The sequence below is a fragment of the Simochromis diagramma genome, unplaced genomic scaffold (assembly GCF_900408965.1).
Source record: "Simochromis diagramma unplaced genomic scaffold, fSimDia1.1 OVJJ01000487.1, whole genome shotgun sequence".
Classification (NCBI taxonomy): Eukaryota; Metazoa; Chordata; class Actinopteri; order Cichliformes; family Cichlidae; genus Simochromis; species Simochromis diagramma.
The window spans coordinates 5,674,658-5,743,270 of record NW_024387305.1 but is presented as its reverse complement, the minus strand read 5'-3'; the positions used below and the strand labels follow the sequence as shown (position 1 = coordinate 5,743,270).

The 68,613-nt window shown below is 37.7% G+C and overlaps 2 protein-coding genes across 5 annotated transcripts; one reads left to right on the top strand and one right to left on the bottom strand.

The window, feature by feature from the left end:
* Positions 1-35,024: 35,024 nt before the first annotated feature.
* On the bottom strand, positions 35,025-40,783 carry cunh4orf33 (chromosome unknown C4orf33 homolog). Of its 3 annotated transcripts, XM_040004730.1 has the most exons (7): positions 40,478-40,650; positions 40,232-40,371; positions 39,958-40,151; positions 37,560-37,620; positions 37,409-37,460; positions 37,130-37,329; positions 35,025-35,715 (listed from the first exon to the last, which is right to left on the bottom strand). In XM_040004730.1, exons 2-7 carry the CDS (start codon positions 40,294-40,296, stop codon positions 35,619-35,621), a joined length of 669 nt encoding a protein of 222 aa, XP_039860664.1. In that variant the 5' UTR covers positions 40,297-40,371; positions 40,478-40,650; the 3' UTR covers positions 35,025-35,618. The 3 variants fall into 3 exon arrangements, with proteins under 3 accessions (XP_039860664.1, XP_039860665.1, XP_039860666.1); XM_040004731.1 differs by lacking the exons at positions 40,232-40,371; positions 40,478-40,650 and adding an exon at positions 40,673-40,783; XM_040004732.1 differs by lacking the exon at positions 40,232-40,371.
* Positions 40,775-55,871, top strand: sclt1 (sodium channel and clathrin linker 1). 2 transcript variants are annotated; one of them, XM_040004728.1, is made up of 22 exons: positions 40,775-40,888; positions 41,297-41,344; positions 41,577-41,644; positions 42,823-42,875; positions 43,026-43,098; positions 43,364-43,419; positions 43,830-43,965; positions 45,830-45,952; positions 46,140-46,205; positions 46,935-47,005; positions 47,471-47,561; positions 48,879-48,970; positions 49,177-49,354; positions 49,507-49,605; positions 51,777-51,848; positions 51,985-52,059; positions 52,201-52,343; positions 52,457-52,649; positions 53,079-53,275; positions 54,777-54,855; positions 55,436-55,531; positions 55,701-55,871. In XM_040004728.1, the coding sequence occupies exons 2-22, from the start codon at positions 41,311-41,313 to the stop codon at positions 55,758-55,760; spliced, it is 2,055 nt and encodes a 684-aa protein (XP_039860662.1). In that variant the 5' UTR covers positions 40,775-40,888; positions 41,297-41,310; the 3' UTR covers positions 55,761-55,871. The 2 variants fall into 2 exon arrangements, with proteins under 2 accessions (XP_039860662.1, XP_039860663.1); XM_040004729.1 differs by lacking the exon at positions 42,823-42,875 and having other exon boundaries at positions 40,787-40,888.
* Positions 55,872-68,613: the final 12,742 nt, after the last annotated feature.

Genomic DNA, 68,613 nt, shown 5'->3' with positions numbered 1-68,613 from the left:
CTTTTTCATAGCTTTCATTCCCTTATATGATTTCATTCTCGCTTTCAGGCGGCGATAGATCAAAACGAGCTAGGCCGAGTTATATTCAAAGTCATTCTCTATATATTCAAGTTTCATTCTATATTTTCAAATACATCCCTTCATATAGTTTTTCATATAAAGATCCTTTTATATATATTTCAAGTTTTCATTTCTATTATTCAAGTTTCATTCTATATATTCAAAAGATCATTTCAATATATATTTCAAAAGATCACTCTCTTATATTCAAGTGTCTTCTATATATATATTCAGTTTCATTCTTATATTCAAGTTACATTCTATAATCCAAAAGATCATTCTATATATTCCAAAGATCATTCTATATATTCAGACTTTGGTTGGAATAATATATATAATATTTTCCCTAAAGGGCATTCCATATTATATATATAAATCATATAGATATATATATATATATATATATATATATATATATATATATATATATTTAATATATTATATATATATTTATATATATATATATATATATCTATATATATAGATAGATAGAGATAGATAGATAGATATATAGTATTATATACTATATATATCTATATATATATATATATACCTATATGTGTGTGTGTGTGTGTGTGTTGTGTATATGTGTATATTATATATATGTTGTGTGTGTGTTGTGTTTGTGTGTTGTTGTGTGTGTGTGTGTGTGTTATGTATATATGTATATATATGTATATTTATATGTGTGTGTGTGTGTATATAATTATGTTGTGTATATATTATATGTGTTGTGTATAATATATATGTGTGTGTATATATATATAGTGTGTGTGTATAATTATATCTATGTGTTTGTGTTATATATATATATATGTGTGTGTGTATATATATTTATGTGTGTGTTATATATATATATATATGTATATATATATATGTCGTGTTATATATATATATATATATGTGTTGTATATGTGTATATCTATATGTATTATGTATTTTTTTATATATTATATATTATATGTATGATGTATATGTTTTCTATATATGTGTATGTATGTATATGTGTATATATATATGTATATGTATGTATATGTGTATATATATATGTATATGTATGTATATATATATGTATGTATGTATATGTGTATATATATATGTATGTATGTATATGTGTTTTGTATATATATATGTATATGTATGTATATATGTGTGTGTGTGTGTGTGTGTGTGTGTATCTATATATGTATGCATGGAGTTGTAGCATGCCATTGTGAATTACCAGACTTTTGTAAACTGGTATTCCTCATTCATCCACCTATTGAAGCAAGCACCCGGTGGGCACTAGTCCAGTGTCTTGCTTACATCAAATTAGAATTGGTACTTGTCCAGTCGCATCTTTACATGCAAAGTGCTTTCTAGTGGCACAGTGCCTTTTCTATTATGTGGCTGTATGCAAGGTTAAATGAAGATCAGTCAGCCTAGAAAGGTAAGGCCCACTTTGAAGTGAAGAAAGTTAACTTGTTTAGAACTGTGATCCAGGATAACACGTAAAAGTTGAACGTTTCAATATAAAAAAGTGTACAAACTCCAGAAAAGTGGCAACTGAGGGTGCAAAAGTGCAGGCAATTTTCACTTAAGTAGAAGTACAGCTGCTAGTGTCAAAAACACTCGAGTAAAAGCTTGATAAAGTATCGGGTCAGAAATGTGCTCAAATTGAGGAAGTCAAAGTAGTAACCTAACTGAACCTTGTGCTATAATAAAAAAAATAAAATAATATTAGTAGATAGGACTACAAACTTAGTCTGGTGTTAAAGGCACAAAGGCCTCAGGGGGACATTTGGCAGCCAGGGTTAGAGCTCAGACACCTGGAGCCTGGGGGTTGGGCTAACAACACTGACTGGTAAAAGAATCTAACATCCAAGTGTTACATGGTGTTGCAGGTGACAAAAAGCCATAAACCACTGTTTAGAGGTTGTTGTGGAAGTTTTCCATTTAATAAAGCCTGCAGACAAGCGATGAGCGGTAGCTAACATTCTTTAATCAAGACAAAGAACAGAAATCAAGCTTGGTGAGGGACTGCCATCGCTGGGGCAGAGGGTGAGCAGAGTCTCTCACTGAGCATGGCTCTCAGTTAAATACCTCCTACAGGAAAGAAGGCAGTACACAGCTGTTTTCACACCCTTTGTCTTTCCCGCAAAGAAAGTTTCACACTGCCTTGCTATCTTTTACAGTGGAGAAAAGACAAAAAGACTCTTCCTGTGGAGTTGTCTGCTTCCCCCCAACTTCCTTACCAGACCCCACTATCTGTCAAACTGTTTAAATGGGGTGTGAGGCAGACATGCTAAAACAGTGACCTAAAAGCATTACCAATAAACAATGTGATCAATACATAAATGAAAGAAATGCAGCTGATAAAAAAGCCATAAACTACTTCCATTTGTTTAGTGGTGATTGCCAGTTTAGTTGGGTTTTTTTGAGACACAGAGAGTGAGAGATCCTGTCCTACATTACTTTAAAAAAGAAGATATTTTCAGAGCTGTTGATATATGAAGCTCTGAGCATTGAGTGTTGCATTGTGAGAGTTTCAGTAAAAAGCCTGCAAATTATTGCATTTATACTGGAGAGCAAAGAAAAATTAAATTCTACTTGTACTATGGAAAATCAGTTTCATAAAAGCTACATAAACAGAGCTGAAGAAGACTGCGTTTGTAAAACTAGCGGTAACGTCTGAGAATTATAAGTTATAAGACTGTTTCTGCTATCGATACAATTTGTGTTGTTAATCCTGAATGATTCACGGTGACAACATCATAAGAAGAAGGTCATTTTACTCCACACACACACACACACATTTGGAAAATCACATAGTTTGACCATAAAAATTCCCAGAATAATTAGTATTTGAGATTGCTGAAGCAACATCACTAAAGAAAAATATCCTTGCATGTCACTTTCGTTTAAAAATATAAAAAATGTGAAGTTTTTTTTTATGTAAAACATAAAAACAACAAAACTTAAGACCTTAAGAATCTCCTGATGAATTTTGTGAATATCTAGATCATTGGTGTTTGGATTTGAGGGTGAACAGGGCGAACACTGAGGCTGGGTATTAGAAATACAACATGGCAACATGAGACATGTTAACTCTGAGAACACTAACATCTAGATTAAGGTGTGAGAGGTAAATGCATAACAGAAGCTAAAAAGGACTTGCTTGTCTCTAGATTAGTTCAAATAAATTGAAAATAAACTGATTTGAACAGGTTTGATGCATTATACAAAAAAAGGTTCATGATATAGTTCACATGATCTAAGCAAGAGTGACTCGGAATCTCAAATGTTAAAGTACACTTACTGATTGTACTTTTACTACATGAGCTAATGTAGATGCTCTAAAAGCACGCTGGCTGAAAAAGAAGCACACGTTTGGAGAAAATGTGCTGTAACTTCTCATACTGTGAAGTTTTCTGACAAAAGTGAATTGAAAACTTATGCTGTACAGCTTACTAAGGGGTCCTTTGCTGGGCCATGTGCAATTACACAAAAGAACAAGTTAAATTTCACCATAACACTGACTGGAGAAAAGCCAAATTGGGATTCTAATTGAGATTACAACTGAAACCAGTAAAATCAGTGCTGTGATAGTTAGTTTAAGATCACAACCTGATTTAAAACACAGTCTAACATCAACATTCTTGCCCCTGAAAATAGGTCAGCATGGCCGAAAAATGTACTTTAAAATGAGATTTTCTTTTTGTTTCATTGGAACAGTAAAGTACCATAACAAAGAAATGAGTACACCTTTGTAGATATCACTGATATGGAGTTTTTCATGTTTTACATAAAGAGGGCTGCTAGTTTCCTAGTGGCATTTTCTCATTTAAACCATGGTGACTTAAGTTTAGCAGCAAGACACTTGTTTCCTTTGTTCCATCAAACATTTCTTTCAGCCATCTGTGTTTATCAGAGCGATATGTGACTCATTTTTTATTGAATCACCAGAAAGTACACAAATACAAGATTAGATATTTTATTTATTTATCAAAGATACATAATTACACATTGATACAATGAACAAGGTGTCTATAAAAATTACACATGGTGTAAGAAAAACATTATAACATACAAATAAGTGTTTTAAGATAATCTGACATACTTTAAAAGCATAAGAATAAAAGTTAAAAAAAAATCATGTTCTTTGATGATCACATTACATGTATCACATTTTTTAAAGCATAACATAGGGAGCAAAGTGCTCACAAAAACAGTTTTAGAGGACTTAAACACGATCATTTTTTCCACAGTGCTTGTATGCCTCTTGCAAAACTATGTACTTATCACCATATGACATAATAACTCACGATTATCTAAGACCAGCCATGAAATGTCCGTCGCTTCATTACAATCATTTGTCCCCGCTGCTGCCCTCAGATCCAGATGCAGTCTTCTGTACTGTGGGGTAAAATTGCTTTTTTTGGTGGTTAATAAAAAATATCTCAAAAAGCGATGTTAGTGAGGGGACCAGAAACACTGGGTTGCAGAGCAGTTGGTAAGGACTTGTATATTTCTGGAGAGTCTGCAAAAGCTGTCTTGCTCGTGCTCCTGATTGGATATGTGGAGCCCGGCTCTGATATCTCACTGGTGGCAGCTAAAGGTAGGCATGCCTTGGAGGCGGAGTTGGTCTCGGGCGCAATCTTTCAAACGAGCCTCACGGCATTTCAGGCAACCTCAGGCCGGAAACAACATCCGGTCACTCGCGGTCAAAATCCACGCAGAGCTGGTGTTTCGCAGGGATCAGGTTAACACATCTGGGTCTAAAAAAAATATAAAGAAAAACAAAAAGAGTTTTAAAACACGCAAACTAGCAAAATATCAAAGGAGCATAACATAACAATAACAAGATGATATGAGATACCTGATGAGGCCATGATAGGTGATGTAGAGATGTAATGTATAAACTTTTATAGGAGTTAAAAGTGGAGCTTATATATATTTTAAAGTGTATTGTACGTGGGATAGGCTCCAGCGCACCGCGCGAGCCTGAAAAAAGGATAAGTGGAGGCGAATGGATGGACGGATGGTGTATTGTACGTGTTACAAACCATTGTGATATTTTTTTTTTAAATGAAAGGATTGACAGAATGGTAAAAAGGAAAATGCAAAAATGTAGTTAGAGAGGAAGATTAACACTTACCGAATGATATGCGGATACGGAAAGAGAGGCAAGTTGCTGTTGAAATCGGCCGCTCCATATGCGAACTCACAAGCAGTCTGAGCGGCGCGAGTTATTGATATGTCTGAAGTCAGAGGTCTTGTGGGAGCTCCACTGCAGTCTTAACCTCAGCGGGAGATCATAAAATCGAGCCTGGAGCGGATTGGCTAACCGGGGTGCGAAGGGAGCGGTGCAAGGGTTATGTGATTGGCAGCGGGGGCGCAGTGAGGCGGAGTTGGTCTAAGGGGGGAATTTTCAAACGAGGTAGGCAAGGCATTCGGGAGGAGAGCTGGGAGCGAACAAGCAGGAAAAAATTGTGCTCTGGAAGAAGTTGTGGATCGGAGATTAAGAGCGAGGTAGAACTTAGACTGTGCGTTGAATTTTAGAGCTTGCTAGTAAGAGGGAAGTTTTTGAAGAAAAAAGACTAAGGATTTTCCCTGTTATCGAATATAAGGTTTTGGGAATAGAGGGGTAGCTAACAAGTTATTCTAGGGTTTTTGGAGAAATCGCGGAGAAATTTTTTTTTAAAAGGAGTTTTGGCTTTGTTTGGCTGAGCATGAAGGGAGCCGCAGGGCGCTGAATTTGAGAAAAAAGACTAAGGATTTTTTCAGGATTTCCCTGTTATCGAATATAAGGTTTTGGGAATAGAGGGGGTACCCTAACAAGTTATTGTAGGGTTTTTGGAGAAAACGCGGAGGGTTTTTTAAGGAGTTTTCCCTGCTTATGTTTCTAAGGAGGGTTAGGGTTAGGGGATCGCGAGTTTTTTCTGAGTATGAGTTTTATTCTAAATCTAGAAATGCATATAAATCGAAATAAAGTTTTCCCCCAAGGCATGCAGCCTGTATTTGTGGCCATACTGAACGTTACAAAAGCACAAGTTTAACTAAACAATTTTAATATGGTTTAATACATTTTTAAACACATGAGCACGGAGCCCGAGAGAGCACGGTCCGGAGACACGGGCGCGCCCCCGCGCGCCCAGACACACAGCCTCGGGCGCGCGCGCGCGCGCGCGCACACACTCACACACACTGACCCGCCACCAGATGGCGTTTTCTGAGCATAAAAAAATAAAAAAAATTTAATGGCTTAAAGAAATAAAAGAATGATATTTGATATATAAGAAAGTATCTAAATAATCCATTAGTTGTTTTTAGGGGGAAAAAGCAATGAGCTATGAACTAGAATATTTTTATGAATATGATATTTTTATGAATATCATATTTTTATGAATATCATATTTTTATTACTTCCTACTTCCGGAGCTCCGGAAGTAATTACTTCCGGAGCTCATGAATAATTCATGACCTGTCAGTTTGACATGAGGGGTATAATATCACTCTCTTCTGTTAACACATAGTGAGTGAGAAAGGTGACTGGAAAGGAAAAACTCAATGCATCATGGGAATCCCCGGCAGCCTACGTCTATTGCAGCATAACTAAGGAAGAATTCAGGGTCACCTGGTCCAGCCCTAACTATATGCTTTAGCAAAAAGGAAAGTTTTAAGCCTAATCTTAAAAGTAGAGATAGTGTCTGTCTCCCGAATCCAAACTGGAAAGTAAAGTCCATTATTAAATTGTTAGACAAGGCTTGATGCAAAACTTAAATACGTTTTTGCTCACTCGTAGTTCTGGGTAGAGGCACCCAACAAATAGGCAGGAGAGATGAAATACCATCTGAAAATCCATTCAGCTACCTTGAAATACAACTTACACACACAGCTGTGCACAGTAAGGCAGGCACACTCCGAGGGCAGAGGAACTTGGTGTCGGTCTGTCACAGAGTGTTGACCACAGTGGGGTTCACATACACACACACACACGCGCACGCACACACACACACTTTATATACGCACAGCTTGACCACCCATGACTGCCCTCTGATTACCGCCAGCTTCCATAGCCACCCTCACTCCTTCTCTCCATACCTCCTGCACACCCCAGTGATTCTTCCTTCTTTCTCTACTTCCCCACATTCATTCACTCCCCCTTTCTTTCCATTCCTCCCACCATGCTCCTCCACCCTGCTTCCACCTTTTGTCACCGCTGCTTGCCCTCTCATTTCTTTCCTAACTTTTCTGTCTCACACATTAACATATAAAATGCCTCAACTGTTTTCTAGGCTAAAGTGTTTGGTGACTCAGTCAGTCAGATGCATAGTTGCTTACCTGCTCATTCACTCACTTGATTAGTCTGCTGCTCATTCACTCACTCATTTACCTGTTTACTTTCTCAGTCTAACTCATTTATTTACTCCTTTGCTCACTCACCTGAAAATCTGTAATGACAAAGTTTCTGCAATGAAGAAGTGCAATTACAAGTTTTATCTGATTCACATGCAACAGTCATGTTTACAAGGCTGATAATTTTTTTTTAAACACAAAGTTACAAAAATGTTAATAATAATCATAATAATGGCAATAAAAAGTAACTTATCATTTGTGTATTTCTGTGAAATTCTGTAAAAAGATTAAATTATTTTGTGGCATGAATGAACTACAGCCACACATTACTACAACATACCCATATTTTTTTAATTTACTGTCCAAAATGTGGCCTCACACTTTAGACCCTTCGTATTATTGATAAATAAACTAGTGCAAATGACGTGTTCTAGTGTAAATAAATGTATCACCTCTACTTGTCTTGTTTAGATATGCTCAAACAACTACAGCAATGCCAGTCTTTGTTTATGCCATACTTGCATGCTAGTTCATGTCTTTCAGCTAGTGTAAATCTATCAAATATCTAGAGATTTTTATTATGTTGCGTTTTTTTTAAGCATTTCAATCATTTTCACAGGCTGGCAGTTACTGGGTTATGTTGGCTTTAGTGGATGCATACTGGCAATGCAGCCACAAATCCTCCTAGCGTGAATTGGAATATAAACTCTGTTTGTTTTGCTTCAGTTTTTTTCACAAAGTATTCTTAAAGTCTACCTTGTCAAAGAGACATTGTAACAACCCTTCAGGTTCATGCTACCAGTTACTTATTCACAAGACCAGCTTACTAACAGAAAGATTGTATGTTTTCTGAGTTTTCGACATGGAAGACTGATCTAACCCCAGGTATACATTTGTTGTGGTTCCATGATGTTGTGTATTTTGTGCAGTTTTGTTTTGTTACTGCAAGGCTTAAGATGTCACTAGGAGAATTTTAGAAGTTGTGTTCAGTCTGCATCATGTTCTGACTTCTTTCCCTCATTATGTGTTCTGTTCACCTTAATATGGCTTCCTATAAGAATAAAAATATGTATTTTTAGCAATGAGAGTGGAGAGTCATTTCACTGTTGGGGGGACCCTGTGCAGCAGCTAGAACACAGCACAACTGCTCTATGACTATGACAACTATCATTATTGTTTTAAGCTTAACATTAAGTTATTAATTTTATCGAAAGAAACTAATTTTTTAACATAAATGTCTTAGCTGTCTTATAGCTGGAGCTAATATGCTCAATTTTAAACTAATCCTGGACTCTTATTCAAGAGTAGTGCTGCAAATCACAACTAAAAATCATTACTTACTGACACTTGGTGCAGGGCTTGGTTTTCTTCAAGCCAGTGTTCTTCTGACCGGCTTGCAAACGGAACATTTGAAGAGCAGGTAAGAGGAGCTTTGGTGCTCAAAGTCAGAGTTGTGATGTGAGACGATCGCATTAGCAATCTCACTGATGTCATACAGAGTCATGGTTCTTCTAAAGCTTGGTGAATCAATATTTCGTTTCCAAATTCACTTTGGAGGTGTATTTTATTCATTCCTAAATTATTTTGTATGCAAACTTGTACGTTTGACTTTATATGAAAGAACTGCTTTTGTTAACTCTTTCGACCTCTTCTTTAATAAAGATAATTAAACATGCTGCAACTATGAGTCACTTGTGACTTTCTAATTGAATTATATTTTTACTTACTAAGCCCTCCCACTCTTCCAGCTCTACACACAGTTCTCGCAGAAGTTTACTTTCGCAAAGACCCCGTGCCAGACAGTCACAGCTGACCATTTTCCTGCAGTTATCTAACTGGGCAGCTACAGTCAGAGTCATGGTTTTGTGAGTGTATGACATGTGTGTATTTGAATGTTACCATCATCAGACATGCATCATGTTGTGTGCGTGGCCTGGTGTGTTCATCGATACATAAACAGAAACACAGTCACACTGAGATGTGAAATGTTTTGTCTCCATGGTGTTCTCCTCAGGGTGCGTGTGTGTGTGTGTGCGTGTCTGTGCTTATGCACACATCTATGACTGACTGTGTGTGTATGTGTGTTATTTATGCTATTTTATTTGCACTCTTCTGCTCTGTACATAATTGCCTAGAAGGGGTTCTGGCACAAAATTAAAATTCACTTTTAAAACCTCCCACTAATGCAATGTCACTCAGTTTGTGCACATGTAATATCAAAATAAGATGCCAAAGTGCACCAAAAGAAACAAAAGAGAAAGAAAACAGAGGCATGAAAAGCATGTACACATACACTGGACTGTAAATCTTCACCTTTAAAGCATCCATTTAACCCAGAGTGTAATAAATCACAAAGTAGTTTTATTGCCACCATCTCCACTCTTCTTCTGCACATATCTGCCTGTCCATCACAGTTTAGCATAAACTCAGCAATATTCAGACTGTTGTTTAACAATTTGAGCCCTCACATTTGTGCTCCCTAAATTCCTTGGGGAAAGAGAAAATAAAAACAAGGAGCAAAAACAAGAGAAGCAACAGACTAAGGGAGACAGGGAGTGAAGGAGAGGCAAGTTTGAGTCTGAGTCACTGACTGACAACCAAGCACTGAATGAATGATCAATAAATGAATCAGTTTGGGGGCAAAGTGTAAGCATGTGACTGACAGAGAAACTGACTGAGAAATAAACAAGCTATTCATACTGAATTCAGAGGAACTTTGGCATACTCCATATGAATAAATAAAGAGATATGTTTTGTGCATCAAAAAGTCAAGGTAAAGTTAGGTGTGTCACACTTAACGAAAGAAAACATACTATAGGTGCAAGGAAAGACTATTCAACCATCTATTCCTATTCTTAGTACATAACGTTCTCCATTACCCTTTTCCCAGCATATATTTCACTAAATAAGATTTTCCATTTGTAAATCATATTAATTATAATGCGTCTAGCTCTTTTGCTTTTTGATGCCCACTAAAAATTTACTTCTTAGGAATTATTGGTTACATTTGACCAATAATTCCCAAATTTCTCCTACACAGGTATACGTTGATTTTGTGTTCTCGCCAAGGTAGATGACATTTGATAGAAAAACATACAAAAGCAGACTCGCCAGCAAAGCTAATTTTCTTATATTTGGACTGTGGAAGAAAACCCACTTGAGAGCAGATAACCAAGTAACCTTGACACCAGACTAACAAGCAGTGTTTCACTGCCCTCTTTGGTTTAAAGTTTCAGACCTCTTTCACCTCCCCTACAGTTTTCCAACTTATGTTGGAAACTGGTGGGCCTCACTTATAAAACTTTCTGACAATTTAATTCACACAGTTCACACAGCAATTTAGCTCAGTGGATTTGCTGGATTTTAACAAGTTTTATACAAGACAACAGTTTTTAACAAGCAACAAGACACAAACTGAACATATTACACATAGAATGTTCTGCAAAAACAAAAGAATCCCATTGCAGATGCTGACTGTACACATAACATTGTTTTGTTTTTGGTTTTTTTATCTTCATCTGTGTTATATAATTTTATTCCATTCAGTCTATTCCATATAGACCTGTGAGACAAACTCTTTATTGTACCCCTGACAAATTAAGCAGAGTTCTTCAAGCAAAATCAAAGTGCTGGTGCTCTTAAAATGAAAGTGTTAAAAGGTGTTGAAACTTTTACTTAGAACATTCAGGCTAAAAGCACTCTACATGCCAGTAGCAACACTTGGAGGTTCAGTATGTTTTTGTTAGTTGTGTTTTTCTTTTGCTGTACCTGTTAATGCAGAACAAAACATTCAGCTAAGAATGTCTAAGCTAGACACATTATGTAATTCCCTCAACAGACACACCCAACCACAAACTGAAAAATCAACTAAAAATTTTCTAGCGAACGGGCCTTCAAAGCAAACAGCATGTTTACTATAAATTTGATGTAATGTTTCATATCGACAGACCTTACAGAAATCTGTGCTGCTGAATGAGTGGAAATTTGGGGTAAAAAGGGAAAATATTAGTAACACAACTTGTTTCACTGCATTAAAAGAAATGTGAAAAAAAATCTGTGTATTTATTGATATGATATAAAGCAGATCTAACGTGGTAACACTGTTTTATCTGTTAAGCAGCACCAAGTACTTCTGTTGTTCTGTTGCACTGCTAAATTTTGTGGCATTGCCTATATACAGTATCTCCTGATCAGCCTTACTCTGCACTGTTATCAGTGGGGACAGCTTCTTGCTTATGTGCTCGGCTTAGAAGTTATATATTGTTCTATTGTTATATCATCAATGCAGTAGTAAATGATTGTTCATCAACTCCTTGGTTGAAGACAGTTGAAAACCGGGAAGTAAAAACTTTTTTTTTAGCTGACAACAGACCAGATCTCTTTCACAGAGCTGCGTGGGTGTGACATTTACACTACTAGGATGCTGGTGATGTCAACAAACAGCACACTAAAAGAATTTCGAATCCTGGTTCACACTCTGAAAGGTGAGAGAAAGCGACAGATAAAGGGAGTGCGGGTGGATGTGTATGAAAAGAATAAAAAACATGACAAGGTGTGAGGGACATTGCAAAAGAGTCTGGGACAGGCAGCAAAAATGTGGTGACAGCTGGAATGTCAAACTGACAGCCTGAGGTCTGCGTATGTCACTGTGCATGTTTTTGTGTGAGTGCAACCGAGCATACATGCATGTCAGGGGAGGAAACTAAATCATATTCATACACAGTTACAAGAAGTATGATTCTCTCATACTTTAAAATCATATTTTTTCCAACAGTTACGCTTTAAATGAACATCTGGTTTCAACCCTTTCTACAAGGAAAATAAGAAAAAAGACTATTTTACATAAATTCCTGCATTCACTAAATGTCATCACAAATAATTAATAGAAGACCAAGAACACCTTCAAATTATTGAATCATTTTTTTAGCTGTCTTAATTATTTATTTTTACTGCAGATATGTTCCTACAGCAGACTATTAAGACTAATCAGCCTTCACACAATTTCACTGTGCTGTAAGATATAATAGTACTGGTGAAGTTATAAACTATTACACTGGTCAGGGAGCAAATCTCTGTTTTTAGTAAGTATTCGAGATATTCAATATATGTGTGTGTGTGTGTGTGTGTGCGTGTGCGTGTGTGTGTGTGTGTATGCATGCAAAGGGATCAGTAAACTATAATTGTTTTACATGTTTCAGCAGAATTTCTTCTCTGAATAACTGAAGTGTGCCTCAACTCCCCTCATTATCTAGCTGCCACTTGTAGCTGTGTCTACTGATGTCAGCTGATTCCCTTTTAGGTATTAATGCCAATATTTCATAAATATTTTTTACTGATGAACCAGGATGAAACAGAAATTTTTGTTACTGTCAGGGTCTTAGAAAGAGAAACTGACCAGCATTTGAAATTCTCTCATTTATACTGAGCACGCAGACAAGATATCTAACTTGCCAGTAAAAGCCTGTTAAATCTAAGGGTTGAGGAGGGCTGAAATAGATGTAGTACTACACACCAACAGCTTTTCCAGTGCAATGGAAAAAAGTGCCAACAAACGATATGGTCAGTTGTTTCAGTGTAGTTACCAGGTCAACTAACACTAATGCGGTGCACTCACCAGGACTGGCATGCATCATGGGATTATTAGCGACCTTGTGATTCACATGTGCTGCTGAAGAATGCCAGACTATGCAAGAGACTGGTCTGGTTATAAAAGCTTTAACCTGTTGAATGTCCACAGCAGTGAGGGACATCTTTGCCCACAGAGCCATTTATCTAGAACATTAGCAGGAAGGTCTGAAATCACATGTTGCACATGTGCACTTACAAATGTGGGGTTATAGGCTTTTAGCTTACATTAGAGGAAGAAAAAAATCCCAAGAAAAGCAATGGGTTTGGCAGAGCTTGGTAAGGGTGCAAATAATAGGCCTGTAGAGAGAAATTCAAACTGATTCCTTTAAGAAACATCCATCTAAAACAAACTACACACACACTAACACAAGTTAATTTTCACAAGGAAATCTTCCCAACCAGGGTCTTCATAAAGCAATGAGTCTGACAAGGCCACGGTTAATAGTCATTTTAGAATAGCTAAGGGGCTTTGTTAGGCACAAGGCCAAGCCAAGGCCTCCTGAGAGATATTGCTTTTAAAATGGGGACTACATATACCTGGCAACATTTCATAAAATAATCATGCAGCAACAGAAAGAATTCAATGAATGAAGGATAACAAATAATTGCTTCTTTCCTATGTCAAGAAATGTAGCTCTTGAGATTTACAAGAACGTTAGCTGCGAGCAAAACACACAAGCACCAACATAATCAGTGGGAGCAGGAGTTTCACCTTTGCTGTTTTTCACTTTAGAGCAAAAAAACCCCTTTCAGCTCCATTTTGGTGACTGTTGTAAAATCAGCTGATCATTCTTAGCATGACCGGTGTCAGTGAGCCACTCAGTGCTCAGTGCTACTAATCTATCTGGTCATTGTAATTATAGCAGCTTTACAACAGCTGTAGAGGCAGCTCAGCCCACGGCCCAGAATTGTCTAGTTCATAGACCAACATTTTTTCCACAATCCTACCAGGAATTTTCTTGGCACAGATCATAAAGGTCCAAAAATTCATCATGCAATAAATATGGCCTCTCTAAAGGTCATATTGGTTTTTTTTTTTAATTTAAACTCTATTTTCATTTAAAAAGTACTTGTGTTTAATGTGTATATGGTAGGAAAATGCTCTTTCAAAATTATGGAAGCATACCCAGGGCTCTACAAGCATTTCACTTAAGAAATAAAAGTGAAATCTAGAATGTGAATAGATTTTTTTGGTGCACCACTGCAAATAAGTCTTGCATTTTCACACCCTTATTAGTGAAGCTCGGGGTATAAAAATTCAGACAGTGACTTTAAGCCGCTGCTGATAATCCCTGTTGCTAGTTAGAATGACAAACAGCAGGTCATGTCAGATCTTACTAACGCACTTCTTACTGAACTTAATGACAGGATAAAAAAATGAAACTGTGCTGTTGTTAGGTTTGTGCACTCTCTGCAAGCTAGTGGAGAAACAGGCTGTGACACAACATGACTGCTGTAATCACTCAGCCCATCATAGTTTTATGAGCTAAAATGTATTGCTCTGTAAAAATCAGTACAAAGGGAGGAGATTATTTTCTTCAAGCAAAAATAATCAGGTCAATCAGAAATTTTATACAAATATATTTAGGCTGCTTGATTTTTTCAGTTTTGTGTTTTTAGCTTTTTCATCTATCCACTAAGCATTTCTTTAAGAATGACTTGATTTATAGTTTATCTCATTTTCACTTTGCAGGTTGGTAGCATGATGTCACCTTACAGAAAGAAGCTTTTTTTCTTTACTATTGTTCCTTATGAGAATAAAATCAAAATTTCAAACTTGAAATGCTATTGTGAGGATAAAGTTAAAATACTAAATAAAATGCCTTGTGTAGAGGAGTTACTGAAATTGTACTTCAGAAAAGGTTTTAGTAACAAAGAAATGATTTCTCTTTCATCACATAAACACTGTGTGGTGATGAGTAGAAGAACGTTAAAGAGACAGTGCAGAAAACTGCAACTGGACAGAATGAAAAACTACAAAGTTGGAATACTTGGCCAGATTTGTGCAAAATACAATAGCATGGCAATGGACTGATGCAAGGATATTGATCGTACGCCCCCGTACAGTAAAGAGGCAGATTAACAAGATGCAATAAGACAGCTGATGAAGTTGTTTCGGTAACTCAGCTCATCTACACAAGTCATTTTTTCAGAGGGTTATTGCAGCCATGCTAGAGGTTTAACTTTAAATGAAAACTTCAATCTCCACATTTTAACTTTATTCTCAAAATAATATTTTTAATTTGATCTCAAAAAGACATGTTGAGTTTAATCTTAAAATTTTGACTGTATTTTCAAAATGAACGATATTAGTGATAACTAATGCGCCCCCAATACTCTGTCATAATACCTGAAATCAGGTTTGTTTGTTTGTTTTTATGTGTCTTTTTTCATAATTCTTGACCACAGGGTTATCAAACAATTTGAAATGACCCGAAATGTTGAAGCTCTGAGGGTACTGCTGTCAGAAATAGCAATTATACTCTTTTATTTATGAAAAAGTATGTCAGGAAACAGCAGTTTCCGAAGTGAATTTGTGAAAGGTGAGATGAGGTGAAAAGATTTTTAAAGTTAAAAGCTGATATGGTACTGTAGCTGGCTTAAGAGGGAATAAGAGAAAAAGAAACATAAGCTATTCTGCTAGCCACTTAGCACTGCGTTATAGACAAAGGATTAAAGCAGAGCAAGAAGTTGAAATGTCAGGCTTGGGAAAAACGTGCTCGCATTGAGTTTCACCACCATCCTTTTAATCACTGACTCTTGCAGTACTGTGTGGAGCTCTGCCAAGGTGTGTACGTACGAGTGCAGAGGTGCACTTGTGTGTTTATCATAAAAGAGAGAGGCACTTTAATGGAATCCCACATCCATCTCATAGCCGTTCCAAATTTAAATGAGACATTTTCCCTTCCTGCCTTTTAGCGATGAGGCATATTAATAAGCTGGGAAACGATGCTGAAAGGTTAGACAACTTTTTTTCATACAGAGGAGAAATGGTGTGTATTGTCTAAAGTGCTCGGAGGTTTTAAATGCGGGGTCTGTGTGTGGAGGTGGGGCAGAAGGACTCCAGACATTATTCACAGCTGTGTGAATCGAGGTAAAAGGTTGATCAAACACTATCTAGAGGTCCATTTCAGTGGTGACAGTTTTAGGAGTCCTTTCACATGCTTGAACAGTGGCCTCCAATCCAGTCACTTTATTCCTTCTTTCTCCCCTCTCATCTCCTCTGTTATTTTCATATCTATCTCGACCCTTTTTTGGTTTTTTTGCTTGTCTTCTTTGCTTCTGTTCCTCTACTTCTCTCAGTCATTATCAGAAGGTGACAGAATGGTTTCACAGCACAGCTCAGAAGCACTCTGCAAAAGGCCAAGAGCAACTTATTCCGTTTTAAGAGAATGCTTGTCATTTCTTAATCTCTCTTAATTTTCACGTTCCCTCTTTTTCAGGTGGAGTCAGTGGCAGTGGAAAGAAGCAACATTCTCTGATGTTGTTTTCGCTTTTCAACAGATTCTGTTATCACCTTGCCTCAGCATACTTGTCATTTCAAACAAGTATGATTAAAAAGCTTCTGTATGAAGAGTAGTGCTCTTTGATCATTTTTACAGTGATGATCAAGTCTACTCATATACTGTCTGTGCACATCTGTGTTTGCATGTTCGTGTGCATATACTATCAAAGACTCAAAGGTTAATCACAAATACAAGATGCCAACTCCAGTTAGGCAATTTAGAGATCAATTTCTGTGATGTGCTACCATTTTGTTTGAAATAAGCAGCTCCACTAATAGACTCGTTACCTTTTTTTTTTTTAATTTAAAGAAGCTTTAATACATTTTTGAATTTGTGGCCATTTCAACCAGCAGAACCTTTCACAGTAAGACCCTATAAAATTACTATGACAAATACGTTCACACTCATTGCCCATTACCACGGTTAGCCACAATGGAAGAAAAAACATTTTATTTTGAGGTTGCGTTTTCTAAAGGTAGTTTCAAAATTTACTCACCAGCTAGTTGTTGTGTTTGCCAGCCAGTAGATGTGATGATAAAGGGGAAAAAAATAGGTTATTGGAGTATTTTTTTTTCAAGGAAACAGAGCCTTCTGCGTTAAGAAACGTGGCTGATAAGAGCAGTAAGGCTGAACTTAAAGTTACCCCAGTTCTCCAGAAAGCTGGGAGGATCTGCAGAGTCAAGTGCCTTTATTTGTGATTTTAGTTTATACCAATTTAACAGACTGTATTTAATCATAATGAATAGTGCAGCTTTAGGATTCACTAGAACAGTCATAGGTATGCTCATAATCTAAATGTCATGCAGAATTTTCCAACTGAGAATCACTAATGCTGGAGATTTCCCTCAGTCGTTCTTTCAATTAATTCCATTGCATTCATCAACTTTGTTTCAATCTTCAGCAATTAGGAAAGGTATCCTCCCCTGAATAATTTTGAATGTTCATATGACAGGAGAAAAGAACAAATAATAAAGCAGTAATTTTTAGATCTCATACTGATACTTTGCACAATTGCCAGTTATGAGATGGAATCGTGACTGCTGCTTTCATTGAATCATCTGGCATTTATTCCAACAGTAACAGCCCAATGCTCATTCCCTCACTAATCCCACTGTGGTTTGGTGGTCACAAAACTCAAACTCATATCTGACTCCTAACTGGGTCAACAAAACTTTGATACATGCAAACGTTTTAAAAGTACTTTTAACAATACGACAATAAACTAACAATAAAGCATTATTTTTGCTCTCTTGCACAGCATTACAAGAATACCATCTAGCACCGGTGGTATACAAGTCTTTTGGCAAATCAATATACAGTGACTTTAAACGTACTTATTAAACCTACTTATTACCTGTTGTTATTATTATTATTATTTATTTTGAATGATTTGAATGAATGATCTCCTTCTTGAGATTTGTCTCAGTGCAGTGTGGTGAAAGGTTATGGGTGCTACAGCGGACATTTGCCCTGTCTGAGTTTGGGGATAAAGCTGTCTTAAGGACAGACTTGGTGCTGTTGTAGCAGGCCACTCATATTGGCTGGGATGAGGCAATACCTTAAAGCAGGTATATACACCATTCAATTTCCGGGTGTCTCAGATGAAAGATCCCCAACATGAAAGAATCATTCGGTCAAAGAAAACTGGGCATTGTAACCATCCTGCAACCAAAGAAAGACAAAATTCTACCAATGAAATGGAACTGACAGTTGTCTGTGAAGGCTAAAGGCATATAGGTCTGCTACCTTATTCTTTATCATGGGAGATTGTCTATAGAGTTCCAGACACCTAGAGCATTTAGCATCACCTGTGGTGGCAGGGCACGTGACAAAAACTGTAGTATCATGCGGTCCATCCATGTCCACCTACTAACTCTCACATCAGCATCATTGGGGTCACAGTAAACAAGTGCTGATGTTCTCAAATTAGAACAGTATCGAAGTGTTTTTCTCTTGTTCCATTTTCATGCAGTAAAGAGATATAATTAGTCCATTACATTTGCTAAGCTGCCATCGTGATAGTTTTAAACACACTTGCAATTACCATCTTTCTTTTTTTTAACCACCAGTTTCAATGTGGTAGAGCACAAATTGTCAACTTTTCAACACATTGCTAAGAAAGGCCTATTTTTGAATATGGCTAACCAATACACACACATTATCATGTGCATTCTTAAATATTCAACCGACATTTGTAACAATTAGCAGCTGAAAATGTGTAAAACCAATTGTAATATTTCATTCATGCAGATTATATATGGAATCAGTAACAAACTGGAGAAATTGAGTAGAAGAGCGGTGAAGAGAAAAGCCGTGATGAGAGAAAGAGGAGCCATAATGCTCCGCTAAGTGAAACTCCCATGCAAGAGACTTCTGTGAAGTCAAGTCAAGCATGTGCCCCTGCTTCATCGCTTATCCATTTATTCGAAAACTGGCGCATTTCAGATTTTTAAATAATTTCTTCCTCATGACATTATGAATAATTTTCTTTCTACATGATTTGACAGAATATTGAATATAAACAGAGTTCTGTGCTTGCTCTTGAAGAGACGAACGATAATCATCTCTAACTATTGATTTTTCACAGTTCAAAAATGCATTTTTTTCCTTCTAAATCACGACTGTTCTTTATATAGTGCTTTTGAGCATCCCTTCCTTCAGTAAAGACATAACTGCCTAATCTTTACTCAAGGCTTTAGATCACACTTGACGTACTGTACAGAGAGACATAAACACAGGAGATAGCTAGTTGACAGAGTTAGCAGTTCCACAAGGTTTGGGTAGAATTTCGCAGGGTGCTTTGATTTAATTCTCAGGAGATAATATGACTGAGATTCAGCTCCAAAGACAACGAAAGAAGGGTGGAAAGAGGAAGCAAAAGCAAGAAGAGGGAGGTTAAATATATGTTGAGACAGCTACAGATACAGAGACAAAGAAGAGATGGGACTGTGTATGTGGAGAGACTGACTCAGAGTGAGCTAGCCGAATTGTATGTCTTGAAATCGAAAAGGAAACTGACAGAGAGACTTATCTGAGTGAAGAGGATTTAATCACAGTCCCAGCAGTTAACCAATAACATCATCATCCTATTTCTCACTCTCTGTATCATTTCTTCTATCCAGCTCTGCAGTTTTCCCTGGACACAGACCATTGAGTACAGGCAGCTTCCCCTCCCTCACAGCTTCCCTCTTAATGGAAAACTAAAGGTGTTCTGGCTCATTCCACGTTCATCTGAGTCTAGCGCAGTAACTCTCCAAACGGAGCTCGTTATTCCATTATCACCAGCGTGTGTGTCCGCGTATGCGTGTATGATTCCCTTACAAGTCCCAGAAGTGCTTTTTATTTGAGAACAAAGCCATCAGGTGTCACAGTGTGAGATTTCTTTACCATCTGAGTCACAAGGATGAGTCAGTCAAGGCAACGGAGCTGATTGGAAAGACACGTGTCAGACATCAGCTCTCCTGACCGAGTGTCTCATACACAGTCCCTCAGGCAAGCCCTTAAGTACACTAAAATAAGGCTATAAGATTCCACTTTAGAGGAATTCTCATGCCCACAGTGGAGGGGTAGCTTAAAAATAATTCAATTATATACAAGTGAGGAAAAATATTTAAAATGCAGGCAAAGGTGACTATTAGGAATAACAAAATCATAATTTTATCTCATTCTCAGTTTTGTGCCACAATTCTTTCTCATTCCTGATCCAGCTTCTTTAAGAGTGTAAGACATGTATCATGTAACAAGGCAGAATGACACAGCTCTACATCAATCACAGTTTGAATGCATGTTGATTAAAGTTCCTGAACATTTTAGCTAATAGGAAGAAAAGATGAGGTACAAGAAGTAAGATGCTTCTAAGACTGTTTCTTTTTTTCTCAGTGGCTTTTATTTTGATTCCAATTTGTGTGATCATAGCCAAGGACGTGAAATGTATAAGGTACTAAACTGTAAATATATGGTTTGCTCCGACACACAAACCAGTCCCTGACACTCCAGGAAAATTTCTAAGACATGTGTCAGACATCATGTATGCTACATTAATTTTGCTACTAGATTATATTAACTGAAAGGGCCGTCGTTTTATAGATGCTATTTTTCACTGGTAATGAGTAAAAGCATAAAAACTGTCATTTTGCCTTTTTTTTCTATTTCATACATACTTGTTTACAGGGGAAAAAATGATTAAGATTATGACTTAGTTTAAAATACTGAATATAGTATGTAAAAAAATAATTGTGGAGTCATATAATGTAGCTATATTACCCCAAAGGACTTAAATTGAATTAATTAAAACAGCGTTAATACAGTGTAACCATATGGTCATAATAGCACTAATGGGCTACAGCGATTATATGCTTAGGAGGAATTTAAGAATTAATCACATTAACTTTCTAAAGTAGGGCTAAGCAAATATTATAAAACACTGCACAAATTCTGCAGTATTGCTGAGGATCATTTATATATTACATTGAGCACCATTATGCATTATGCACTTTAAATTAGTTGGTGTCATTTATACTTAAAGCTACTAGTTTCTTAGTTCTGAAGTAAGAAAAACATTCATTTACAGGGTTTACTTTCTAAGACAACAAGAAAATCCAACAAAAAAGTTGGATTAACCAAATCTGAACAGATATAAAATTAGATAAACTATAATTTGGTTAAAAATCCAATCCAAATACAGTCCGGATTGTATTGTTTTCCAGATACCTGAACCTACACATACTGCAATTCAGTTAAACATTAAATAAAAACTTCTAGAAGCGCACACCAGCAGAACAGCTATAAACTGTTGTGTCAGCATCTTCTATAGTTAGTTACTGGTGTCAGACAAGCTGTACTGTATATGTTTGGGGGCAGAAAGGGCATGGATTTATCTGGGCATCAGCATTCTGTCATTTTACTTTATACCTCTTTCAGGTTGAAACCTGTCCATGTACCGGGTCATTCCTATATTTCAAGAGTCTAAACTTGGCACAATATTTTCCTAAATTATCCATTGGCTGTGGAGCTTGGAACAAAGAGTCCATTAATAATATTTTGAATAAGAACTAGAACTTTGCAAAGGTAAACAATCTTAAAGTGAACATGCCAACATGGCTGCTTTTTCTCTGGCGTCCCCCTCAAATAATTAGCTTCAACTCAATCTCTGTCTATAGCTCTGCATGCTGAGTTTTAATGAGGGTTCAAACTAGTATGAACCTGTCTGAAATAATAGAAATATATAAGACCAGTTATACTTCACATATACCTACACTTTGCACTATATTGTAGTTTCATTGCACTGTAACTGTGGGTGCATATACGCATATACATACCTGTACAAGGTACAGGTTTGCATTCTAAAATGTGATATGATTCCCCTCATCTCACAGTACCAAATTAGAAATTAGAGCAGTTGCAGTGGGTATATTGGTCATTGATCCAGGACCTATTTCAAGTAACCCTTTTATACACGGACATAGGCTGTCCATCACTTCAAAGGTTTATGGAAGCCTTCATTTAAAAAGTGGGTCAGTTCCAGATTGGCACATGGTACGGTCATCGACTCACAGCCTGGGTATGCAGCATGAAAACTAACTAGCAATGAAATACCTCATAGATGATGATTTATTAATTAATTTAATTTTTTTCTTCTATAAGCCTTTTTTAAGTAAGATTACACACCTCCTGTATATTTGTTCTGTTTCACTGTCTTTGGTACTATACTGTACATTTTTACATGTAAAAATTCAATGCTTTGTTGCTCTGTTAATATGTCCCATTATTGCTTTATAAGGACATCATAATTCCAGAATAATAACGCAGTAATTTGCAGGCTCTGATCTTTAACCATTTAACACCAGAAGCTTGAAACAATTCTCACCAAATAGACAGTGTTTTCAAAACATCATACTGCTTCAAGCTTTTCTTTTATTTTGTACACAAGCAACACAGAACATTACTTCTTTCTGTCTTTTGTATCATTGGTGGATTTGAGGCCAAACCATGAGCCTGAGGTGAATTTGACTCTCTAAAATGTTTTTTGTTCACAATAGTCCTTTGTGTAAATGCTGAAATACAGTCTTGATTTCTTCAATTCAGCGTTAATATGTGTTTGGAGTGGTTGTGGTGAAACAATCCTGTTACCAGCCAGCCAAAACACATTGAATTATCTCCTTTTACAAGGTTGAGTTTATATAATATTCCCATTGCTTGGTACAGTTGAATTTATGGACTAAGAGAGACTGTGCTCCTTTGTGTTCGGCTCATCTTTTCTTCTGTCCTCTTCCACAAGCCGAGTCTGTTCATCTGGAGGAAGATGAAAGGATGACTTTTGCTCATTGATATAAATAAATGGAGAGAGAGAGAGGGATGAGGCGAGCCCGTGTAGGAGGGGAGATATCCTTGGGGCAAAAGAAGGAGTAGGAGAGAGGGATGAGCCGACCACAGGGAGGAGAGGAGGTGGAGGGTGAGGGTGAGAGGGAGGTGGAAAATGACGAGAGGAGATATGCATAGAGAGGAGAGAGAAGGAAGAAAGGGCGATAGATGAGTGAAGGGATACGATAGGCAGGAGAATGGAAAAAGAAGAGAAAAAAGAGAAAAAGTAAGAAGAGAAACGAGTGATGATGGGAACGCACAAGAACACTCACTTTATGAAAATGAGATTTTCCACCACATGTTGTTACATTCTATCATCAAAGGTCCTACTGATTGACTGCGCATATACTTACACACAGTGTCTGTTCACTGTGCACATTTTGTTGCTGCCTGCACACATGCATACAGTATAGATTTATATGCAAACAGTGTTTGTGGGGATGCGTGAATTGCCTGTAAGCTTGTGTTGCTTCTTACAGTATGTGCGCGTGTGCAAGCAGTTGTAATCTCATCCACCTGTGTTTGGTGAAGTACATTTATAAGAAGCAGTTAACCTTTCTTTCTTGTCTAAAGCAATGGCATCGAGACATTTTATTAACTCTGGCATGTGATATATTACCACACTTCCCACAGTAAGATTACATTACCCCTCTCTCATTTCTCCTCTTATTCCTCTTTGCTGCCACTTCTCCTTATCTTTCCTCTGCTCTACTACTCTTCGCTCCTTCTCCTGTTTTTCCCCATTTCTTCTCCACAACAATATATTTATTTATATATTTACTCCCCCTTCCTACCTGATGGCATCCACCACAGTAATTACACTTAAGGGGACAGCAAGGAAAGAAATAATGGGCAGAGAAACACTCAGGGACAGAGGGAGAAGATCTCAACATAAGCCACTTTTTAAAGAAAGACAGAAGGAGACCGAGAAGAGACATTCCTAAGGGAAACACAGTGTTGAGAGAGACAGAGGAAAAGAACAGGCTGAAAAGCGGGGAGACAAGAAATGGTTTTACTGGGGGTTGGAGAGGATATAAACGTTCTTTTATCTTGCAATGGAGTCTTCTTTACCAGGCAATCCTACCTGGTTATCAGTGATGGCTGTTTCATTATGCTCTCCAAGATACATATGGGTCTCTAATAATTGCAGCTTTCAGAAGAGATGTGTTGTGTACATAAGAATAGAGGAGTGACTTAAGCATATATATATAGAGAGAGAGATTTTACCTTTGCTACTATAGAAGTCATGTTCAATGTTCAGCATCACTGTTACCTAAACTAGGGCAGCGTCAATTTACAGGTAATGAGGTCTTAGAGGACCATGTGATAGATGAAAATCTATGAAAGGGTAGATGACGGCTTTGAGAAAAGGATAGACAGAAATCACTTTTGGTATAAATGAAAAAGTGTCTTCTCTTCAGTGTTTAAATAGCAGAGAAGACAGGTTTGTGAAAAAATAGCATGCATGAATATCTGAATAGTTCGTGATCATTAGTCTTCATCACTTCTGTGATGACTCTTTTAAGGTCAGAAATGTCATGTTTAAAGAAATAAAAGCAATGCAGTATATTCCCAGCTGTCAAGTATCCATGCAGGCTGCAATACCAAAATGTCTTTTCTCTTTTTTTGGCCTTGAGAGAGAGTGTTGAAATTCTTTTAATTTAAATGTAACCTCTTCAAAATACAGTAGTAATATTACATCGGACTTCTCACCAGGGGTAGTTGAAAAACTCTTATAAGAAACCAGAAATACATGTGAAGAAGTAAGAACATTTTGATCATTATGCACACTTTATTCCGTAAACTTTTTTTATATATATTTCTAGACAGGCTTGCCTGTTTTAAGGTTTTAAAAGAATGAGAAAGATATGAGAAAGATCACAAAGCTTCCATGGCACACAGATGTTTATCCCAATCTGAGTAAGAACATTTCTGTGCCTCAAACGTCTGCTTATGGTATAAAATACCTGCTGAATAACTGTCAAAACAGACCTGCTTCTTGTGCCTTTTACACAAGAAGCCTAGCACACATTCACATGTGTCATACAATTGTAAGCTATAGAATGAAAATATAAATATATGACACCCAGCTCGCCCCTGCGGGCGATTTATCCTTCAAGTTCAGGTCCTCTACCAGAGGCCTGGGAGCTTGAGGGTCCTGCGCAGTATCTTAGCTGTTCCCAGGACTGCGCTCTTCTGGACAGCGAGTCACCACACCTAGTGCTCTGATTACTGCATACATATATATATATATATATATATATATATATATATATATATATATTAGGGGTGCAACGATATTCGTATCGATATTGAACCGTTCGATACAGTGCTTTCGGTTCGGTACGCATATGTATCGAACAATACAACATTTGTAATTTATTTTATCAATTTTCCTTCTGACGATGCTGTCTGTGTTGAGCGCTCAGTGAATCTGTGTTCGACTACTCCGCCTAGGCTGCACTGTCGAGCGCAGATCCACTGAGCGCTCAACACAGACAGCATAGTCAGAAGGAAGAGCGCAGGGCAAGCTAGCGAGACAGAAGTTAAGCTCTACTTGCAACATTCAGATCTGGCGTTTGGAATTATTTTGGTTTTCATGTGACGTATGACCGTGAAGGTAAGCGAGTCATGGACTAAAGTAAAACAGTATGTTGGATGTGCCATGCAATGCTCAATTACATTGGTGTGAACTAGTGTGTTAGCGCAGTTAGCTCGTTAACGTGTTTGCCGTGTAGCCCCATGCACGGAGCGATCGGCGGTAGCTCGTTAACGGAGATTTGCCGTGTTGTGGCGTTAAGGTCATTTCAACGAGATTAACCTGAAAGCACTAGTGGGAACACAACGAATATGACTGCACATTTACGCCGACATCATCCTAGTGCAAAGACAAAAACAACAAGCATGCTACTAACTTTAGCCGAGTCATTTAGACAGCTGTTAGCACATGATTCTCCTTATGCTGCTGAGAATATAGCCCAGAAGAAGCGGGTAGTATAGCTTTTACTTTGGAAAGAGCCATTTCTCTGTAATAAACTCTCTTTTCCAAAGATGAGTGATTCCTCAATCAGATACAGGGCTTGCAATATCGCTAGCCCGACGTCCCGGAGCTAGCGATTTTTTCAGTCGGGCTACCAAAATCTATCTCTTCCCTGCCCGTCGGGCTATTGTAGGAAAAATATATGTCAACGCTTTTGCATTCTTTCAGAAATGTAGCTGGGTAATTATGTCATTGGCATCGGTGAGCCACTGTCAATATGTGACATATTGAAGTCGCGTTTGAATTTGCGCTTGTTTTTTTGCTTTCACTTTGCAATCGTGCGAACTGTGTATAGAGAGCGACAGCACTGATCTGTGAGTGATGATAATTTGTGCACCAATTCCTCTGACATCGTCTTATTAATCGTTAGCTTACTATGCAAACATGACAAGTGAAATCTCCCGCAGCAAGCTTAAACATGTGAGAGGTTGATCGCGCAGAGAATCGCTGAGCTTATGTGAGTGAGCGTGTAAAAGCATTTCAGTTCTGCTGAGCCAAATAAGACAGGTCAGGGTGAAGAAGTGACAGCCAAAGAAAAGCTTACCACAAAACGGAGAAGTTATGACAAATCAGACTATAAGGCAAAAAGAAAGTGCAGCTTTATGGTTTCATGGACAAAAGAATTTCTGTGGCTGCAATATGATGAGCTAAATAACCAGGGCTGCACATAAGTGGTCCGCAGGTGCGCATTCGCTGTCAAAATAAAAAACATGCACAAGGGTTAGGGTTAAATTTAAAAACTGTACTTTTGAGTTAAAATATATATTTATAATTTTAATAAATGACAAATTAAAAATGCATGAACATTTTTTTTGTATCGAAAAAATATCGAACCGTGACACCAAAGTATCGAACCGAACCGAACCGTGAATTTTGTGTATCGTTGCACCCCTAATATATATATATATATATATATATATATATATATATATATATATATATATATATACTACTCTAATTATTATAAACAATAATAATTGCCCAATAATGTTCCCAAGTAAATTAGTTGCTTTAAAGACTTGTTGACCTTAATCATTGGAAATGGGTAACTGAAAAAAGCACAGCTTATAATTATTTTAACTTATAAAAGTAAAACTTCTTGGTGGTTTTTTGTCTTGTTTTGTTTTGTTTTTGGGGTGGGGTTTTTTTTGTTGGTTTTTTTTTTTTTTTTTTGGGGGGGGGGGGGGGTCAGAACTTACATTGTTATACTTTATTATAAAGAGCGGATGAATGCAAAGTCATGCAGAAGAATGGAAGATTTCCATCATCATGTGGAGCATAAAAGGGGACATAAAGCTATTGAAACTGCATCATAATTAATTGCTGGCAAGTTGCTTGCCTAGCTTAATTGTTGGGAGGAGCCGGCCTATCACATTCATTTAGCACACTAGTTTTGGATAGGATTTGGTCCACTGAGAGGCCGCTGCTCAACAGTCCAGTCAGTCACCTTCATAGAGTCTGACACCAGACTGCTTTCCTCTAATTCAAACTTCACATGCAATCACTTTTCATTTTCTCATAAATCCTGTTAGATCCCACCTCCCTCTCTGTACTCCTATTAGGTGATTGTGTTTTAATTTGGAGCAACGAATGAACTATTAGCTGTCATTGACACGTTACCCATGTAATGCTGGAAAGGAGCACAGCAGCTGTGACAGTTTATCCTCGTTCACTCACTCACCGAGCCATATGCACACACACACTCACTAGCAAAATTAAATGCACATACTTTTGGAAATTAGATTAGTTAAGCTGCCTAAGTCTGACTTGAGACAGACAGAAACACCTTAGAAACACAACACAGAGCAGATGAGGGAGGCTGGTTGCTCCTGTTTCTTATAGACATGTGCTAACACTCTGATCACTTATTCATGAGGTGCCTGAGAGTGAGGGAAACGAGAGAAAAGCAGTGAGTTGTTTTTTTTGTGAGAAAAGACACAGTTAATTGCAGTTGCAGGAGATGTCAGAGCATTATCAGTGTCTGCTCTGGCATCAGAGTTGCGTGGCAGCCAGATAGAAGCCTTATCAGCAAGATAAAAAGTGAGAAGAGGGTGCGGACACAGGAAGAAGTGAGAGACCGCAAGTGATGAAAGGGAAGAAGAAGAAAGAGAAGGAGGAGGAGGAGATGGAGGAGGAGGAGGAAGTAAAAAGTCAAGGGGAAAAGATGGAAATAAAAGAGGGGACAGTGAAGATTGGAAAATAAAAGAAATTCTAATTTTGTCTTATCTGTACAACTGGAAAGGTTTTATCTCTGAATTCACTCGTCAACATGCTGCTTCTGATCACCCCAGAAGTTTGACTGGTTGCCATGAAGCAAACATCAGCGATGATTTTAAATTATTATAATTAAAATACAAATAAAACCTCTTTATTTGCCTCTCCCCTATTCATTTATTTCTCCTTTGCTAAGCTCCAGTCGTCTTCACATTCCCCGTAGAACAAAGCTCAGATTTGACTTTTAGCATTTATGTCCTATCTTCAACTCTTTCTCTCTAAGTTTGCCCTCTATTTCTCTCTCCAGCACAATTTCTTTGTCTTAGATGAGTTTTGTGTTCCTTTCATCTCTTTCCCATTTTTTCTTTCTGTGCTGTTTATGCTTTTTCCCTTTCAACTCCCTTACTTTAGGTTATTCTGTACCACCTCTTTGTATATCCTCCCTCCCTCTGCTGCACTTCAGCTTGTAGTACTCCAATCAAATTCTGATCACATCTTTATATCAAAGATGCCAACCCTCCAGGAGGCACTGCTTTCATGTGATGAAACTTGCTTATAATCCTTTCAAAGCTGTAAAGCCGAGGCTGAATATTAACATTCCACATTATTGACCTTCTTCTTACACAACACTTCTTTGTCAGTTTTCCTAGTTGGAATGTACTTACTGTTTTTAGTGTATCAACTACAAGCTTCAGAGCAGAAATAACTAAATTTATCATTTCCATATTAGGTCAACAGTTGAATTTCACATAGTGAGAAGTGCACATTATCAGTCTTGTTTATTAAGATTTCAGCATTTTCCAGCTTCCATGATATAATCCATAGATCCATCCTGCTGTGTCTCTAAATACAAGAGTCAACTTTGATAATGTAATTTCAGTATGAAATGATACCAATAGCTTAGGCCACCTGCCTTCTGATATTGTATTTAAAACTGTCAAGGATGCAGCTCCACAAAGTATGCAAGGTATTGAGTGACTGTATTTTGTTTTTATTCAGTGTGCTTTCTGTGATGCTATAAGATTATGTATTTACTTAGACTTTGCTCTTCTTTTCACTAAGTCTCAACAATCCAAGATAAACCTAACATTATCCTTTGTCCAGATTGTGGATGTTACGTCAGCAGCTCCATCAGTTTGCCCAGGACTAAAGGGAAAATTCCCCACATCACCATTTTGTTGCTGACGCATACTACATAACATTTGATAATATGCACAACTGTCACTTTATGCCACATACTCAGATGTGGCATCAGCATTCATGAACTTTTTTAAAGCTCGGCATTGTTGTGAACTGACAGTTGATGGCACAAATTGTTTTGGGAAACTGTCACATATTGACTTTTGTCTTGTGAGCATTAGTGATTCTGAGAGTCAGATGCTGTCATCTTTGATATTCAGTATTTTGGGTTTTTTTGTTTTCTACATAAAATATACCATCCTTGAGGGGGAGGAGCTGACCGATCTGCCCAATGTTTGTGCTGCAGCATGACAACAAACCCAAGCATGTAGCCAGAGTCACAAAAGAACATCTTTAGCCACAATAAAAACAAGGAGCCCTGCAACAGATGGTAGGCCACTCACAGATCCCTGATCTCAACATTATAGAGTCAGTATGGGATAACCAGAAGAGACGGAAGACAGCTTGAGGGTAATTTTCTGGGAACACTGATGTGGGCTGAATGTTGCCTGGATTGTCCTTGCGTAATACGTATACTGATTTGAAGCGAGCTAGTAGAATTGTCTTAACTTCTGAAATGTTTTGCATGGCAAAGAGTTGTGGATTTAACATCAGGAATAACAGGCAAAAGATTACAATACATTTTGTATTGTACAGAGCATTACCCAGAACAGTTTGTTTTGGACTTTGCTGTTCCCTCTGAATTTAAATTATGTGTTAGTATTCTCTTATGCTGCAGCTAGTCACTGTTCAAAAGCAGGTCAATGTTCAGCAAAATGTATTACATATTAGTATCTTGGGTTGCAATAAAAAGAATTGCTCCACTTCTTATCTACTGATTGTGTATGTGCATCAGTTTATCTGGTGGATCTTGAAATGTCGCCAATTCCAGTGTAGTAAGAGGCAATTAGGGCATCTTAGTAAAGTTGTCACTAAGAAATCTACTTTCTTCTGTTGACTGATCTGCCTAACGATACTGGAAGAATTAATTGAGTCAGTGGAGATAAATGGCTCTGCACTGACCATGAAGTGACTTTCAAACCATTGATTTGTCACTTATCTTGGCTAATAAGATGCTGTTGCTGGCAATGGTTATTCAGACCTAAGCCACTTTGTGTTACCTTTTGTCATGAGAAGTTTCTCTTTTATGGAGCAATGTGACTGTACTGGTGTTTATCAAGTTTGAAGTGATAAAACATTGTTATAGAGTAGGATTTGATGCCTTACTGGGATACTATTTGATTTCCAAGTAGCCAAATGTCTGCTGTACAAAAGGCCTAAATAACGATTTAAACACCTATATGTTAATTGATCTTTCTTTCTTTCTTGGATAATATTGTTTTTATTTGTGTTTTCCAATTTTATAATCTTTCCTAGGAACACTACGTGGTTGACAAAGGTATAAATACTATATAAAATGACACATTTAGAAAAGGTGGATATTTCTAAAGAAGGTTTAAGTGCTCATGAAGGTGAAACATTAAATATAGCACAGTGAGGAGCTTTCAGTGGTTGAAAAGCACTGCAAGAAGTGAAAGTGACATTCAAATACAATAAGTGAAGGTTTCCCTTCTGCACTTTGTGTTCGAAGACACTCATTTAAATTATAAACTTCATTACTTTCCTCTATGGTGCATTTCATTTAAGAGGTGAGGTGCAGGTGCTGAATTGATGGAATGCACTGAAAGACATTTCAGCATTTTATCTTTTCATAATGCAGCAGAGGCAGCCATGACACCTAACCCAGATAAATACTATAATTATCAGTTCTGCCTCTCACCGCTCACCCGTCTGCCGATCGCCTGTCATATCCATCATGCCTACACAAACACATGCATGCACACAGGGTTTTGATGTGTCAAATCTGTATCAATCACGGCAAGTCAAAGTGAGATTTAGTGCAGCATCCTGCTGGGGCAACCACACTGTGGGAGAGTCCATATTAAACTGTCAGCTGAAGTGGGCCAGATTGTGTTAGGCCAGTCTATCCATTCATCTGCGCTAATGGTTTTTTATGCCTCCATCCATTTCATGAATGGAAGGGTGGTGAGGAGAGAGGAGGACAGGTCCCTGGAGACGAACAGAGGTGAGGAGAGTAGGGAATGAAGAAAAATTGAAAAGTTGGAAAAAAGAAAGCGACTAAATGATTATATAAATAATAGAGATGTGAACAAAAGCATAGCAGAGGAAAAAAGCAATCACAGACATGGCGTATATAGAAAAAATATGTGGTAAGCTTTGACACATAATGAAATTAGGTAATTTTGTTCACTATATACAATTAACTACGTTCTTATTTCAACATTTGCCACTGTTTTAAATGAGCAAGCTCACAGCTTCTTTTTTAATAGCAATATGGACAAAACAAGGGCTAATGAAATGAAACTGGATGCCACGTACAACAGCTAGCAGAAGCTCTACTAACAAGGCTGTATGGTAATGAGCTTGAGGAGGTGAAAACACACATGCATGAGTGGACACACCCACCCCTCCTCACACACAGATACACATTACCTCAGCAAGCTCTCATTTTGCAATGACCACTTTTAAGAGTTTGTTGCTATGGCAACACCGTGATTTATTTCCCAATTAAGAGTTAGTGAACTTGTTCGCTTACATCCGCTAATATCACTGCACATAAATTACCTTCAATGCAGTCTATTTCCTATTAAAAACAAAGCAACATCACTATCTTGCATCCTCTAAACGAGCAAACTTCTGTACAAAGAGTTTGCTTTCTTGTGAGTTTATTGTACAGAAACAAATATTCTGTAATAATTTTGTGCTACTTCTAATTGGCAATTATTGTGTTTGCAAAAAAAAAAGGATGAAATTCAGCACATTTCACATCCAGTAACAACTTTTTTTCATCCATCTAGCTAAAAATGAAGATAAACAATATATGGATGGATGAGAGGTTCAGTAGGCAGGTGGGAATGGAATGGAATCAATTAGGCAAACAGTTGTGATTTATATTCTGTGTTGATAACAAAGAAAGCTTAATTTAGTTTATCTTGCCTCCGTCCTGCTATCATTTATTTTTCATGTTTATGATGATAACATATAAATCCTTCTTCCTTTTCATGAAAAAGTGAACACCGGTGCCTGTGTCTCTGTTTCTCCGTGTCAATGGAGAAACTGCAGGAGTAACTGTTCTTACTATTCTTAATACAGACTGCAAAATGTAAATGCACATATCAGTATGACTATATAAAAACAAAGAGAATGACAATGAATTTCTATGTGTCATCATGTTAGCACGAACAATCTATGGATCTGTAATGGAAAAAAGACCCTTGCTTGCTCAAGATTGCAAATAACATTCTTCTGTAATGAAACCCCTCTGTTCCTCGTTCTATTTTCTATTTCCCTCATTCTCTCCCACTCTTATCCCTCCTCGCTGCAGTGTTCTTGAGAAGTAGAACTTGTCTGGCCCTCATTAATGTCCTTGGCATTCGCTTGGCTTTGCATCTCTCTCCCCAGCCTCTTACAGCTTCATCCCACATTCTAGCCATGCCATCCTTGTAGCCGCAACACTAGCAGGCTTCAACTGCAATTAGTACTTGTGTCATCACACATTCACAAGCACACACACACACCGTAGAAGCATTTAGGTCGAGATATTTTTTGTGTGCACTACCACCCTTTCCATTCTTTAACCCTGCAGCCCTCTCAATAATGATGGACTTGTTGGACAATAATTAGACTGAGTTAATAAGCATTCAGCTGGTCCAGGAAAACAAGGGGATGCTGTGTTCCCTTCCATTAATGCTTTATTATAGGCCTATCTACTTTAAACTCAATGGAAGACTGACAATATGTAGCACCAGTGGGGTATTATCTTATTTTATGACAGGTTTATCATTGGCTGTTGTTGAAAGAATGCGGAAAGGGTTGCTTGCTGTTTAGGCATAATAGTACTGTGGTGATTAGGTAAGATAAAGTTCCTCATGAACACTGATCAAAGTTTGCTTTTCTTTGTGTGATGTGCTGTACTGGAAGCCAGCCATAAAAGGAATGTGTACTGCACAGTGTTGATAAGTTCTATCGCTCTGTACAATCTGATACTGTTTGTGGCATTAGCTTGCAAAGGCTACAAATTGTCACAGTATCTCATTAGCTGCAGTATGGCTCTTTCTTTTGGAGCCATACTGCAGCCCTATCACAGAATTCGGAAAACTAGGCAAAGTCATTACCGTTTTCACTTTTTCAATCTCTTCAATCTTTTCATGTTCTGAGATCACTCCTTTATCCCTCACATTCTATTTTTCATCACAACTTTATCCTCATTCATACCCTCAAACACTCTTTAAATTTGAGGAAATGAGACCCACGTCTTTTGGAGACAAAAAAAAAAAATGAAGTAGGGTCTGGGGTGATCACCAGAAAGTTTTTGACACGAAAAATCACCCTTAAGCTGGTGTTGAATGTTTTAGAGCGAGCTGGTCTCTTATTCTTAGGGGGATAAGACAGCTCCCGTGTCTGCTTGTCTGCCGGGGCTTTGGAGGTAGAGGAACGGCAGCTACCTCTTTTGCTCTCCCCTCTCATCTCTTCACACTAATTAGAGAGAACTGGTTTTAAATCTTAGTGTGGACACACATCCTCGCCCTTCACACAGGTGGGTGCGCGTAGTCATGTGTATTCATCAAAGCTTTTCTGAAAGAGCATGTTTTTGTCAAAATGCATTAAAAAACATATTTTAGGTCAACATTTTATTTGTGAGACATGTTCGTGCATAGTGTGACCATTCTGTGTGTATGTGTGTGCTCGTGAATATTGTTCAGTGTGGTGGCAAATCACCGCAGGCGATGATAAGGATGAGGCTTAAGAGGTGGGCTCTCCAAGCCTAATCACTGCACCCATTTCAAAGACGAGGATGCCAATTAAAACTGATAGGGCTCAATACAGGCTTTTGGGCTGCCACAGTGAAGAGCAACACTGCCAACATGAAAATCAATCCCCCCCCCCCCATCTATGGGTTAGGAGATGAGGTTAGCCAGTCAGTGATCTGAAAGGAGTCTCTGATAAATATGCGGGCTCTATAAGGAGCTGCAGTGGGGGCAAGAGGGACTGACTTGGGGGTCATGGAGAGAACACAGAGATCTGTAAGTCCCCAATCACCGTTTGTGTGTGTCAGTGTATGTCGGAGATCTGAAGGTCTGTGATCTCCACTTCAGAAAGTGGGTGGAAAAGTGAGTTAGTGGGTCTTTGATATATATATACTCACTGACACTTTTTTAAGTACAGGTACAGATGCATATCTAATGCAACCCTATACAAAGTAAATTCCTCTGTACTTAATAAAGAGATAAAATTTCTTAATATTTCACCCTTTCTTGTGTTTTGATATGGTGAAAAAACATGATCTTTATAATATTAATGCAAACAGTAGTAGAGTTGACAGTGGTTTCACAGGTGTACCTAATAATGTGGCTAGTGAGTGTATATATGAGAGTAATAAATTCATCAGCTATTAATTATGAATATTTATCTGCCACTAAGATCCATATCATACAGCCGTTTTATGTAAGAAGGGAACTGGGTATTCATATTGGTGAAGTTACTGGAGCAGTTTAAAGTTTTGGGAAGAAGTCAGAAATTAAACCATCTAGCCACATAAATGGCATCTATACATGAGGACGACACTGATCTTCATATCTAACCCCCAGGCAAAAGGTGAAAAAGATTATACCACAAAATGTCAGATAATATTTTAATATGCAGACATGGGAATGAAATGTAATCAAACATCAGACATAAAATTAAAGTGACATCAATCACAGAAAAAGGACAGCAGCAGTATGTAAAAAGATGTCATTATAAAGGACATTAATCATAGTAATGGAATGACAATAAAGACAAACCCAAAAGAATGCACATTTTCTTTTTTTTTCTTTTTTCTTTTAATATCAGTGTCTCAACATTTAAGGTTTAGAATCACGAGGAATTGCAAGGAATTATCTCACTGAAGTCAAACACTTAAGCTGTGCGCTTTCCTCCACTGTACAAGTGTTGTAGGTCACGCTCTGCTCAGGCAATTTGTGGCGACGTCCAATATCTTGCAGTGCATGTTTGTGTGCTTGCACAGATGTGTGTGAAGACTAACGCAATCTGACAAGCTGATAACATATTTCATGTCATATCGTTTGACATCATTAACTAATAAAGATTGATTGCCCTTTGTTCCCTGTCAGAGAGTGTTTATCCTATTGCCCTGCTGCTGTTTTAGAGGATTTTTTGTGGATATGTGTCTGCAAGAATGAAACAGGCAAAGAGGAGTGTTTCTGAGAAGCTTAAGGCTTTCCAAGCCATAGATCAGATGGTGGTTGGACCCAACCCTCTCCCATGATGCTCTGCAGGCGAAAATCTTTGAAATACTCTAGCCGGTGGCTAGAAGACAGAAAGATAAATTTAATATATTATGCATAAAGTAGTGAAATACACATTTATATACATGTAATTTGAAATGACAAAGTTGACTAATGTGACTCTAAAAGGTACAGATTGTGGATTGGACATAAGTACCATTTGATCTACACCTGTTTTACAACTTAAAGGCGCAGTATGCAAAATCTCATCACTAGATGTCAGTAGACTGCAGTTTCCTGTTTCCTTAACCCTCCCAATTCAAGTGCATTATTTATGTTTGCTGTAGGACAAACATGTTTTACTCAGCCAAGAGAGATCAGAAAAATTTAATTTGTTTTTGCACGCGCAATATTTTAAAATATTTGGATAATATCAACACGTAGCAATAAATCAGAAAAAAAAAAGAAATTTGCCAAATATTTTTGCAGTATTTTAGGTTTTTAAAACCCAAGATACCTCAAAAATTCTGGCTGCAGACTACCGTTTAACAAGTTTGAGTGTAGGCTGTCAGTCCGCTGTTTACCTCAGTTTTCAATATGCTGAGTGTCCTAGTCTATTTAACCTGGTGGAGGCTGTAAAACTTTGTGAAAGGAGTGTTATATGAGTCAGTGAACTTTCAGTGAACTTTTCTCTTGGTAAGTGGTGCTGTTGTTGCCAGTTAGCTGCTGTAACCGGCATTAGTGAAACTTGCTTTGAAGTGGATCTAACATTGTTGGACAGATAGCAAATAAACTGTCATACAATGTGAGAATGTAACCAACTGGGAAAGCATCATTTTTAGAGCCTACATTAGGTTGATTAATATTAGCTTATAAGGAGAATAACCAGAATAAATAAGCATGTTTATGCATGTTTTGTGTGTTAGAGCACTGATTTCAGTTCGTGAAGTGAGACTTCAGTTGAGGAGGAAAACAATGAGGTGGAAATGAGGGAGGAGAGAACAGTGGTGAAGAAGGCAGATGAAGAGGAGGAGAAAGCGATAATGAAAATATACATTTGCAAATGTTAAATAGTCCTATGGAGTTTGAAAGAGCTATTTATGACATTTGAATTAATAGTAATACCATGAATATGGACAGTTTCTAGCCACGTATATAAAATGTTATTAGGTGGAACGGCGATTTCTATCTTGGCTGCTGTTTTCAAGATGTTGCCATGGCTTCCATAAACTGGCGGCCTCTCCTATTTATTTTGTATGTATTTTATAAATATTTTAATAAATGAGTGTAAAATTATTTTTTCTTTTAAATTTCTTACAAAATGACTTACTGTACCTTTAAAAGAATATACAAAAAAGGTGTGATTTTGCACATGAACCTCTTTTTTCTGTTGCAAAATGTCTCAGTGCCTCACGACAGCACCACTATAACATAAAATGTCTGTGCACATGACCTATGGCACATCAAACTTCACTTGTAGAAGTCAGCATACTCACAAGTTAGGCATTTGTCCTTCGGCTATCTCCTCCTTGGGGATGGGATAAAGAGCCTCATATATACGATTCTCTCCTGAGCCGTGGATCGCGTAGGAGTTCATCTTGTTGACATTGGGAGGGAAGTATGTCCAAGGGATGAGAGCCTCACCTGTCCATCTGTCTCCAGTGATCTTGGTGTTAAATACCATGGGAAGCTGTTGCTGGAGAGAGAAATCAAAAATGTAAGAAATATCCCATAAACCCAAAAAAAGCCTACGAATACCTCCATACGCAGCCTACCAGGAATGCTTGGCCGGCTCCTGACAGTAGTAATATCAGGTGTTGTCCATGTCTAAAGTAAAAACACAGGGAAGACGTGTCATTGTTCAAATGTGTATAAACATATGGCTATATATACATGGGCAGAGCAAGAGCTCAGCTTGGTACTCACGGACAAAACTCCACCTCCAGGTAATTGTCTGTAGTACTATCAAGGAAGAAGGTCTCTACAACTGATGAGATAAGGAAAAATGAAGATAAGACTTTTAATCTCACATTAATAAACTGCTTTAACTGTCTTATTAACCTTATCAGCACTTATTTTGAGAAAAAAAAGACAAAAGTAATAATTAAATTATTCAGGTCATTCATTTTTGACTCGGACTTTAACAGTAACATGCAAAAATAACAATTACATAAACTTTTAAATACAATTATGTGAGCAGCACACTCACTAACCTAGAATCATGCTCTTTATCTACCTAGATCATAATGGGGTTGGTTTCCAATCTATTAAGTAACATTAATGAGACCAAATATGCGGGGCTCATTAAACGGAAATCGAACTTACTTGAGGTCAATTAGAACCAATTGTTATTACTCAGCCTCATTGTGAGGTTTAATTGCTGTGTCGCCATAATAATGATAATGCAGTTACTGTAATGATCCCATAAACAGACAGTCTCTAGTCTCTTCAGCCACAGTAGACTTTATTCATATTATTTCAGCTTGCCAAAGGGCCTAAAATTGCATCCTAGGGACTAAATTACATAATCATAACTGATGGTTCCGTAACTACGGCTACAACAAGCATGGGGACCATAAAAGTAACACATGTACAATACTACAATCTATTACAATAAGCCATAAATGTGACCTTTTTAAAGATAATGAATTTCCGTTGGAATCAGCCTTATGAAGTCTGGAGCTTGTCGGTTATATAATTGCTGTTTCTCATTTGTTAATTATAAGCGTTTAAAAGAATTGTGCTACAATTAGGGAAAGGTCTCTGAAATATTACGCTTCAGCTAGCAGCTGGTTAGCTTTTGTATATAGCAGTTTAATATGAGATGGGCCAAATGGGAACAGATTAAACAAATAAAACATAACATGTTAATTTGTGAGTTTTAGAGGCGCTGGTGAGCAGGTTTGTTTTCCAAACTGAGGTTAAAGAAAATAAGATAACAGTTTCATGGGACTAGTTTCATGTTGTATAGGTATATATGAAATTCATCAATATTCTAATTTAATATAATATGAATAAGCATGCTGTGCATATATATAACAGACCGCATTTTCCTGTCAATAACAAACATTTAAAAACAGTTGAAATTATGAAACCCAATTAAGCGATTAAAAGGGGATTCTATTTTACATTAATAATTTGCAAATGGGGCTACCTTTGATACATAAACAAATTAAGGGCGTAAGGCTAAAGGTATTTTATAACATATATATATTTTATAATAGGGCTGGGTATCGTCACTGATTTCTATAACTGTTTCAATTCCGATTCACAAGGTCCTGATTCGATTCAATTTTGACTCAGTCAGAAATATTATAATTCTGATCATTTATCAGTACATATCCATATTTTTATATCTATGTAGGCAATAAAAGCAAAGCTGACACTTGTGAGACTTCATCAGAGGTGTAAGATTCACTGTAGATGCCTTTGTGTCAAAGTAACTGAGGATAAAACACAGAAAAACATGAAGGAGATTTTCATGGGGTGGCTTTTTATAGCAGATAACTGCCTTAAAAATATTCTGCAGTAGAACAAAAATGGAAGAAAACCACAAATCAGCATATAAACATTACCTGATGCTATTGAGGTGAAGCAGAGCAAAGTTACAGAGGTTTTATTAGAGACAGAGCTAAGCGTTTTGTAATGTATTGACAGCAGGTCTTGTCAGAGGTCATTTTTGAAAGAAAAAAAACAAAACAGTGGCCGATAGCACTGTAAACAACGATAGACTGATGTGTAATAAGCAAGCGAATAATTCAGAAAATAGAGATTTGTGATGGTAAACTGTTCTTAATGTACACTGAGAGAGAGAGCTGTGCAGGAAGTGTAATTTTATTGTGGTGGAAACAAAACAACCAAGGTAAGATATTTTTCAAACATGAAGCATAGTTTTGATCTTCTTTTGCTGCTGGTTCTATGAATTTCGGTTGGAGTGACGAAACCGACAGCTTCAGAATCTGTGAGATGTCGACTTTCAGCACCCGACGACATGTCTGTGTGGACGACCCGACGGTCGCGCTTTGTGTTTACATCTTTATGCAGAATCTTTTTACTGGCTCTTTTAACCGTTTGCTGTTTTACCTGTTTGGCGGTTGTTGAAATAGTTTTGTGAGCTTTAAGCTGACATTCTGGCATTTCTGATAAAAAAATATTTATATTTAAAAATTCAGGATATCATGAATTCATATCACATTATTTGAACTAAAATCGATTTGGGTTTTTTTTGTTTTGGTTTTTTGCACGGACTAAACCCCTAAAAGCTTGTGTCTTGTGTTAAAAGAAAGGTTGCATGGCTATAGAAGCAACAGACCAATCTACCCACCTTCATAATTCCACAGTCCAGGGAAGGCCTGGCTTGGGGGCCCTGCAGGAGCAGCCGGGTCATTGAAGAATGGACCGGACACCTCCACCTTCAGGCCTCCTAACCCAGGAGAGAAGGTGATTTTGAGGGGGTCATGATTTACAGGGTTGCTGTCCCAAGTGTGTTCGATGTCAAACTGCATTTGCGTGCGAGGACTGAAAGAAAGAAAATCACTCAGTCTTAAAATCTGCTGTGTGAGCAGCGACACAGGGAACAAAAAAGCTACAAAACTTACAGAGATTCACAGCATAGCAGAATGTGGAAAAGTGTTATAAACTGCAGTCCACGAGTCACCCCCATGTTTGTTTTCACTGGCTACAGGACAAGAGTGCTCCGAGTGCGCGTGTAATTTCTTTAAATACTCTGCGTTTCACCCTTTAAGCAGATTGTTATCAAATTGTGTAAAACAGAATAATGTTATCAGTAACAAGACAGTAAAATCATTTTCCTGGTAAAGCAAAAGTCCGAGGATTACACTTACTTGATAAGATCTGAGATTAAAACGATAAGCAGAGGACGATATTTTCCAACTCTATGCTGTTTACGTTTTCATGCAATATGTGGTTACATCTGTATGGAAATGTCTATCCAGCAATTTTTAAACCACTATTTGTGACACATTCTGACGAACTAGAAACCATAATCTCTTTTCACGTGATGACGTTATATATCATACCTTAACAAACAACCGAATTCAAACTGTTATATATGCAGAGTTGGCATTATTGACTTCCAAATGTATTCTACATCTGCTTCCTGATTTTTATTTTTTTTAAAAGGAACATCCTTTCGCGTTTCTTGTACAGACGGAATGACTTTACGGTTGCACAGCTTCTTTTCCATTGGTCCCCGTTTGTTTACTTCAAAACAAGAGGCGGAAACGAGGATTGAAGTAAAAACATCTATTATGAATTTAAAATTTCAATGCGATGCATTTGCGTATTTTTTTAAGCGCATCCTGTCTCGGAAAATGTGTTTGGTGTTTTGTTGAAGAGATCAAAACACTGAGTTGTTTTGATGAGCTTAGCCGAGATTGATTAGCTGCTTTAGCTAACACGAGCTGCACAAATTTACTACAGGTAGCTAGCTAGTTTGTAGTGAACGTTTCTAGCGGCTTTGTGTCATCTTTACCTGAATTAGTACATTCTTAAACGACAGTTTTCTCTTCGTGTTCCGAAACGTTAACTTGAAAAGAACCCCTAGATTAGTGGTGCCAGGTTTGACAGGCTTTAAGTGTTCGTCTTTAGTTTTGGTAGTGGTGGTCGTTTTTGCCAGTGCAAATTCTTTTGCTTCTCTTTAGACGACATCGTAAGCATGGAGGCAGAACTGGAGTTTTTGCGTGATCAAGGTGAGACGAAACTTGGAATCTACATGCATATTTTTCTGTTACGCCGTCTAGTCCATCAGTTTTTGACACTATTCTATGTTAATTTCTTTTTTAAGCCATAGGTGGTCCCTGTATAAAAATCAATCAATTATATGGCGTGCATTTTTTGGATGTTTACAGTCTTCTGCTTGTGATGATCACTAGAACATCTATGCTTTTTTGTGTAAGTGTCCTCGTTTTTTTGTCATTTCAGTCCGCAGGCTAAATTCTTCTCTCAGCCAGTATCAATATGGGCACGGTGCTCTGTCCACATCTTCTCAGGTACGAAGACATAAGATAAAATGGGATATGATAACTCTTTATTGTCATTGCACAGTCATACTTGGTACAATGAAATTAGAAACCGTCCCATTTCGGCACTAAGCACAACACAACACAACACAGTAGACTTCAAAGTGGATTTTTAAAAAGTGCAAAAAAAGTATGACTTAACAAATTAAAGAATGAATGTTTATTGCACATTATTGCCCCCCCCCCCCCCCAAAAAAAAAAAAAAAGTACAGAGAGATCTCCAATCAGGTCAGATGTTAGCATTGATTAGGGCTATTGCCCTATTGTAAAAGCTGTCCTTGAGTCTGTTTTTTCCGTGGCCTCAGCAACCTGAATCTCCTCCCAGATGGGAGGCAGATTAAAGCACCCGGTGTCCTGGGTGTGTGCAATCCTGTAGGATGCTGCATACCCTCTTGAGGCAGCAAGTGCTAAACTTCAGGAATGTAAGAGGATGTCCAGTGATTTTTGGGGCCATATTTAATGACCCTTTGAAGTGCCTTTTTGTGTGCCATTGTGCAGCTAGAGAACCATACAGAGATGCAGTAGGTCACCACACTTTGAATGGAGCAACTGTAGAAGATGATCAGCAGCTCCCACTTAAGGTCCATTTTTCTGAGGGTTCTCAGAAACTGGAGATGCTGTTGGGTCTGCTTTATAACCTCCGAGGTGTTTGAGGTCCATTGGAGGTCTGTGTCTATGGGGACACCCAGGAACTTGAAGCTGGATACCATTTCCACGCACTCCCCATTGATGCTGATGGGCTGCAGCTCAGACTTCTTTCTTCTAAAGTTGACTATAGCTGTTTTGTTTTGGTGGTATTGAGGCCCATATTGTTGTCCGCACACCTGTCTGACAGCCTCTCAAACTCAGCTCTGTATGCTGTCTCATTGCCCCCAGAGATGTGCCCCACCACGGTGGTATCATCTGTGAACTTATTTACTGCATTGTCTGGGTGGGTACTGACACAGTCATGTGTGTGTACAGTAGAATGATCTTCAACTTAAAAACTTATGCTAGTTTAGCTCATCTAAAATTAATCAAGTATTTGGCATCTTCAATAAAAAAAATTGTGATTGTTTTTTTTGTTTTTTTTTGACCTAAGAAAAGTAAGTTTTTGATACAATTAACTACTGCTAGCCCTCACCCCTTACATGCCTTATGTTTGGTAGGTTGAGGAGGAAAGACGCACTGAGTCTCCTGTGCCCTGGATCTCAGATAGAGGGTCAGTTCATCAGTTTCATACCACTTTGTAGACACGTTAGAGACACACAGCATTCACTGGAGATTCAGCAAGACAGAGTTATGGTGAACACAAAATTAAAAAGAAAAATTTTCCCCCCCAGTACTGAAACATCATTTGTCTGTGTTGCAGTATAATGGCTCCTCTGATAGCTGAGTATGATCGGCACATGGAAGAAATGACTGAACAGCTGCAGAGATATCAGGTAAATCAACAAAACAACATGCTGAAATAATAAAACATCCTTCATCTGAAATGTTCGAATACACAGGCGTGTGGTGGTGGGTGCTTGATGAAGTGATGTGATTTATAGATTTAAGTCCTTCAAATCTATTAAACTGATAATTCAGAAGTCAAAGACTTTGATAGAGGTAGCTGGGAAATAAATATCTTAATCCTGAGATTTCTTGGTCATCTGATGCATTAAATATGTCGGGATGTTATCAATGACTCTCAGTGTTCACGTACAGACACAGATGACAGACGTCAAATTGAAGTTGGAGAGGGTTGTCAAGGAAAATGAAAGGTAAAAAAATATATAAATCCACTCATGTTAATATGTAATAAGTTGGTTGCACAACAGAACATGACAAATGTACTAATATTTTCAATAAGTTAAACCTGTCATAAGATATGGCATTATTCAGTATTGTGTGTGAATTTGTTACTTGAATTCTTTTACATTCAGTGGCTGATTGATTTTCTATGACCTACCACAAATCAGGTTGCTGTAATTAGTGCGCTCATTTGTCTAGTAATTAGAGCTTTGATTAGAATTCTGGCATCTTGACCATTTGCATTCCAGCTAAATAATTAACCTAATGAAGGTTGTTCTATTTTATTTAGCACTTAAAACTATGCATGCTGTTAATGTATTTATTCATTTATTTATTTATTTTTGTGACATAACATCTTAAGTCTGAATACTTTTTCCAGGCTTTATGCAGAGCTGAGAGAGTCTGTTGAGAAGCAGCTTCATGCCCTGCCCACAGCTTCAGGAGTAGAGGGCAGCACATTGGAAGAAGATGCGGTCATCAAAAATCTCCAAGAACAGGTCCAGCTGTCTGAACAGGTCTGCATAAATGTCCGTTTGATATGTCTAAACGTTTGTAGATTAAGACACACTTTTTTTCTTCTTTTTTTTTTTTTATATAAGAAACACATTGTGTGTGGGGCCTTTCTAGCCTGTGTGTATATCCATCAGCCTGGAGTTTGAAGTCACACATCCATAGGTCTTTTCTGCACTCTTCTGTTCTTAAACACCAGGAATTCGCTGTTTTTCAGTATGCTGAAATTTCTACATGTGTTTTCCAAAACTTGAAAGCAAGCACATGGTGTCAAGAAATGCCAATATTTTAAGGAAGGGATTCTTATTTAACTTTAGAAAAGGGAATCATCTTAAATTGTAAAGTGTATTAATCTAATTTTGCAACTCGCTCAACCCTGAACATTTGTAGAATTCTTGCTATAAAAAGGAAAGAATTTAGAAAATTCATCCTAACTGTGTTACAGAAGTTTATTCAGTTGCGTCGTACTTGCTGTTTCTTCTATTTTTCAGTCCATTTCAGCTTGATGTGACTTAAGTCTGTACAGACCTTGTGTCATTAGAAAGACTCCTTGTAGGTCTTTGCTTCAAAGGTTATCTTGCTATAAACTGAATCTGTGACTATCCAACCTGTCTTCCTTTAATACCTGGCTTTTTCTCTTTATCCTGATAAGATTTGACAGCACTGCTTATCAGAGTAGGGTGTAGTCTTAATCATGTATCCAAGGTTGTAGTAACAGATTGGTCCAGTAAGGTTAATTGTGATCATTTAAGTTCTTTTCTGCATGAAAGCTGTAAGTTAACAAATTTGTTTGTGACCATCCCCCCGGGTCCAAGTGTAGCCTAATTCGCAGTGTGGTTGTAAGCAATCTAAGATCAAAAGATCAAAATCACTACATTTTTAGAGCTACAGTGTTTAGTTGATTGTTTGATTAAATGCTAACTGGGAAGTTAATCGGCACCAATTTGCAGGTATCCGTAAAAAACTCTTACTTCTTAGCTGATGCTTTTTCAGCGTCAGGGTATGCCAGTTTTTTTTTTTTTTTGCCTACTGTATGAGAGCTACAAAGATGTATTAGGGTTTTGTCTGTTCATTCACTGACCAACTAAAAGCCATATTCGCCTCGGATACAGGTTAAACTAAATATTCAGGTGATCGACTTAAAAATGTAATATTATAACAATAATAAAGCTTTTTCTTTTTTTTGTTAAGTAGCACTCAGAATAAATTTTTAATGTTTGTGAAGCTGAAATGTATTAATGGGTATGTTTATTTTGTATGGACACTAAAACCGCAACAGGGCCTTGGCTGAGCTGAAGTGCAGCTGGAATTTAGCTGGATGCTGTGAACATTCATCGTGACTGGAAGTTAGATCAGACGATCAATATTATTTTGATCTCTGTGGATTCAGTGGAGAGCACAAGGAAACAGCCACTCTGGCTTTGTCAGAATTGCTTTCTGACAGTTAAACATTTGTACCGTCTGTGTATTCTTTTTTTTTTACATATGCAACATTGGGAAATGATACATAATTCTTTTTGAGTAGTGAGTTCACGCGTTTGCACTAATAACTGAAGACAGCAAAGCCTTTCCCAGCGGCTCCACACACTCTTTTAATGAAGCTGTCATTTTTGCACTTTTTAATAATTCTGAACAAAACCCAGGTCATTTTTTGGATTCAGTGGTGATTTGTTATCCCGCTAACAAGATGCAACACACGTTATTTAGAAACCATTAGTCGTCTTTGAGGGGGAAGAGTTGTTTTTTGTGTCTGGAGTAATGATCTCTTGTGAATGCAGAAAGATGTTTGGTATTCTTCTTCCAACTCCTAGTAAGAAAGTTAACTCTGTGTCAGAATGTGGGTGGATATTGTTTGCTATATGTGTTCAGGAGCGGATGCAGGCCATGGAACTGTGGCAGACCACAGCCCAGGAGCTGGATCGCCTCCAGCAGGTCTACCAGAAGACAATCTCTGAAGGACAAATCCATGACTCCCAGAGACAGCAGCTCAAGGTTCAGTATTCTGAAATGGAAATTCAAAGCCAGAACTTGATTAGAACAATAACCTCTCACCGCTAGATGGCGCTATTATCATTGTAATCAAGTTAATTAGAGCACTTTGGCCTTAGTTAATGTGGGATATAAGGATGAGGTAATTACTGCTAGTTAACTTGACATGAATGCCCTTTTTTCATCACAGGATCAGCTTGTTCACTTTCAGCAGCACACATACAAACTCCAAGCGGCCAATCAGAAACTGGAATCGGTAAGTGACGGTTAATTAAAAGTGTGTTAAATTGCTGCCTCCCAATTAGCCACGGTATTGAAATGTTATGCACTTCTCTGAAATTGACCCTGCTCTAATAATTAATCTTTTAACTAAGCAAATTGGTTTTCTAAATCACTCCTGTAGTCACCCAGAACTGTCAGGCTGTATAATTGACTGTCAGCTCACCTGGTAATCCTCTAACTAGATTCTTTTTAAGTCGTACTCTCTGCTCTGCCTCTGTCGCTCTCTCTCTATCCTACAGTCACAGATAATTCAGCACTAGAGATTATTTATTTATTTAGAGACACGACTGACCTGTATTTGGGCTTAACCTTGCTCGGAGATTAAGGAGTACAAAATATTGTGGATTTTTTTTATTCACACAAAAACTTGTGAACGCACATACACACACGCCAGGTGCTTGGTCACAATACACTGTATAAAGAGATTGTATAGTAATACTATATCCCTCTAATGCATTTTTAATGGGAAGGCAAGCTTTAGGCTCTCCCCCCTCTGACTGTTCATGCAAGCAGCCTGTTTCTTTCACAGCATGGAGAGTGACTGGCTTTGTAGTAATCACTGACAGAGACACCTCGGGGTTTAATGTAAAAGGACACTGAAAAATGTATTAGAGACGAGGTTGATTTGGATGTTGTTAATGTTGGAGCTGTGTTTGCAATCATGCCACACAAATGGCAGTCGTGTCTCTCTTGCCACACACAGACAAACCAGCAGTTCCTGAAGACAGTGACAGAGCAGAGCACGGAGATGGAGGAGCTACACAGCCAGCTCAGGTAACAGGCTACTGGCTGCCATCAGAGGTCATGTTCTGTTAGTGTGTAACTACTACACAACATGCTACACTGGACTGAAAATCACCTTCTCCCATGTCCTGTAACTTTGTGTAAATTGAAGTTGTTTCATAAATGGAGGTTATATTTGAGGAAGAGCAGTGTGAAGTAAAAGTCTCAAAGTGTCCAATAACACGACATCTCTACCCCTGAGTTCTTTTAAGTCTTAAAGTTTAAATGTATGTTTTAAGCTGTGAGCTTGATATTTGCCAAAAAGACATCTTTTCAACTGACATTTAGCAAAAATGAAGAAAATGAGGTTTTTTTTGTTTTGTTTTCTCTTGTTTTTTTTAATTGTCCAAATATATTTTTCAGTAATCCAGACAGGCTGCTATAAATTCTAGCTGACAGTTAGTTTGCTATTTAATTTGTGTGGCTTTTTTTTCTCCTTTCTCTGTCCTTATGTAGGCAAGCCAAAGCTGAATTGAGGACAGCCACAGCCAAAGTGGATGAAATGACCAAGCTGTTGCAGAATCTCCAGGAACAGATGCAGAGACGGGTTAGAAAAAAAGAAAATATAAATACATATATTTGCCTAATTCATGAATATTCATGAAAAAAGACCAATACTTGTTTCAGGAGCATGAAAGGACTCTTGATTTGATCAGTTATAGTTGAGATGCTGAAAATATTGCACTCTGCATAGTTTTTTCTTTTCTTCTTAATCCCTCAAACTAAAGCTGGAATTCTGCAATTTGTACTTTTTTCCCTTTTTTTTCAACATAAGTTGTGTGTGACAAGTTAAAAAATGTCAGCCTATCTGTTTTAATAATCTGAAATTAGATTCCTGCATACTTACAACTCTATTTTGAAAGACAGATACAGTTACGGCCCCACGTTTAGACAGTGTGTCTTTGCTTTGATTTTAAATTTTAAATCAAACGCTGCAGACTTTCAGCTTTAATTCAAGGCTTTTAAAAAAAGTACTGCAATAACTGTTTGAACTGAATTACTGACAATTTTATATATAGTTGCACAAATGTCTAATGCCTGATTATTACATGAAAAGTTAAGTTAATTCCAACTGTTGAACTTGAAGAATAGCATCTAACCAAGTCAAGAGGATTCTCAAACAGGTACACAGGCATGTCACTGTCAAAGTCTATGATCAAGAGGAAGACGGTAAATACAGAGGGTTTACAATAAGCTGCAGACAACTGGTTACACTAAAGTATGGGAAGCCCACACTAGTCTAAGAAAACATTTAAAAGAGCCTGCTAGGTTCTGAAAATAATGTTTAGACAGATGAAACTAAGATTAACTTGCGCCAGAATGATGAAAGGGTAAAGTATGACGGAGGGGAAAAAAAACGCCTCATGAGCAGAAGCATCTCTCAAACACCGTGGAAACTTGATCACAAGTGAGTTAGGGATGTTGTTATTGCTGATACAGTGTTGAATGAACAGAGAAATCCTCTTTCTGGATCGTGCTTCACTGTGCTAATGGATAATGATACAAAGCACACTGCGAAAGTAACAAAAATTGAGTGTTCTTTAATGGCCTAGTCAGTCACTTGATCTCAACCCAACAAAGTTACTGATGAAAAAACTAAAAACAGAAAATAACATAAACTGAAGGCAGCTGCAGCAAGGGCCTAGCAGAGCATCTCAAGGGAGGAAATGCAGCATTTGATAATGTCCATGAATACTGACTTCAGATGGTCATTAACTCCAAATGATTTTCATTCAAGTACAAAAAAAACCTTCATTTTTTTTTAATTTAAAATTGTTAGTTTATCCAATGACTTTACTAAAGTGTAATTCAGTCACATCTTGATCTTTTTGGATTGGACCTAACTGTATGCATATGTGTTTAGGAAGAGGACATGGGTGAAGCACGGGGCCGTGAACACGCAGCAGACAGACGACTGCAGCAGCTTCAGGCAGCCCTGAGCCAGCTGGAGACCAGGTCAGCCCATGTTAAACTGTTGGCTTTCACTTGCTGGCTGTCAGCTAAGATGGAACAGTGGTTGAGATTAGGAAAGCACTGCCAGCGTATTGATCTAATAGAAAGTCATGGAATTTTACATCAGTGCTTCAGTGTTTATGGGGTCAAGCAGTAGTTTTCTGACTTTCTTTCTGCTGCTGGGTATCCTTCCTTTTCTGCAATCGCAGGCTAAAAGCTGCATCACAGGAGGCAGAGGCAGTTCGCAGAGAACAAACTGTGTGGGAGCGAAAGGTGGGGGAACTCCAGGCACGTTGCACCACTCTCGAAGAGGAGAAGTATGAAGCCCTGTCTAAAGTTCGAGAGAGCGTTCAAGTGGCCGAAGAAGCCACATTGCACAAAGACCAGGTAAATGCAGTTACTTTGGATCTTTCAGCGTTTTGTCGCGTTTGTTTTAAATGGCAGAGTCGTCTTTTTGACATATTCGACTGCATCTTCTAAATAGTTTTCAGAGCTCTCCTCAATTGCCTATTTGTGTCTGCCTTTACTTTTCACTTCAGGCCCTGTTAAGAGAGAAGCAGAAAACAGAAGAGCTGGAAAAGACAAAGGAAGCAATCAAGCAGTTGATCTATGATGCTGCAGTCCGCACCAAGAAGGAGGTACACGGTTACTAAATGGCTAGATGAATGCTTCTCCTAAAAATACACTTATGTAATTTGATTCGTGTGTGACTAAAGTCTGCTTTGAAGCAAGTCGCATCATTACTTAAAAGCAGTAGATGACATCAGGGTATTTGCTGCCAAATCTGTATGCTTTCTTTCGAAAATGGCAATTCTGAAAATGAAAGAAAACCAAAGTTTTTGATTCATAATTAGTTTTACAAGGAGAAGTGCAACCTCCAACTGTACCTTGTGCTTAGCCATACTTTTTTTTTTTTTTTTTTTAACATATGAGGCACTAAGCTGAAAGCAAAGCCCTGCTCTTTACCCTGTGTAACCCTGGAGACATGGTGATTAATGCTCTGTTAATGGATCTTTTTCATCAAGGCCTTCAACTGTTTAATCCTATTAATGTAAAATGGTATGACTGAAGCACTAGCTGTCATCTTAGTCTCTTGCTGGCCCTCAACATGGGATGATATTCTAGAGATTAAATGTTGATGCTTTTAGACTTTTTCCAAATCATGGGGCTTTGCCTTTATCATGCCTTTGCTTACCTAGCTTACCGGTAATTTTGTCATTGAAGACAGTTTAAGTTTAAATATTTTAGTCAAAGTGGGTCAATGTTTTTTTGTTTTTTTTTACCTTAATCTACTCTGTCCCTCATTCTCATTTAAGGCAGTTCAGTCTTAAGATAAGGTCATGTAATGAAGAATTACTTACAGTTGAGAGTCAGACCTCAGACTTACCTGAAGGCATGAGAGCCACTCGAACTGATAAGTGTGAGGGAAGAAATTTTCAAAAATGGAGGCCAGAGATTACAATTAAACTGTATTCACAGTCAGCTTGCATGTAATCTGTTTTTTGACAGTTTGCAGTATTGTTTTTATGTGTCTTTAATATACAAGTGCATTATATTCTTGCATCAGGAAGGATGTATATGCAGCTGACACAAAGAAATGTCCATAGTTTAAGGCTATTGTTCTTGATTATGTAGTGAAGAATATCAGTTTAACAAAAGCAAGCAGGTAACACAAAAGTAAACAATGGCCTGATGGTCCTTTAAATGTCTGTGAAGAAGAAAATGCTTTTGATAATTTTCACTTTAACTTTCTCACTTGAGATTTTGATGGGGATGGCATTTGTATTCAATACTTTTAGTGACTTGTCAGGAAGTAAGGCTGTGATGACTTAGCAAAATTTTTAAGTCATCCAGCCAAGTGATCGGAGCTTATGAGCTGTGTGAGGTGTCTGTCCTTCCACAATGGAAAGGAATCGCTACTCTTTCAAGAGTATTGGTCAGATTGCAGTGAAACTTATCAATCATCACTTAATGGGTCTTCACCTCCCACTGCGCTCAAGATCACTTTTATTATTTGTTTTTTTAATTTTTGAATTGTTATGGATTGTGAGCCAGATGAGATGCTATATCACTCATGTTCAGGTTACCAGCAACACTACTGTGTCTGGTAGCCAGTCTCTCTGTATGTTATCATGGCGAAATGTTGTCTTTGAAACATCTACTTTAGCAATAAATGCCACAAGGACATTTTTGAGGACGACATATTTTTCAAGGTAGCTGCGTCCAAGAACTCACTATACTGCCTTTGTAGCTGCTGTGATCACATGCAAGATTTAGCATATTCACTGAATTACAAGGAAAGCACATAATATCATAGTAGCGGCAACACTATAAAGTGTAATTCAGAATTTGCAGCGATTGCTCCATTTTTGGTTGCTATAGTTATTGTTTTTTCTGTTTGTTTTATGACCTTTGTCTCATTATTATCTGTTGTTTCATATATACATAAATCAAGTCAGTAAATACATCACTATGTTGCTGCTTGATGTTTATTTTCATCTTGACTTTTTATGGTTTCAATCTTCAGCAAATCTAGTTTGATTTCAGTGTACTAATGTATATGACTATATTGTTCACGCATTGACACTTCTTCCTTAAGTTACCAAGTGTGCTATTGAAAAGTTAAAATAGGAGTAGTCAAAGCAAAAGTCTAAACACAGACTGCTTTTCCTTATATCTGCACTTAACTCAGATGGTTAAGTTCAGGAGTTAAGCCTTTTTGTGACCATTAAAAGTCAGTCTAAGGGGAAGGAAAAGCAAAGGAGCTAAACTCCCCATATTTGAGCTTTATGACTTTATCTTTTAACAGGTGGGAAATGTTCGCAAACAGTGCAATGTTCAAATCCACCGTATGGCAGAGGAGCTGTCTGCACTGCAGCTGGTAAGAAATTGTCCAACTAAGAGGGCAAACTCATTTCAAAATCACCATAAATCCTTTTATAGCGTCTACCTGTCCACTCATTTCTGTCTCCTACCAACATTTTTTCCTGTCTCCTCTTCTTTCCGACTCTGTCTAGGAGTGTTCAGATAAAGAGTCTCAGATTGAAAGGTCCCTGCGAGAGAGAAAAGCTGTAGAGGAGGAGCTGGAGAAGGTATCTGAATTTATCAGGGGGAATGCAGGAAAGACACTGCAACAAGTTGTTCCAATGTTTTGATGATGTTTGATTATGTGGTTTTGTGAATGTGCTGAGGCACTGCTGATCATTTTAATAGTCTCCTGTGTTTCGTGTCAGGTATATAAGGAAGGCAGGGCAGAGCCAGAGTTCAGGAAGATTGATGCCCTTCATCAGAGGTGTCTAGATGCTGAGAGGCAGAGGGAAGACATAAGTCTCACTCTGCAAAGCACGCAGAACAAACTTAAAACGATGGAGATGGAGTAAGTGCACTATAGATTTGTTCTTCGTTATTTGATCCGTAAGTATTCTGCGCATCAGGTTTAGTGCTCTGCTTTTACTTTGCTCATTATTTCTTCCAATCTTTTACCCGTAGGTATAGCGAGGAGCTGTCACGATGCCAGGAAGAAGTGCGACGCCTGCAGAGCTCTCTGGCTTCAGCCCGCAATGACTGCATCGATGTCAGCGAAGAGCGGCTGCAACTGCAGCAGGAGAACTTTCAGCTCCGCAAGGAGATGGATGAGTTGCGCAAAGCCACCCTGCAAGTCCAGAATAAGGCCAAGCAACAGGTAAATGGGAAGGATGGGAATCGATAATGATTAATAATCCAAATTTGGGAAATTTGGGCTTCCTATGGGTCTTGGAGTTCCCATAATGCATTCTAATAATAACGAAAAGAAATTGCAACCCTGCCTAATAAATTACCGCATTTAAGAAAAAAAAATCAAGAGTTAATTAATTAAAAGTTTTTCTAGCCTCATGACATTGTCTGGGATAATTTCTGAGGTATGTGTAAAATCTGTGAAATGGTCCTTTAAATAAAGTGGAATAATAAAGTGTTATATTTTTGATTAACTGCTGAAAAGCCATTGTCAGTAGTAGGATAGCTAGATATATAGCATAAAACAGGGTTTACACACAAGTGATAATGTACCATTACATAATTTATTTGACCATTTAAAAAGAGTTTGAAACTTTATATAACCTCATCCCTTCAGGTATCTAAGTTGGAGCAAGAGTACAGCTTAAAGGAGCAAGAACTGGATGCACGAGTGAGGGAGCTGGAGGAAAGCAGTCGAAGTTCTAGCGCTGATCTCACTCGACTTCTTACAGCTCAGCAGAAAAGTACACAGCGATGGAAGGAAGAGGCCAAGAACCTGGTCCATACATTTGAGACTAAAATCACGACCCTTAAGTAAGACTTTTGAAATTGTATTTTTAAGATTACTAATGCAAGGACAGAAGGGCACAAAACGAAATGTGCTTTTAAACTAAAGGGTTACAACTTCACAACTTAAATGTCAGATGACTTACAAGAAAAGATGACTTTGTACAGGACTCTGTCCAGTACTGTACAAAACAAAGTACACTCTTATTGATTCAATAGGAAATAAAAGGGAAATAGCAGCCACGTGCTGGTTGTCAAGTACACTTGATTAACTGATCAGCAAGTGTGACCACCTATATAAAAGCAGACGTTTGCTCAGGTTGGTGGTCAGGTGTGCCTTAACATAATATAACAGTCTTCCAAGGAGTGGATGCCTTGGCAAGTTCACCTGAGCTCAAACCATCAGAAAAATTGGAATTTAAAAAAAAAAAAGAAGAAGAAGAAATAAAAAGTAACACAAGAGCTACAACTCAAACTCTGCAGGCCCTAGTTAGCATGGCACATGTTAAAGTTCATGAGAATATAATTAGAAATAGAATGAAAAAGTAGTGCTTGTTCGTTAAGGTTTCCTGAAGAAAGCCTCTTCCGTGGACACTTCTAGGACTGTGTATTCCTGTGAAACCTTTTTTCACATGACTAACTTACAAACTCTTCTACACTGACAACTGTGAGTGTGACTTGACTGGGTAATTACTATGTGCTTGTGCACCTCAGGAGTTGTTGCCTGACACTCTTTCCTTCCTCACACAAAACTAAAGCGATTAGTTCCCATAATGCTTTAGGGTGTTGAGGTATATTACCTATATTTGTTTACATTTTAGCATGGTTCAATGAAAATTAGGTATTCTTCCACTTTTATATAGATGTACTGACATCTGTTACAGAATTCCTGTGTCACTAACATTTTAAAAGATATTTGCAAACAACTATTTGATAAATAGCAGTAAATCTGCTTAAAATGTGAGAGAAACAAACACAGGTGTAACATCCTGTGAGGCATAGGTCATGCTGAATTTAAAACTGTGCATTCTTTGTGTTCAGCATTGGCAGAGTTATGACTCAGATGGGAGCTTGAGTACCTTAATTGCTTCCATGAACTGTAGGTCATTGCTGGTGCCGCTATTGACCACGCTGATAAATGGGCCAAATGGGCAGGTCGAAACTCAATAACTGAGCTAAAGTTGGTTTCGAAACATCGGTGTGCAGCTGACCCTTTCACCTTACACAGCATACTTTGCCTGTATCTCTGGCTGCTTCTGCTGTAGAAAAATTTGAAACTGGGTTGTTTTAAAAAATGAAAAAGAATGAAATTGGAAAAAGAAATATTTAATACAGCAGTCTATAAAATGAAATAAAAAGTTTTAATTAAATGTAAAGAAATATTCTCAGTCTGACACTTTACAGTTTTATCTGTAACAGTAAAACAAAGTTTAAGTAACAGATACATTTCAACAGCAGCTGAAACAAAAGTTGACTTGGCCCTCACTGACAGATGGTTGGACTCGTTTTTTTAAAATGTTCATTTCAGGGCTGAGCTGAATCGACAGAAGCAGCGTTCACGTGAGCTGGAGGCGCAGCTTCAAACTGACCATGACACAATTTCTGAGGTTTGAGCGACACACAAACACACACTAGAGATTATTGTAAGAGAAAAATGAAACTGGCCATTTCTCAAATAATTCTTGTATTATATGTGAATGACTTTTTCTTTTTCTTTAAGCCTGTTAATAGGTGTTAGCCTCTGCAGATGTCAGGCCTTCGCAGCAGCTAAAAAAAATGTCAGCGCTCTTTAGCAACTCAGTGATTCTAGAAGTTCTAGGAGTTTGTTGTAGAATTTGCTTTCACCTTATGAGCTCAAACCTGATGTTTGAGAGCAGTTTTTCTCACATAATGCACAGATGCAGCAAGAATAATTTAAAGAATGTACCATGAACTGAAACAGCTTGGGTTTGTTCAGAAACAAATGAATTGCACTGATGTTGTCAAGATTTTGCATATTTTTAAAATGCAAAGCTTGCATCTGTGAACAGCAGCCTGAAAACAAGTATGTCTGCGGTAATGGAAAATGATAATTCCACCATATGTTCCTTGGTACTTTAGTACTTAAAAAAAAAAAAGCAAAAGGTTTAACACTGAGACATTTGTGTTTTACTCCATGTGTAACTAATTGATACATGTTTTGTGCAGTATGAGAAGCAGCTAGCGGAGTATCAAGAGAAGACTAGTCGTCTCCAGAGACGGCTGACGCAAGCGGAACAAAGGGCAACTACTGCTTCACAGCAGGTATGGGTAACTAATCTAGTGTGCTGGTCCCTGTGATGGGCTGCCATTGTGAGAGTCGTGCTAGGAGAAATATGTGTTTTTACTATCTCTTTGTTGTCTGATTGAAAACTGATATTATTTGTGGTTGTGCTCGTTTCATATTACTTTTTGTTTTGTTTTTTTCTAATAGCTGAATAGGTTGCAATCTCAGCGAAGAAAAACTGCCTCGGTGGATCTAGAGCATGTCTAATGTGGTACAAGAAAGCACTGCTTTCATGTTTTCCATTCTTTTTGTGTACCAATGCTATATGAAAAATGAATTTTTCATTTTGTCATAAAAAATAAAACTAATTTAAAATAATCTTTTTTTGTGTGGGTGTGGCGGATTTATTAATACTTACATTTTTGTGTCTTAAAATGGCTGTGGTCATGTGTTAAAGTGTTGATACTTTAATATTGAGGCTTTTTTTTTCCCCTCAGATTTGACTCCTTTTTGTAATGCATATTGTTTTTATGTTCCACTAACTACTTAAATAAAAAGTGAAGCGCTTTCTTCAAAATAACTTCCTGGATGTGTTTCAAGATGGGTACCGAGTAGCAAAAGTTGTTTATAGAAGGACTTTGGTGGCGCCACAGGCTGTATGTAAAGTGATCAGATCCCATTTCAGTTCAGTTTAATTTGTATAGCACCAAATCACAACAGTCCCACGAGGCGCTTCATATTGTATGCATAAATGTAAGAAACCGTACATTTTATGGTTTTATGCAGTAGCCTTTGTGCACTTGTGTGTTTCCTTTGTCTTCTACAATAAGGGTTAGCTGTTATATCAGTTGCTCCCCCGTCCATCAATTATAGGGACATGCCCAGAGATTTGCCAAACCTCAGCTGTGAGAAATTAATATACCGACAAAGATTACTGATTGATTGAATGAAATGTCCAGTCCCAAATTGTCTTCATGGGCTCACAAGTCACTATTATAATTGCATCTGCAGATATTAAATGACAACTCCTTAGGGCAATTTTACAGATGAAATACAAATTCTAATTCCTTCTCAGCAACATATAGATGAGGGGAAAAAGATAACCTAATACATTATCTCAAAAGTGTGTGGACTTCATATCAGTAATTATACAAATATTATATAAACTGTAGTAGAAGTTGCATTTACATTTATCTGTTAAATATTCTGTTTTGCACCCACATATGAATCAAAGCCACTCAAATGTTTCTTGATCTCAGAAACCTTTGGTGTAAAACACAGCAAGGGCACAGTTAACATAACCAATAAAACAAACAAGACGCACTCTGAGAGAGGAAACTTCTGCCAAGTCAGCTCACTCTGGGCAGTATTTACTTTTAAGGGATTAGTATTATATTTTTTATATATTCATTTTGTTTTCTTTGTTCTTTTTAAAAATACTTTAACATTTTTGTAGTGCATTAAAAATCGGATAAAAGTAGCATGACAGATAGACATGTACAAGTAGGTCATGGATAATAGTTATTAATTTGTAAGTAACTGGACATAAATAAGTTAAACTTATTATAATATATAAAGTACATTTCTAAGTAACTAGATATCTCTTTCTCTTGAAAATACTTTTTTTAAAGATCTAACACATTTTGGGGTCAACTTGGAAGAAGGGCAGATATGAAATGTAAAAGTGAGATCAGAGGTCTGGATGCAAACTATAATGTGATACTTAGAATCCACATATACCAATCATCATTTTGTAAATGTTGCAATACAAATTTTTAATTTCCAGGATAGTTTTAAGTGGTCATTACATTACAAATCATTTTCTTTATGTTGACAATACACAACACAGAATCGTAGTTTCTAGGTTATACAGCTTTTTGTCAATTTCCAATGAGTAACTCAATGAATTAACCTTGAAGACCTTGGTGGTTGAATCAGAAACAAAATACTTTATTAATCCCAGATGAAATTTTGTAAGCCAAATTTTAATGGACTGTTAACATGACTACACTATGCCCCTGCAAGGTTTTATCAGAATTCACTAAAATGCTACCAGAAACATAACCTACTTGGCAGATCGGTTCATGGTAATAACTTTAGTGGTGCATACATAGGCAGGTTGGCTATTTCTTCCTGCATTCTACTAAACAAAGCTGTTTTGGCTGCGGAGTCACATTTAGCACTCTATCAGACACGCCAGCTTTCTTTCAGGAAATTAATGTTTATAGGAGAATATACATGGATACAAAAAGGTATTCAAGAAATGCCCTATAGTTACCCCATGTTGATGAAGCACTTCTAATGAGTAACACACGTGTTTACTATGCTGTCTCATGGTACCTCCAAAGATATCCTTATCTTGGGAAGCACAGAGAATGTCCAGGTTGTAATGCGTAGCACTCTTATGCAGGCTATTGTAAAACAGCAGCATTGTTTCAGATTTGTAATTGCGTATCCTTCGTGCCTCTGTGTTTGTTTTTGTGTGAAAGTACTCCTGGATGACAGCATTATCAGTGCGTGTGTAGTAGCATCTTCATGCTTTGTAGTTCGCATCAAGCAGAGGGTGGACAAATTGCTAAGACAGCTGATCCTCTTTAACCAAACATTGGTAAAGGCTATAAAAAAAGAATAGATTGATCTTTAATTTGGCTCTAAGTGATTCTTGTCTTAGTAGTAAAGGCTTGTATACTTTTTAAATGCAGATGTGCTTTGATTCACATTGACTCTACCCTTAAATGCTAAACAGCAGCTCTCCCTAGTGGCTACAGAAAAAAAACAAAATTGCAAAACATATCCATTTTCAAAGTTCACTGAGTTCAGTAGTTGATGTAATGGAACACTTTTGTGGTAACAGTGTTCTGTCTTTTTATTAATTTCCAATACATTCTTAATTTTCTGTCTGCTCACATTGTCCCCACTGTCTTCTGTTCCAATCTATTTCTTATCTATTTCTTATTTTCCATCCTTTATTACCTTCTCTCCAGGATGATTGGCTCACATGCCAAAGAAACTGGTTATACCTAGGTATCCTTTTGGCTGCAGACATCAAGAGGCAACTGCCTGCTGAGTCAAATATGTTTCTCAAGGTTGGGAAGTCCTGGAAAGAGATTGTGGCTAAAGTTAATAAGATACCCAATGACCTTAAAGCAGCCACACAGTGTGGTATTTGACCAAACAGAATGCATAGAAATTAGGCATAGGCATGTTAATGCTGAAAGAGAAAGAAACATGAAAACATATGCATTTAAGCAAGTGAATATATTGAGACAGCACACATGCCTTGTTGGTATCCCAAACAGATCTGTTGGCGACTTTTTAGTGGAAAATGCTCTTTTAATGAGCTACAGAAGTGTCTAGAAGCTTACCTGGAGTCCAAGAGCATCATCTTTCCCAGGATATTCTGCACACATCATTTGTTTGTTACACACGACAACAGCAGACCTTTACAAAGTACTCTTTTTTTTTTTTATATATATATATTATTGAAACATTTTCAAACAGCATCTTTTTTGTTTTTACAATCCCATTTCCAAAAGTATCAAGATGTTATGTAAAATGTAAATAAAAACCGATCTTTGAAAACATAACAAATGTTTATCCTGAGAATTTTTTCTATTTTTATGAGAAAATTAGCACATTTTGAATTTTATTGCAGGAACATGGCTCCAAAAAGTGGAGACCAGGGTAACAGAAAGCTGGGAAAGTAAGTAGTACTAAAATAATATAAAGTATAAAAAATAGCATCTTTAGTTTCTCAGAAGTAAAGAAGTAAATGGAGGAGTCAACTGAACAGCAAGAACAAGATCCGGGCTATCAACACCTATGCCCTGCCTGTGATCAGGTACCCTGCTGGGATAATAAGCTGGCCAAAGGAGGAGATAAAAGCCACTGACATAAACACAAGGAAGCTCCTGACCATGCATGGATGGTTTCACCCCAGGTCCAGCACTCTGAGGCTGTATGCTAAGTGGAAGGAAGGAGGCCGGGGACTAGTGAGTTTCAGGACCACAGTCCAGGATGAGGCAACGAACATCCACAAATGCATCAGGAAGATGGCTCCAACCAACTGCGTGCTCAGTGAATATCCCAGGCAGCAGAAATCCAAGAAAGAGGAGGAACCATCATGGAAGGACATGGTATGTATCGCCGGCAGATAGAGGAGGTGGCTGATATCCAGACATCCTTCCGGTAGCTGGATGAAGCTGGACTGAAAGACAGCACAGAGGCACTAATCATGACAGCACATTAGCAAGCTCTGAGCACAAGATCCATCTACCACACCAGGCAAGACCTCAGGTGCAGCCTGTGTAAAGATGCCCCTGAGACAATCCAGCACATAACAGCAGGGTGCAAGATGCTAGCAGGCAAGCCATACATGGAACGCCATAACCAAGTGGCTGGCATAGTATACAGGAACATCTCTGACAAGTATGGACTGGAAGTCCCGAGGTCAAAATGGGAGATGCCTCCAAAGGTGGTGGAGAATGACCGAACTAAGATCCTGTGGGACTTCCAGATACAAACGGACAAAATGGTGGTGGCTAACCAACCGGATATAGTGGTGGTAGACAAGGGGAAGATGAAAGCCGTAGTGACTGATGTAGCGAGACTGAATGACAGCAACATCAGGAAGAAGGAACACGAGAAGCTGAAGAAGTACCAAGGGCTCAGAGAAGAGCTTGAGAACATGTGGAGGGTGAAGGTAATGGTGGTCCAAGTGGTAATTGGAGCACTCGGTGCAGTGACTCCCAACCTAGGCGAGTGGCTCCAGAAGATCCCAGAAACAACATCGGAGATCTCTGTCCAGAAGAGCGCAGTCCTGGGAACAGCTAAGATACCGCCCAGGACCCTCAAACTCCCAGGCCTCTGGTAGAGGACCCAAGGTTGAAGGTAGACCGAACAATCAGCCAAGACTGCAAGACCAGACTGACCAACCTGTGCATTGCCTGGATTTATTACAAGAAGGCCTATGACTCAATGCCCCACATATGGATCCTGGAATGCCTAGAACTATAAAAGATCAACAGGACCCTAAGAGCCTTCATCAGGAACTCAATGGGGATGTGGCGCACAACACTAGAGGCCAACTTCAAAGCCCATAGCACATGTCACCATCAGGTGCGGGATCTACCAAGGAGATGCTCTGTCCCCATGTATGTATAGATAGATGTATGTATGTATAGATAGATATATAGATAGATATTAATATACTGAAATTTACAATTTGAAAGCTGCAGCCCTTTTCAAAAAATGGGTCAGTGGTATTTCTTTCACTGCATTGCATCACATCACTTACATTACTCTTCTTTTGAGACCACTAAGGCCAATTGTTGTAGTTTTAAAATCAGTCTTTTGCCGGATTGTAGCTTATCTTTTTCGAAAACCTCCCTGCTTCATTAAGAAATTATGGTGCTTAACAGATATAAACATTACTCTTGCCATGCGTGTGATTGCAACCCCATATCATCATGTTACCTCTTGCACTTATCATGAGCCTCTCCTGTTGTCTGGAGGATATGACGGTCATGATTTCCTGATATAATTTCAAATTTTGAATGGACAGTTTTCAACTTCATCTTTCTCCATCTTAAATGATCTCAGGCCCTGAAAACACAGCAGCTTTTTCAAATTTTAGATCTTTTTTTCTATTTATTCCTTTAATGATGTCAAGTTTTAAATAGCATTTGTGCTATATGCTGTAATTTTCACTTCATATTTGTAGTTATGTTTAATCTATTGACACCTGACTACTTGAAGATCATGGCCAATTATCATCATTTTTTTTTCCTTAATTCAGTTATGTATGTACTACAGAAATCTGTAATTCTTTACATTTTACATTTTGCGTTTAAAGAAAATAGAAGAAGATTATTCTTAAATTCTAACTATTTGCACACTCTGCTTGTATTTATGCTTTTTCTCAGACGTATAGATTTTGCTTCTTATCCAGTGATTAGCTGCTAAAGATTCTGGCTCAGACACATAACCTTCAAGCAGTGCAGGCTCACCTCAGGAAGTGTTTTGATGCCATTACACGACTAGAGTTTGCTTTATTGGCCGAAGAACCTTCTGGTGCTCTAGAAATGGTGGGTGCTGGAGAACAGAGGACCATATATAGCAAAGACATCCTGAATATGGCCTTCCCTGAGGGAGAAAAGGTCAGGTTTGAGTAACCTTCACACTTGTGATCATTATTCTCTGACTGTGTTTTATTCAGCCTGTTATTTTCTTGTTCCAGTCCTTACTAAAAGGGTAGATAGAAATTGAAAAAAAAAAAAAACCCTTATATCTCATAAAATCGCTTATACTCATCTATCTGGCAGATTAGAATCCTTAGATTGGACCACCGATTGAGCTACCAGTTGCTGTTAGGTATCCAGTAATTTGAAAGCAAGAAAAAGCCTGCGTGCACATCTTTCAAGTGAACAGTTTTGCATAACAGTATTATTAATTTGAATAATAGTCATCCTAATCATAAAGTTTATGTAATTTTTAATTGCAGTTGCAGAATTTTAAATTTCAGCTCTCTCACTGTGGTGAGAATTATTTTGCATAATGCAAGAACTCCTACAAGCAGCATTTAAAGCAAAAAACGGACATTCCCAGTTTTAATTTGTACCCAAAATTAAAACATTTGAAAATGAAAAGCGGTATTGTCACGAAAACTTTGTTGGCAAGAGTGTTATAATTGACAGCTGTATTCAGATGAAGTCCACTCTCTGCTCCTCTGGAAATTACAGTATATCATAACAAGACACAACAGATGTAATCAAATCCTCATCCCCAAGTGATTCTGCTGCTCTGTGCATGAGGGAACGTCGAAGATTGGCTTTGCAGTGTGGAGGATGCTAGATTTTCCTCACAGCAACAGCTTAGCAAGGAGGCCATTACAGCCTACCAGGTGAAGTCTACGGAGGAATAAGTGGTGGCTGGATACCCATCGCAGATACACACATAGAACACACACACACATATACACAAAATTTGTGAGAGTGTGTGTGTACATTAATCTATGTATCTGTGATTAGTGGGATGGGTGTCCAGTGTGTGTGTGTGTGTGTGCGTGCGCGCTTGCTTACTCTTTCTTTATACGAGATTTTAATTTCACTTTGTTTTTGCGTCCACCAGGTGGTGCTGACCATATCACAGATGATGTAGGGCAGGGACGTGGAAACACACTTGGAGAGAGACCATGACCGTTTGGCAGTACAAATTCTCACGGTGCCTTCTTTATTGTGCGGTTAAATTTTAACCTGACCGAACAAGCCTGCACATTTTAATGACATCACCACTGACACAAATGCCATGTCGTCACCATCGATATCCATGCCAGGGACATTGTCACCTATCTAGTTTGGGAAAAGATAAGCTAGACCAGCGTCAGTTGACCATTGATAAACGTCTGTTCTTGGCTTAATATAATACGTATAATACGTACAAGATTTAACTGGAGATTTTTCCTGTGATCAGTGTAACTTAGGTTTAAAACTTGACTTGACTCGAGGCTTTCTTTTGATTGATATCAGGTACAACTTGGACTTGAATGGCAGAGACAACTATCCTTCAACTGGGACATGAACTTAAACAACTGTGTAGCAACAATTGAGCTGTCCACATGCATTTACAGCTATGAATATCTGGGATACCTTCCTAGGATGGTTATTACACCACTCGCAGTAATAGAGAGCCAGTCGTCCACAAGCCAAAAGGTTGGTGGTTATATCCCAGTTCCTCCCAGTGCATCTATCTGAATGTAGAGTTTTAGGTTAAAGTGGTTAGGCATAGAAAAAAGCACTTGTGTGAATGTGTGAATGAGGCTTGTAGTAAGAAAATGCTTTGAGTGCTCAAATAGAGTAGAAAAGAGTAGAGTTCCAGTTCTAAGTATCTAAACAGTTTTCCATTTTTTTTTTTGTTTGGTGCTCTGCTTAAAAATGTGAGAGATTAAACAGAGTCAAATATAACAGAGCACAAAACAACTAACAAAATCATCATATATTAGTAGTAATAGTTAATCAACATATTCAATAGAGATATTTATACAGCACATTAAAATGCAGAGTTTACAAATTAGTTTGACAAACAAGCTCAATCAGAATGATGGTGAATTCAATTAGACAGACTCTTTGAAGTCTTTATTGCATCTGATTGTAACAACTTTCAACTCATATTTTAGGATTATTGTACTGCTGAATGTACCAATGAGAGTTTGTTAATACATATATTTGCTCTGTTGTTTTGTTTTGCTCGACAGTTGAGACAATCATCTGTACGTGTTATTGTACACCTTCCATCGGTAGACACACATACCAAAGCTATAACAGACGCAGTTGTCACAGTTGCGATAGGTTGCTTTGTCAAAATTTTAACACATATTAAAAGTGCTGAAATACAGGGTCTGGAGAAATAAAAAGGTGCAACTGTTCAGCTTCTAATAATGTGGACTATATCTATTGATACCTGCCTTACACTGACTGAGCCTTGGTTTAAAATGACACATACACTTGTAAATAAAGTATTATTGATGTAAAACTGGTTGCATAAATTACACTTACATTGTGGCACATTTTTGTAAATGCTGTGCTATTTCATTTCGACTTCTCTTGAATCCCATACAGGTTAGGGTTTCGAGTAAGTTTATTTCTGTCTTCTTCAGTTTCATAGAGACAGGCATCCATTCTTTTTCTGTTATCTCTTTTTGTCAATACAAGAATATTTTTTTGTGTCTTTTCTAAATAACTTTGAATGTACTATATTGCAAACATATGTTTTTTAACATATGTGCTGCCTGTGACATCTGACTGAATCTACTACCATGTACCATTAGATGGCACTATTGCTTTGTGGCAGTTAAACTATATGGTCGTGTGCAACTATGCAGCATTAATCTTTCTTATTTAATGTAACTGTTCTCTATTGTCTGTTTACCTCTTGATTAGTAGCTGTTTGAGTTACGGGAATCAGTGGTAGGAATTCAACTGTAGCTATAATAGATAACATGTATTATTAAGACGATAAATATTTTGTTTTTTTAAATTTGCATTAATTAGAGTATAAATTTAGTACAGGACCCAAACAATGACTCTGTCTTACAAAATAGAAAATTCAAAACTTAAGATTCAAGCATACTTGAGAAATATATTTAAACTGTTTTCTCTTTGTTTGTTTGTTTATTTGTTTCATCATTTTTTTTCCCATCAATTACGATCCGTTAACACTAACACAACTTGTTAATATTAATCCATATGTAATAACCTTTTGACTGAATATTTGAATATATCTTTATTCTAAAACCCCACAAACTTCTAAATGCCCCACCGAATTTTAATTTGAAACCTACTGTGCTTTTCATTTAAGGTGCTATTCGATTATTTCTCTTGCAGTTCAGATAGGTTAGAGTCAGTATTGCTGAAAGCACATACTGACAAGACAGCTGGGAAAGCATTCTCTCTGTCTTCTGTAGTTTGTTATTGTTAAACAACACCTGAAGTAGATTAAAGCTGGACAGGTGTTTGGATTTATCCAGGCTGGAATCCCATTTTTCGTCCAGATCTTCCTGTGTGGCTTACCAACATATAGGGCTATCTGTAATACTTTATTCCACTGTCTGTGAGACAAGTGGAAATTACTGATGCCTCACACACACACACACACACACACACACACACACACACAAAGCTGTGCAATAGCTTCTTTGAAATATTAAAATTAGCAATTGAATTGCAGGTATTTGTATTCAGCGTGAGTGTCTTGCAGGTTTTCTAGTCTCAGTTTTCCACAGACAGATCTGTTTTTAATCAATCACAATATTGTACAGATAATGGGGCGGTTCTTTGGTGGGCTGGCTCTGTCAGGAGCTTGGTGTTGTTTTGACAAATTTAACCGAATGAATATTGAAGTGTTCTCTGTCATTGCTCAGCAACTCATAAACATGCAAAATGCCAAAGCTGCAAAGGTACACACAAAACAAACGCACACCTGATTCTGACTTATGGCTTATAAATCAGCATTTCAAATGATTAGTAATTATTATTTAATGTTAAGTTTGTGTAAACTACTCAGCAGGTAGAGTGGTGGCCCCATGATCGGAAGTTCGGGGGTTCGATTCCCTGAACAGCTACCCTGAGGTACCCCTGAGCAAGGTACCGTCCCTACACACTGCGTCCAATGGCTGCTCACTGCTTCACTGAGTGAATGGGTTAAATGCAGAGAGGAATTTCCCCATGGGGATCAATAAAGTACACTTACTTTCTTTCTTCTTTTCATATTGCAGAAGTAACTGGCAGTTTTAGTGTTATCCTAATTTCTCATATATACTGTGTCTCTATAAAATGATTCATCAATTCTTTTTTCTTTGATCTGTTTTATTGACTTAAGCTCAGCTGCATCTATAATCACTATAACTGTTTTTCTGTTCGCCATCCAGGTGATTTTTTACCCAGAGGGATTTGGGTCCAGTATCCTAGCAAGGAAAATGACCCACATGTACAAGCTGTGCTCAGAGCAACTGTCCCAGCAGGACCACTCTGACTTTGGGATGAGAGCTGTCCAAATCTGTTGTGGTCATGGCAGGGTCAGAGCATCACAATGACACATGTGCATTCAATTATCTAGGCAGACAGACGTCCGCCTTTTCAGCAATTTCCAGTGTGATTGCTGTGATTTTAACACACACACACATACACATGGATATGTTGACTATATTTAGCTTTTGTGTACCCTGAAGCTAGATGTACAGAATGTTTACAGTGAAACCTTTTTTTTTATTATAAGTAGATAACTTGTCTTTTTGGGACAACATGCTATAGTCCACAGCAAGAACAGTGGAACTATATTGATGATGATGCAGATTAGCAGCTAAGACCTTAAGATCTTCCAACCCCTTTTACATTAAGCTCTAGTTTCTCAGCGTCATTTTCACTTTGGAAATTCATTTACATAGTTCAATGCATGTCATGGTTGATTAGTGTGACATAAAAGGAGATAAAGAAAATTTTAGAAATGGGAAAAAATGCTGTTATTTATGTGTCTGGGTTCTGTATAGGACTGAATGCCTGCTGTGTGGCATAAAATCTTTTTTTTTCTCATGAACATCAGCTCCACATAGATTTTACAATGTGCACTTCACATTACCTTACTCCTCAACCATTTTGTGCCAGAGAGAAAAATCAAATAGTTCCTGAAAAATTAATTATTATTAATTATAAATTAATTTTACAGCCAAAATTACAAAATAAGTCCTTTAGGAGTGTATGAATTTTGGTTGTTAAACAGTTAAGAGCCATTGTCTGTCTTTGATTTGCCATTACCTTTCCGAGTCTGCTTGTCCCACAATCAGTAAACATTCATTATCTCGCACTTCAATTTTTTTACATTTCAGTTAAGCAAACTTTTTTGTAAATAGCGGAATTTTATTGATTATCATCTTTATTACATCTATAATGAGGGTTTTTCACTGATTTATTTTAACACTATAACATTAAGTTAAATATATTTAAATGAATTCACCAGCTACTTTGGAAAAGATGCTCATACAGGCTCTTTTGCAATTATGTTCTTTTTTTTTTTTCAAGCAGATTGGCTTTAAGATTTAATTCCATTTTGGTGATTATGGTTATCAAATTGATGCAGTTATGAAGTAAAAAGCATGTGAACTGAAAATTATGGATTGTAACTCAGTATGACTAATATGAAGCAAAAATATAACAAAACAAAAAAACAGTTTTTTAAAACAATTTCCACTGTATATCAGTTATTTGGAAACTTTTTATTTTTTTTTAAGGAATAGTAGACATTTAGATATGGTAATGACACAAAGAAATACATATAATTTATAATGTTTGTTCTTAGGACGTGACACGCTGGCAGTCTGAAGTCACTGAAGGTCACTGAAGAGAGATAACCCTCAACATTAGTAAGAATGTGGTTATTATTAGAGCACAAAGAGACTGAACCTGACAAAGGTCTTCACTGATTATGCTGTGCTGTTTGTTGTTTAAAAGGAAACATCATGGAAAGACAGGTATGGCAGACAGAAAAAATGGCTGATACTAAAAATCTTCTACCAATAGTTGGATGAAGCTGGACTGAAAGCCGGCACAGATGCACTAATCAACACTGGAATGAGCTTTAAGCACACGAGCAGTATAGGCTGGGGTCTACCACACCAGGCAAGACCCCAGGTTCAGGCAGTGCAAAGATGTTCCTGAGACAATCCAGCACATAACTGCAGGATGCAAGACGCTATCAAGCAAGGCATACATTGAACGCCATAACCTGCCAGAGTATACATAAACAACTGAGTCAAATATGGCCTGGAAGTCCTGACATCAAAATGGGATAATCCCCTAAGGATGGTTGAGAATCACCATCTAAAATCCTGTGGAACTTTCAGATACAGACAGAGAAACAGGTGATGGCTAACCAGCCGAACAGAGTAGTGGTGGGCAGGCAGAGGAAGAAGTCCATAGTGATAGAAGTTGCTATACCAGTTGATGGCAACATCAGGAAGAAGGAACTTGAGAAGTTTTAAAAGTACAAGGACAAAAACTAAGAACCAAGAAATACCAAAGGCTAAAACTAAGTACAGCCCCTTTTCCTGGTTTTATGGTCATTTGGCCTTTAAATCTAGATTTAAAAAGCCACTTTGCTCTTGACATTTGGGAGAAACTATGTTTGATGTTTGACGCACTATCTAATATCTTCAACTTTAAAATTTTTTTTATTCCATAGGTTAGTTTTTACAGTGTAGCCAAATTGTTGTTGGTTGTAGCTGTTTTTCTTTCAGAGCATAGTTCTGCACCCTTGATTATAGTCCAAGCTCAGGGTATTATTTACACATCAAGCACCCTTTTCCCATTTATATCATGGCAGTATTCAGTGTGTGTGGAGCTGTGAATGTGTTGTCCTCTATGTGTATTTACTGGTACATGTCTTCCAAGCATCGCAAGACACAGAAATTCTGCATCAGTATAAAGTTTGATGGCAACCCATTGCATCAAAGTTAATGGCAGCAATAGCCCTGAGCCTTTTGTGACTTAACTTCACAGCAAGAATGGGTCATCTCTCATATCAATCTTCAACTCTCTCTGTCTCACTGTTTCTCTCTCCCTGTTTCTTACTG

What these genes read in the sequence shown, in the direction of transcription:
- cunh4orf33 (XM_040004730.1), bottom strand. Translation starts at nt 40,296, where the DNA reads ATGGGGGTGACTCGTGGACTGCAGTTTATAACACTTTTCCACATTCTG. An exon ending in TGGACTGTGGAATTATGAAG is followed by an intron (nt 37,621 to 39,957) that starts GTGGGTAGATTG and finishes TTATCTCATCAG; the next exon opens with TTGTAGAGACCTTCTTCCTT. An exon ending in CTGGAGGTGGAGTTTTGTCC is followed by an intron (nt 37,461 to 37,559) that starts GTGAGTACCAAG and finishes TTTTTACTTTAG; the next exon opens with ACATGGACAACACCTGATAT.
- sclt1 (XM_040004728.1), top strand. Translation starts at nt 41,311, where the DNA reads ATGGAGGCAGAACTGGAGTTTTTGCGTGATCAAG. An exon ending in CCCAGAGACAGCAGCTCAAG is followed by an intron (nt 45,953 to 46,139) that starts GTTCAGTATTCT and finishes TTTTCATCACAG; the next exon opens with GATCAGCTTGTTCACTTTCA. An exon ending in AGGAACAGATGCAGAGACGG is followed by an intron (nt 47,562 to 48,878) that starts GTTAGAAAAAAA and finishes ATATGTGTTTAG; the next exon opens with GAAGAGGACATGGGTGAAGC.